This window comes from Nerophis ophidion, linkage group LG07, assembly GCF_033978795.1.
Source record: "Nerophis ophidion isolate RoL-2023_Sa linkage group LG07, RoL_Noph_v1.0, whole genome shotgun sequence".
NCBI classification, from domain to species: Eukaryota; Metazoa; Chordata; class Actinopteri; order Syngnathiformes; family Syngnathidae; genus Nerophis; species Nerophis ophidion.
In genome coordinates, this window is record NC_084617.1 from 52,146,956 (window position 1) to 52,219,044 (window position 72,089).

Here is a 72,089-nt window from a genome sequence, read left to right on the forward strand (position 1 = left end):
CACATGACCAAAGTCCAACTGCACACTGTAAAAACGGACATGTCATAAGACAAAGATGGACAAACACACCTTTTTTTTCAGCAAAGAAAATAAGGGTAAAACATTGATATAATGTGCTGTGTCAGTAGAAATGTTCACGCTTCAGCCTTAAGAAATTCCACTTTCGACGAGAGAAAACGTATTGCGGTAAAGTGTAGGTCAGTGTTTTTCAACCTTTTTTGAGCCAAAGCACATTTTTTGTGTTTGAAAAATGCGGAGGCACACCACCAGCAGAAATCACCAAAAAACAAAACTCAGTTGACAGTAAAAGGTCGTCATTGCAATTGTTGGATATGACTTTAAAGCATAAGCAAGCATGTATCACTTTAGCTCTTGTCTCAAAGTAGGTGTACTGTCACCAACTGTCACATCACACCCTGACTTATTTTGTATTTTTTGCGGTTTTCCTGTGTGCATTGTTTTACTTCTTGTCTTGAGCTCCTATTTTTTGGGCATTTTCCTGCAGCAGTTTCATGTCTTCCTTTGAGCGATATTTCCCGCATCTACTTTGTCTTAGCAATCAAGAATATTTCAGTTGTTTTTACCCTGTGATGAGGTGGCGACTTGTCCAGGGTGTACCTCGCCTTCCGCCTGATTGTAGCTGAGATAGGCTCCTGCGCCCCCGTGACCCCGAAGGGAATAACCGGTAGAAAAATGGATGGATTATCCTTCTTTGTGGGTACATTGTTGATTGTCATGAACGGATGTACTTTGTGGACGCCGTCTTTGCTCCGCAGTAAGTCTTTGCTGTCGTCCAGCATTCTGGTTTTGTTTACTTTGTAGTTCAGTTTTAGCCTTACCTAAGCTTCAATGCCTTTTCTTAGGTGCACTCACCTTTTGTTTATTTTTTTGTTTAAGCATTAAATACCTTTTTTACCTTCACACTGCCTCCTGCTGTTTCCGACATCTACAAAGCAATTAGCTACAGGCCGCCACCTACTGATATGTTAAATTATTACACGGTTAATCTAGACTGCACCGACACTCAACAACAACACATCATTTGCAGACTACAAATACTGGTTTGCAAAAAAACATTTTTTACCCCGAATAGGTGAAATTAGATCATCTCCCGCGGCACATCAGATCGTATCTCACGGCACAATATGCTGATGACACCCAACTCTACATGCCCCTAAAGCTGACCAACACACCGTAGTCAGCTGGAGGCGTGTCTTAATGAAATTAAACAATGGATGTCCACTAACTTTTTGTAACTCAACGCCAAAAAAACGGAAATGCTGATTATCTGGAAATGCTGCTAGACACCGACCTCTATTTAATAATACAACTTTACCTTTGCCAACCTAACGATTAAACAAGGCGACTGAGATAGGCGCCAGTGCCCCCCGCGACCCCAAAAGGGAATAAGCGGTAGAAAATGGATGGATGGACTCCTTAAAGAATCTGGGTATTATCTTCGACCCAACTCTCTCGTTTGAGTCACACATTAAAAGCGTTACTAAAACGGCCTTCTTTCATCTCCGTAATATCGCAAAAATTCGCTCCATTTTGTCCACTAGCGACGCCGAGATCATTATCCATGCGTTTGTTACGTCTCGGCTCAATTATTGTAACGTATTATTTTCGGGTCTCCCGATGTATAGCATTAAAAGATTACAGTTGGTACAAAATGCGGCTGCTAGACTTTTGACAAGAACAAGAAAGTTTGATCATATTACGCCTATACTGGCTCACCTGCACTGGCTTCTTGTGCACTTAAGATGTGACTTCAAGGTTTTACTACTTACGTATAAAATACTACACGGTCTAGCACCAACCTATCTTGCCGATTGTATTGTACCATATGTCCCGGCAAGAAATCTGCGTTCAAAGGACTCCGGCTTATTAGTGATTCCTAAATCCCCAAAAAAGTCTGCGGGCTATAGAGCGTTTTCCGTTCGGGCTCCAGTACTCTGGAATGACCTCCCGGTAACAGTTCGAGATGCTACCTCATTAGAAGCATTTAGGTCTCACCTTAAAACTCATTTGTATACTCTAGCCTTTAAATAGACCTCCTTTTTAGACCAGTTGATCTGCTGCTTCTTTTCTTTTTCTCCTCTGTCCCCCAAGGGAGGGGGTCCGGTCCGATGGCCATGGATGAAGTACTGGCTGTCCAGAGTCGGGACCCAGGATGGACCGCTCGCCTGTGTATCGGTTGGGGACATCTCTACGCTGCGGATCCGACTCCGTTTGGGATGGTTTCTTGTGGACGGGACTCTCGCTGCTGTCTTAGATCCGCTTTGTACTGAACTCTCGCGGCTGTGTTGGATCCACTATGGATTGAACTTTCACAGTATCATCTTAGATCCGCTCGACATCCATTGCTTTTGGTCCCCTAGGGAGGGGGGGTTGCCCACATTTGAGGTCCTCTCCAAGGTTCTCATAGTCATCATTGTCACCGACGTCCCACTGGGTGTGAGTTTTCCTTGCCCTTATGTGGGTTCTTCCGAGCATTTCGTAGTCGTAGGCGTTTGTACAGTCCTTTGAGACATTTGTGATTTAGGGCTATTTAAATAAACATTGATTGATTGATTGAAAAACACTTGTAGAGGTTTGTCCTAATGTTTGAGCCACACAGATGCTAACATTTGTTTTAATGCCACAAGTGAATTTCCATCTTTTGGAATCCATCCATTTTCTACCGCTTGTCCCTTTTGGGGTCGCGGTGGGTGCTGTAGCCTATGTCAGCTATATTCGGACGGAAGGCGGGGTACACCCTGGACAAGTCGCCACCTAATCGCAGGGCTAATAGATTCAACAAAACTGCAAAAAACAACAAAGCACTCTCTTGTTCAGTTAAAATGTCTTTAATATTCACAACATGTCTTAGTGGACCTTTAATTAGCTCCTTTTATGATTTCACAGGTTTGGTAGCATGGCTGGCCTCTGTGGTTTGAGGGTCCACGGGTGTCGATATCACAGAGGGTGGATGCAGGCCGTCTTTTGTGCCGATGTTGACTGTGATGTTGGTGTAGAGGGGCAGGTTCTCCCGGGAGAGGACCTCATACTCTGCTGTGTTCATCCCGTCCTTCTTCCACGTCACAGGTGTTTCGGACAGATATTTGTACCTTGACCAGAAAACAAAACAAACAAAACTTAATGCCAATATGAAAAACGAAGTAAAATAGTTAACATAACATAAAGTAATATTTCATTTGAATCAAACAGACACAGATTGAAGAGATTATGCAAAGAATAGAATAGTATAATTATTTTGGTAATTTTACTGTATTAAATATAATATAAACAATAAAGCTTTTTGTTAGTGTTTAATTTGAATCTAAAGAGTAAGTAAAGGTCATGATATGGGAAAACACATCTTTGTCTGATACTATGTCATTATCAACATGACAGGTTGGATGTTGTGTTTTTTTAACTTCCTGTTTGGGACCCGTCTTAGGATAGGATAGGATAGGATAGGATAGGATAGGATAGGATAGGATAGGTCTTTATTGTCATTGCACAAATACAACAAAACTTTGTTTTCAGCACAAACCTGTTCAAGATTAAACAAACAAACAGTGTACAGAGTTACAGAACAAGAACGCTGATGGGTCGCCATAAGGCGCCCCGTAAAAGATGGGAAAGAGGTAAACGCTGGGGAAGGATGAGTAAAAAAATACAATCTAGACTGGGCTCTTAAGGGGGCCCAGTCTGGAGTGGGAAAAAAACCTCCATAGCAAAGCACATATACATATTACAACATATATCTCGAGATATCTAGCAACAGAGGGAAGGTAGTTCAAGGTCATGGTGGTAGGCCGCAGCTCTTCAGGCGCTGACCATCCATTCATCACCCCTACGGGATTTGCGTCGAGGGCGTTGGGTGGGGGGAGCGTGGGTGTATGTGTGGCGTATATTTTTTTGTGGATGTGTGTGTGTGTGTGTGTGTGTGTGTGTGTGTGTGTGTGTGTGTGTGTGTGTGTGTGTGTGTGTGTGTGTGTGTGTGTGTGTGTAAGCCCGCAGTGTGTCTCTGTTCCGCGGCCTTGATGTATTATGCAGTCGCTGGTCCAAAGTCAACAACAACAGGTATGTGTCCATGAGAGACAAGAAGGGAGTTTATTGTGTCTTTGCTGCAGTGACCTCCGGGAGAGTCTCGAAGCAAGGGAAACAATCCATGTTGGAATGATTTGTATGCGAGTGAAAATAAAATTTGCTTTTCACTCTAAATTGTCTATGACTGGTCCTCAAAAACTGCGGGGTAGACAGTTCAATGTAATCCACAGTTCTTCCCGTATCCTGTAATCATTTGTGGCAGCTTTGGGGTACTTTGAAGACTGCCAGAAACCTCCAATTTGTCGACAAACCAGAACAACGCTTACTTCAATCAGCAGATGTCCTGTTGTCATAATTCCGAATAGGTGGATATCTTCACGTCGTCGACAGGAAAGGGTCGCCAGGCACACGGAACTCCTTCATCTCCCAAGAGTCCGTCGTGTGTCCAGTAACAACCGCTTCGTCATGACAGTAGGTTCCCCCAAACCCAAAATCTTGTCAATTTTGTTGAGGCCAGTTAAATAGTTCCAATGTTTAGATTTGGAGAGCAGCAACAAGAAAGTTAAGACAAGACAAAACCAAGAAGCAAGCAGGAGGAATAAGGGAGAGGAAAGGGGAGCGTCCACCCTCGATGAGTGCCAGAGAGAATATGTATTTTCAACTCTTGTGTGTCACAGTAGATGGCACACTCACTTTCAGTGTGAGCCCTATCATTTCTTGAATGGGTAACATAGTATACAATAAATTACTTTAGTCCACATAGTGTGCTTAAACTGGGGGGGTCCCGATTGATATTGGATATGTGTTCAATATCAGCAAAAAAACAAGTATCAGATGATATCGGCTTGCATCTCAAATCTCTGATATAAGCTGTGATATAAGCAGTCCTGATGAGTGTTTACTCGCGCAAAGCTGGACATTCAGTTGGCATCTAAATGTCCTCCAATTAGCTCAAAAGAATGGTCTTTTCTTGTATTTTGTACATTCTTGCATGGGGTGGTAGGTAGACTGGCTGTGCCAGAAGTGAGAGTTCCTGGTTCGATCCCCGGCTTCCGCCAACCTAGTCACATCCTTTGTGTCCTTGACCAAGACACTTTACCCTTGCATGGGTGCTCTCGCATCAATGTGGGAATGTGGAAATAGTGTCAAAGCTCTTTGAGTACCTTGAAGGTAGAACATTGTCATACAAGTATAACACACCATTTTAGTTTACAAAATGTAAACTGTCACGCCTATGGTTCATGTTTTTTTTTTGGTCATGTTCGGTTTAGTTTTTTGGACATTTAGTTCTGTTTTGCATTTCCTTGTTTGTCTTGTTACCATGCCAACTCATTAGTTTTCATCTGTCATGTCTGATCATGAGTTTGTATGGCCATACTACCCTTAACATCCCCAATCTTGTTTGTTCTCAAAGCTAAGCAGTGTCTGGCCTGGTTAGTACTTGGATGGAAGACTTCCTAGGAATACCACGGCTGTTTGACCTTTGGACTCTTTACGTTCCTTTTTTTTTCACTCCCTGTTTTCTCACCATGACGACCAATCAGTTCACCTGTCTTTTCTCACATCTGTTTGCAATTATCATGTTCATTATTTAAGCCACAGTTACCAGGTAGTCAGTCTGGCAACATCATCTTCTGCACCCATGATATCCATGCTGCTTTTCTCATACCCTTGTCACAGTAAGTTTTCTTGTTATTTATGCCACAGTGCAAGTTTTTGTTTCATGTTTATAGTTAATTGCCTTTGTGCTAGTCTTTTGTTTCATAGCCCAGTTTTTTGTACCGCGATTGTGCGCGCTTTTTGTTGATTCCTGTTTTTAGTTTTAGTGTTGAAATAAAGATGTCTTTATTTTCACACCATTTCCACTCCATTCGCTTTGCACCTCGGAAAAACAACCCAAGACCAAGTCCAAGCTTGACATAAACAGGGTTGGCTGTAAGCTATTAGGAGCAAGCAGCTACACAACAACTAAGCATACAATAGCACACAAGCTAAAACATTCTTAGTTAAATAATATTGCAGTATAAAACACTACATTTGTCAATATAAACAAGTTAAAATATTTGAAGTTGATTATTACTTACACATTAAAAGTATCCAAGGCAGACGCATATTAAAAATTATCCAGGAAACATAAACATGTCCGCATCATTCAATTTACTGGGTGATGGGCTTAACTGAACTATTGTTGCAACAACGTGTTGCAAAAAAAACAATTACAATCCCACTTCATGTTGAAGACAGCATGTTTCGTCATAACGTTAGAGTTTTTCATACCTAACATTGTTCGCTGAGCTGAGCAATTTCACTTGATCAAGCCTTTTCTAACATTCCACATGACAAAATACGAAAGTATGTACTATATGTGCTGATTTTGTACTCAATACTCAAGGCTCCAATATTGGTATCGTATCAAAAGTGAAAAAGTTGTATCAGGACACCCCTATGTTAAACATCCCTATTAAATAAATCAGTCTACCTCTGCTTGTTTTTTCTGTTGCCTTTGTCCCGCTTGTGTTCAATCATTTTGTAGCGCCCCACCTCCAGGGACGGACGTATGACGCTCATTCCCGCCAAAGAGACCCTGAGAAGACAAGAATCAGAAGTGTCAAGGCAAAAATATAAGTTTTACGAGGACTGTGGTTTGATACTAGGAGGACCGTCTCATCCGTCAGAGTCTAAGTTATCTTTATCAAACGTCTCACCTGAGCCCGATGTCGTCGTCCTCGCCACCCCAACCCCAGTAGTTGTTGGGAAAACCATTAATTTTGCGGTATTGAAGAGGCGTGAAAGCAGTCACTCCTCCGAAGCATTTTTTGTACGGAAGTCTAGAGGGGCAACACAGTTAAAAATGTATTACCCAGTCAACAATGTACTTACGTTACGTACACAGATGAGACATAACTCACATGTAGTCAAACTTGTTGACTGCAACAGAAAAGTGTTTGGGATTGGATCCGCACACGTAGTTGTTGCGGTCATCCTCGGGTATGAGGTCCACATCATGGAAAAAGATACACTCCCATTCCTCCTCTTGCATGGCCTCCCGGAAGCCGGCGTTCATCAGCCTGGCCTTGTTAAATGTGTAGTTCCCAGCCTGCATTAGGAAAAGTATGTTGGAGAAGACAATTATGATATTTTGCATTTAATTCTACAGTGGTACATCACTGAAAACTACAACCATAATAATACACAGGCCTGATCTACTAAGATCCCAAATAACAAGTGCAGGGATGTGAGCACCCTTTGAGAAAAAGAGAGGAACCTTTCCATCAGTACAAAGTGCTGCCAGGCAAACCCCCGAAAGATAATTTTGAAAATCAAGACTACATTTCTTGCATTTATGTACTATATTTTACCTTAAGATTTATTCCTAACTACCAACCTATTTTTGCTGTCTTTTTGTATACCCACCACATCATTTTTTATTTTTTTTTAGTAGAACATTTACTCACAGTATTGTCATTGAAAATGTAATGCAAAGAAGTCAGAAAACTGTTGGAAACTATACTCTAGCCTCACCCTTTCGGGTAATGAATTTTCGGTGTAGTGACCTGTGTTTACAATCAGACACTTCAAAAATATACCTTCTCGCTGGCTACTAATAACTACTCTAGAACTACAACTGGTTCAGAACTAACAGTGTTCGGATAGTAGTCATCCAAAATTGATTAGCAGCAAAGCAGACAGCCGTCATTGTTGTGGCTCGGAGAGCAAACAAAGGCGAACAACAGGCAAGCGTTCAACACATTTTGTTTGAATCATATTTTTGGATGATTTTTCATTAAAAAAAACTAATGTTTAAAAATGCAGATTGCACATTTCCGCAGAAATATTTTACATGCTGGCAAGTGCGAAATAGAGTGTGTAAACTAAAATAGTGCAGGTACTATCACTTGGCGTGTTGCTACTTAGACTGTGTTGCTACTAATACTGTGTGTTCGGAGCATGCTCGTACCATCATTCCCGCTGCAGCAAACAGCTAGAAGCCTTGCTTGAAGCGCCTCCGGACACGCACCTGTGTGTTACGCTCAGACTCCGGCCACGTGCCTGCACAGCTGCGGGCAATCTACCATCAGCACACCTGACTCTAATGAGGCTCCACAGCATAAAGACCAACGCAGCTGACGATCCAGTGCTGGAATGTAGTTCTCTTACTGACAGTAAACTTCGCGTCTCTGGCTCCTCTCCTTTGTCTGACCCTTGTGCTCACTTGTTCCTGTCGTTTTCCTTGTTCCCGCAGTTTATCCTCCGTCGCCTTGGAAGTGAGCTGTGCGCCTCACTTCCTTGGATCCCCCTCTAAACCTGTTTCTGTCAGCCCCCTTTCTTCCCCTGCCCCTGACTTAATCCCGTTTTCAAAAATAAATGTTTTTAAATATGTTTTAGGCCGTTGCCTACTTGTCAGGCAACGGCCTCCATAGTGTCATGGGATGCAGTCACGTGACTGTTGAGGGAATAATTTTCTTCCCTCGGAAAAAATGCAACCCCTTAGAAGATACTAGCTTTGGCCTTGGAGATAAACATTATCATCTCAGCCTGTTTCTTATCTGTACGCATACACTCATATAATTCCCTCTAGTCTTAATGATGGTCGGATGTACCGGGTGTGGAGAGTGAGCGTGGACAAGAATGTGTGTGCCCAACATATTCGTCAAGTTAACTTTCAGTTTCGATCTCTGCCATGTACGGAGCTGCAAGATGGACAATAGGATGTATGGAGAGTGACCATTTCCAGAGAATGCTTTGGACTTTTGACAGTTCGGTCTCCTTGCCAGTGCTGGCCTTGCTACTGTTTGTATTTACTCCTTTTTTGTGGAATAAATTGATAATCTTCAATCAGAGAGGATCTTGCCCTTAACAGGGAGGTTTCCAATATGGCATACAGGGCGTCAACATCTCAAATGGAAGGCTAACATTCAATATGGCAACTATTTATTTACCTCGAGCAGCACAGATGTGAATCTATTTTAAAGGTTCAAAGGATAATACTCAAAGCCAGAGAGCATGAAAAAATGTGTGACAGAGTGGATCCAACACGACACTTACTTTTGATCCTTGCAAAAATATAGAAGTCCAAAAGAATGAAGGCACTTAATTTATTCACATCTGGATGGGTCCACATATTAAAGGGGCTGTGTGTAACTTTGCAAAAGTTATATTCTGTCAAACCAAAAAAATATAACATGAACACCATCGGCTGGCATATGTCACCTCTGCTTTGCAGACAGGCAAACCAGGCGGCTGCCTGGTGCGCCATTCGTTGGAGGGGGCAGCATATTGCCTAAGCAGGGAAGCCAGGACTTCTCTCTCCCCAGCCACTTTGCTCAGCTCCTCCCGGGGGATCCCGAGGCGTTCCTAGGCCAACGTGTCCTGGGTCTTCCCCGTGTCCTCCTACCGGTCGGACATGCCTAAACGCCTCCCCGAGTGGCATCCTGACCAGATGCCCGAACCACCTCATCTGGCTCCTCTCAATGTGGAGGAGCAGCGGCTTTACTTTGAGCTCCTCCCGGATGACAGAGCTTCTCACCCTATCACTAAGGGAGAGCCCCGCCGCCCGGCGAAGGAAGCTCATTTCGGCCGCTTGTACCTGTGGTCTTATCCTTTCGGTCATATCCAAAGCTCATGTCCATAGGTGAGGATGGGAACGCAGATCGACCGGTAAATTGAGAGCTTTGCCGTCCGGCTCAGCTCCTTCTTCACCACAACGGATCGATACAGCATCCGCATTACTGAAGACGCCGCACCAATCTGCTTGTCGACCTCTCACTCTACTCTTCCCTCACTTGTGAACAAGACTCTGAGGTACTTGAAATCCTCCACTTGGGGAAAGATCTCCTTCCCAACCCGGAGATGGCACTCCACCCTTTTCCGGGCGAGAACCATGGACTCGGACTTGGAGGTGCTGATTCTCATCCCAGTGGTTTCACACTCGGCTGCAAACAGATCAAGTGAGAGCTGAAGATCTTGGCCAGATGAAGCCATCAGGACCACATCATCTGAAAAAAGCAGAGACCTAATCCTGCAGCCAACAAACCAGATACCCTTAATGCGCCGATTGCGCCTGGAAATTCTGTCCATAAAAGTTATGAACAGAATCGGTGACAAAGGACAGCCGTCCAACCCCTCACTGGAAATGGGTTCGACTTGCTGCCGGCGATGCAGACCTAGCTCTGACACTGAGCGTATAGAGAGCGGACCGCCACAATCAGACAGTCCGTTACCACATACTCTCTGAGCACACCCCACAAGACTTCCCGGGGTACACGGTCGAATGCCTTCTCTAAGTCCACAAAACACATGTAGACTGGTGGGGCAAACTCCCATGCACCCTCAAGGACCCTGCCGAGAGAATAGAGCTGGTCCACAGTTCCACGACCAGGACGAAAACCACACTGGTCCTCCTGAATCCGAGGTTCGACTATCTGGCGTAGCCTCCTCTCCAATACACCTGAATAGACCTTACCGGTAAGACTGAGGAGTGTGATCCTATGATAGTTGGAACACACCCGCCGATTCCCCTTCTTAATCCAAAGGTAGAGCCCCGATGTCCACGCAATGTTGCAGACTCTTGTCAAACAAGACAGCCCCACAGCATCCAGAACTCCGGGCGGATCTCATCACCCCCGGGGCCTTGACCACCGAGGAGCTTTTCAACTACCTCTGCAACCTCAGCCCCAGAAATAGGAGACCCCACCACAGATTCTCCAGGCACTGCTTCCTCATAGGAAGACGTGTTGGTAGGATTGAGGAGGTCTTTGAAGTATTCCCTCCACCGATCCACAACATCCGCAGTTGAGGTCAGCAGAACACCATCCCCACCATACACGGTTTTGACAGTGCACTGCTTCCCCTTCCTGAGGCGGCGGATGGTAGTCCAGAATCGCTTGGAAGCAGTCTGGAAGTCGTTTTCAATGGCTTCCCCAAACTCCTTCCATGTCCGCACAGCGCTTGGCCTGTCAGTACCTGTCTGCTGCCTCTTGAGTCCTATGAGCCAAAAGAGCCCGATAGGATTCTTTCTTCAGCTTGACTTCATCCCTCACCGCTGGTGTCCACCAGCGGGTTCTAGGATTACCGCCACGACAGGCACCAACTACCTTGCCGCCACAGCTCCAATCGGCAGCCTCGCAATAGAGGTACGGAACATCGTCTACTTGGACTCAGTGTCCAGCGCCTCCCTCGTGACATGTTCAAAGTTCTTCCGGAGGCGGGAATTGAAACTCTCTCTGATAGGAGACTGCCAGGTGTTCCCAGCAAACCCTCACAATGTGTTTGGGCCTGCCAGGTCTGTCTGTCACCCCTCTCTTCACCCGAGTGTCCAAAACATGAGACCGCAAATCCGATGACACAACTACAAAGTCGATCATAAAACTGCGGCTTAGGGTGTCCTGGTCCAAAGTGTACATACTGTATGGACACCCTTATGTTTGAACATGGTGTATGTTATGGACAATCTGTGACGAGCACAAAAGTCCAATAACAAAACACCACTCTGGTTCAGATCCGGGTGGCCATTCTTCCCAATCACGCCTCTCCAGGTTTCACTGTTGCTGCCAACATGAGCGTTGAAGTCCCCCAGTAGAACTACGGAATCACCCGGGGTAGCACTCTCCAGTACTCTCTCGAGCTAATCCAAAAAGGGTGTGTACTCTGAGGTGCCGTTTGGCGCATAAGCGCAAACAACAGTCAGGACCCGTCCTCCCACCCGTAGGCGGGGGGAAGCTACCCTCTCGTCCACTGTGTTGAACTCCAACGTGTAGGCTTTAAGCCGGGGGGAAACAAGAACTCCCACCCTAGCCCATTGCCTCTCACTGCCGGCAATGCCAGAGTGGAAGAGAGTCCAGCCCCTCTCGAGAGAACTGTTTCCAGAGCCCTTCCTGTGCGTCGAAGTAAGTCCGACTATGTCTAGCCGGAACTTCTCCACCTCGTGCACTATCTCAGGCTCCTTCCCCCCCAGTGAGGTGATCCCTCACCTAGGACCTGTTTGTCTTGGAAGACCCTACCAGGGGGCATAAAGCCCCCGGACAACATAGCTCCTAGGATCATTGGGACACTCAAACCCCTCTACCACAATAAGGTGGCAGTTAAGAGAGGAGTAAAAAAAAAAAAAAAAAAAAAATTACGTTAAAAAGTTCGTATAATGGGCATTCCGTACACTTATTTGAAACGTTGCTGGTGGTCATGGAGGGGCCACGTCACACCGTGTCATGGTCAAAGAAGGCTTGTGGAGCTATTTTATGTGATTGATAATCTTTTCCCATGATATAAAGCACTTGTGAGAAGCACTGATGTATACAAGTAATTACATTGTACAAATAATTAACATTTTAAAGTGTTGTTTATTAAATGTTAACTTGAAATAAGAGTCTTATAGTATACAACACACCGAATGAACTTTGTTTACTGCAGAATGTTTGTGATGATAAGCAAAAAAAAAACCTCAAATAACTTTGACAGGAAAAACATTTTCTTTACTCCCACAAAATGTACCAAAAAAGAAGTAAAACCATGGCTCTAAAACCAGGTATGGACCGCAGCGTGAGATACCTGTACTGTTGCACCTCTAGTTGACACAATCATACAAACCCTGTTTCCATATGAGTTGGGAAATTGTGTTAGATGTAAATATAGACGGAATACAATGATTTGCAAATTATTTTCAACCCATATTCAGCTGAATATGCTACAAAGACAACATATTTGATGTTCATACTGATAAACATTTTTTTTTTTGCAAAATAATCATTAACTTTAGAATTGGAAGCCAGCAACACGTGACAAAGAGTTTGGGAAAGGTGGCAATAAAGACTGATAAAGTAGAGGAATGCTCATCAAACACTTATTTGGAACATCCCACAGGTTGGCAGGCTAATTGGGAACAGGTGGGTACCATGATTGGGTATAAAGACAGCTTCCCAAAAATGCTCAGTCTTTCACAAGAAAGGATGGGGCGAGGTACACCCCTTTGTCCACAACTGCATGAGCAAATAGTCAAACAGTTTAAGAACAACGTTTCTCAAAGTGCAATTGCAAGACATTTAGGGATATCAACATCTACGGTCCATGATATCATCAAAAGGTTCAGAGAACCTGGAGATATCCCTCCACGTAAGCGGCATGGCCGGAAACCAACATTGAATGGCCGTGCCCTTTGATCCCTCAGACGGCACTGTATCAAAAACCGACATCAATCTCTAAAGGATATCACCACATGGGCTCAGGAACACTTCAGAAAACCACTGTCACTAAATACAGTTGGTCGCTACATCTGTAAGTGCAAGTTAAAGCTCTACTATGCAAAGCGAAAGCCATTTATCAACAACATCCAGAAACGCAGCTGGCTTCTCTGGGCCCGAGATCATCTAAGATGGACTGATGCAAAGTGGAAAAGTGTTCTGTGGTCTGACGAGTCCACATTTCAAATTGTTTTTGGAAATATTCAACATCGTGTCATCCGGACCAAGCCACACTCAGCACGTGTTACAACAGTGTGGCTTCGTAAAAAAAGGGTGAGGGTACCTTCCCATCCCGCCTGCAGTCCACACCTGTCTCCCATTGAAAATGTGTGGCGCATTATGAAGCGTAAAATACGACAGCGGAGACCCCGGACTGTTGAACGACTGAAGCTCTACATAAAACAAGAATGGGAAAGAATTCTACTTTCAAAGCTTCAACAATTTGTTTCCTCAGAGTGTTGTTAAAAGAAAAGGTGATGTAACACAGTGGTGAACATGCCCTTTCCCAACTACTTTGGCTCGTGTTGCAGCCATGAAATTCTAAGTTAATTATTATTTGCAAAAACAAAAAAAAGTTTATGAGTTTGAACATCAAATATCTTGTGTTTGTAGTGCATTCAATTGAATATGGGTTGAAAAGGATTTGCAAATCATTGTATTTCGTTTATATTTACATCTAACACAATTTCCCAACTCATATGGAAACAGGGTTTGTAGATATGAACAAAATGACAGTTGTCAGCATATATTACCTCAATCAAACGTAGTGGAAATTTTGTGACGAGATACTGCAGTCGTAAATAACAAGGATGCAACGCCACTCGCTATTAGGGGTGTGGGAAAAAATCTATTCAAATCGCGATTCTCACGTTGTGCGATTCAGAATCGATTCTCTTTTTTTTTTAAATCCATTTTTGTTTTTAATTTGTTTTGATTTTTTGATTTTTAATTTGAATACATTTTTTTAAATTAATCAATGCAAAATAAAAATACACAGGAATACCATGACAATGCAATCCAATTACAAAACCAAACCTGACTCAGCAACACTCAGAACTGCAATAAACAGAGCAATTGAGAGGAGACACAAACACGACACAGAACAAACCAAAAGTAGTGAAACAAAAATGAATATTATCAACAACAGTATCCATATTAGTCATAATTTCAACATAGCAGTGATTAAGAATCTCCCATTGACATTATCATTTGACATTTATAAAAAAAAAAAAGAAGACCAATAGTGTCACAGTGGCTTACACTTGCATCGCATCTCATAAGCTTGACAACACACTGTGTCCAATATTTTCACAAAGATAAAATAAGTCATATTTTTGGTTCAATTAATAGTTAAAACAAATTTACATTATTGCAATCAGTTGATAAAACATTGTCCTTTAAATATATAAAAGCTTTTTACTACTCTGCTTGCATGTCAGCAGACTGGGGTGGATCCTGCTGAAATCCTATGTAGTGAATGAATAGAGAATCTTTTTGAATCGGGAAAAAAATAGTTTTTGAATTGAGAATCGTGTTGAATTGAATAAAAAATAGATTTTGAATCAAACGTGACCCCAAGAATCGATATTGAATCGATTTGTGGGAAACCCAAAGATTCACGGCCCTACTCGCTATAATGCTGCAACGGACAATCCGCTTTAATAATGAATAAAACTAATTGTGATATTAATCAAGATCGGAAGATATGAGAAAAATAGATGTGATAATTTTTTTTGCCATATCGTCCAACCCTACCAACGCCCTAATGAGGTAAACTCAGACATCACATTCCTTGAAAAAGATGGTGGAATAAGTTTCAGTCACCATGACTTCCACAGACATTTAGTGAACTGGGAGAAAATTCAAAGAACGTGGCTCATATTTTCCCCCAATGCCATTTGCACTATATTTGTTGGTGTCAAGTTATTATTTTTACTCCCAGGGAACATGGTTAGTATTTTTTTCAATTGACGGACAATATATCCTAAAGGACTTTACAAAAGTTGAACTAAGGAAAAAAAGGACAATATATATTACATACCCATTTCTTCCCAAATCTAAAAAAATAGATTTTAAAATTATCGAAATATACCCTTTAAATGTTTTTTTTGAAAATCTAAAATTTAACATGGAGTTTGACGGCTGTTATGTCTGTGGAGCTGTAGAGGATGTAAATCATCTGTTTGTGGAATGTGAGACTGTACATGTGTTTTGGGAGGAAATCAGAAATGGGCTGAGAGAGAAGAAGGGTGTGGAGATGTACCCATTCACAATACAAGAGACTACATTTGGCATATTTATAAATGATGGTCATTTTTGTCAATATTATTATGCTACAAAATTGTTCATACGTAAATGTCAATTTCTTAAAGTAAAACCTTCATTTTCTAATTGGCTTAATGGTTTCAAATTATCAATTAAATCTTGGAAAATGGTTAAAAGTACTAAAGGCCAAAGATTGATATCGTTATTGAGAACATTTAAAGTGATTTAATTTAGCCTGTTTTTTGTCATATTGAATTTTATATTTTATCATCTTGTTTATTTGTATTGTTATTTTTAATACTCTATTTGCGTTTCATTTTATTTTATTTCCTAATGTCATAATTTGCTCAACCTGATGGATCGTTGAATATGTTGCAAGTGCCTTAACGTTCATGTACATTGTGGATATATGTTTGTTCAATAAACAAAAAAAAACCCAAGACAAAAAAAAAAGTCAAATAATGCTAACTGTAATGCTGCATATGGACTTTTCTATGAGGATGGGGGGGTTAATTTTTTTCAGGGATGGGGGGGGGGTTCTATTCTCACCTGGGGTGTCAAATGGTCTCCACAGTACATCTATATTTTTCACAATTACTAATAATTTAAGGCCTACCGAAACCCACTACTACCCACCACGCAGTCCGATAGTTTATATATCAATGATGAAATATTAACATTGCAACACATGCCAATACGGCCTTTTTAGTTTACTAAATTGCAATTTTAAATTTCCCGGGAGTTTCTTGTTGAAAACGTCGCGGAATGATGATGTGTACGCGTGACGTGACGGACTGTTAGGAAATATTAGCGCTGCGCACACACACAGCTAAAAGTCGTCTGCTTTAACCGCATAATTTTATGTGGTTAAAGTATTTTGGACATCTGTGTTGCTCAATTTTTGCAATTTGTTCAATTAATAATGGAGAAGTCAAAGTAGAAAGATTGAGTTGGGAAGCTTTAGCCTTTAGCCACACAAACACACGGTTATTCCTTGTTTAAAATTCCCGGAGGAGAAGCTTTCCTATGAATCAGAGCGGTCAAGCGAACACGGATCCCGACCAAATGTCAACCAGCAGTTTTCGGTGAGAAAATTATGGTAAAAAGTCGCCACTTACCGGCGATCAGGTGAGCTTGTGCCGTTCATAATGCTGCCGTCGACTTCCCTGAGACACCCGTGGACACACCCTTACGACTATCAGGTACTATTAAACTCACTAAAACACTAGCAACACAATAGAAAGATAAGGGATTTCCCAGAATTATCCTAGTAAATGTGTCTAAAAACATCTGAATCCGTCCCAATGCAACTGCGTTTTTTTTTTTAACTTGATTTTTTTTTTTCTTGTCCGTCGCTATCAATATCCTCAAACACGAATCTTTCATCCTCGCTCAAATTAATGGGGAAATTGTCGTTTTCTCGATTCGAATAGCTCTTTTTGTTGGAGGCTCCCATTAAAAACAATGTGAGGATGTGAGGAGCCCTCAACGGGTGATGTCATCGTCTGCGACTTCCGGTAAAGGCAGGGCTTTTCTGTCAGCGACCAAAAGTTGCTTACTTTATCGTCGATGTTCTCTACTAAATCCTTTCAGCAAAAATATGGCAATATCGCGAAAATATCAAGTATGACACATAGAATGGACCCGCTATCCCCTTTTAAATAAGAAAATCTCATTTCAGTAGGCTTTTAAGGACCTAATTGTATTGTTATCGCGGTATTTCAGTTTCAGACCACGAGCAATAAAGTCGTGGTATTTGACGGTATCAAACAAGAACTTGGAGTACTCCTGTCAATGTAGTTTTTGTCTGGTGCTATTAAATGGGGTGATTTGAGAAGTGAACTATATTTCCCATGGTGGTGCCAGCGAGAACAGCTCAAGAGATGTCTTATTTAGTCAAGCCTCAGCCAAATAGGAGAAACTTCTCCACCTGGGCTTCAGGCTGTGAGGTACCACACAACAAAGCTAAGACAAAGAATCATTTTCATCTAATTGTGGCATGCACATTACAACACTGACGGCAACATGCAGTGACATAATTGTTGCTTCAGTTTAAGGACTCTTTATGGAGGCATTCAAGTACCTCGGGGTTTGGGTGGACAATAAGCTGGACTGGACTATTAACACGGACCACTTGTACAGGAGAGGACAGAGCAGGCTGTACTTCCTCAGGAGGCTGTGCTCCTTCAACATCTGCAAAAAACTCTTGTGGATATACTATCAGTCTGTGGTTGCCAGTGTTCTGTTCTACATGGTAGTGTGCTGGGGGGGCAGTACATCTAAAAAAGGACAGCTCCAGACTTGAGAAACTGATCAGACGGGCCGGTTCTACGATCGAAATGAAACTGGACACACTGGTGACGGTGGCAGAGAAGAGGTCTGTGGACAAGCTAGTGAGCATCCTGGATGATGCCAGTCACCCTCTGCATAGCGTTATCAGTAGCCAGAGCAGCCTGTTCAGTTCTAGACTGCTTCATCCCAAGTGCAGGACTAATAGACTCAAAAACTCCTTCGTCCCACACGCTATTAGACTGTACAACTGCTCTCTGGGGAGGTGGCGAGGGGTACTACAATGACAGGGGATGCAAAACAATAACAGTGCAATACATTTTCAAAACATGGTCACTACTGCCTAGTTTCTCTTGTTATTTTCTTATTTCACTGTTATATTTTAATTCTCATTGTTGCTTTTTATTGTTATTCTTATTGTAAATGTTCAATTTTGTTTCTATTATAACCCCCATTATTTACTTTTTACTGTTTGGTTGATCTCAACTCTGTACACTGCTGCTGGAATTTTTAATTTTCCTGAAGGAACTCTCCTGAAGGAATCAATAAAGCACTATCTATCTATCTATCTATCTATCTATATATCTATCTATCTATCTATCTATCTATCTATCTATCTATCTATCTATCTATCTATCTATCTATCTATCTATCTATCTATCTATCTATCTATCTATCTATCTATCTATCTATCTATCTATCTATCCATCCATCCATCCATCCATCCATCCATCCATCCATCCATCCATCCATCCATCCATCCATCCATCCATCTATCTATCTATCTATCTATCTATCTATCTATCTATCTATCTATCTATCTATCTATCTATCTATCTATCACGGAAACGTCTGCAGATATGCCGGTGTACCTAATGCTGTGACCGGGTGAATCTGTATAAGTTTTATAAAGTTTATTTTTGACGTTATCTCGAAATATATAGTGGCGATTACTTTATCAGTGTACCTTTTTAAAATGTATATATTATGATACTTTTGGAGAGTGTAGGGCGTGTCTTTACTTGCATTCGCCTACAGAAAAGATCATCTTGCAGACAGACTCAAAAACAGGATATAAAAGTGACTGTGGAGCAAAATCTACACCAAAGCATATCAAATACAAACTTGTGGCAGTCATGACAATATAAGACGAACAGAAGAAGTCAGGAGTTAAATTCATAGTGAAGTGTCTTAAGCGCAAAAATCATGACTGAAGTGGTGAAACTGTATTTTCATTTGCACTTTAATTGTATTTACTGTTTATTTAAGAAACATGTATATTATTATTATTTTCGTTAGAATTAACACTTTGTACTTGTGTGCATATTTATTATTCATTAGTTTTTATGAGTGCCTTCTATTGCAGTATATCTGATTTGGTATTTATTTTGTAATCAGTCTGACTTAAGCATTGATAATAATCTTTGTGATAGAATAACCCATGCTTTTATTTCATTTGACAAAGTTTAACTGGTCAACTGTAAATAGGTTAGATTACTAATTCATTGTTAATGTTTGAGTGGGCTCCGGACCCCTCTGTAGTGAAAAAAGTTGGGCCCCGAGGTCAAAACGGTTAAGAACCCCTGATCTTGACCACATGGAAGTGTTTTAAATGTAGAAGGAAATATATTCTCAGTCCAAATACCCTTCGTCTGCCCGTGTTCTTGCCCTCCCTCCTTGGTTTTGCGCATTCACTTCAAACAAGAGGCGTTGGAAAAGTGAGCTCGCGGACCTCCTTACACTACTGAGTGCGAGGAGAAAGGTGGCAGACCAGAAACCAAGAGATGCGGACAAATAAGTAATATGGGGCGGCATGGCGTAGTGGGTAGAGCGGCAGTGCCGGAAACCTGAGGGTTGCAGGTTCGCTCCCCGCCTCTTGACATCCAAATCGCTGCCATTGTGTCCTTGGGGAGGACACTTCACCCTTTGCTCTGGTGCCGCTCACACTGGTGGATAAATGATTAATGAAGGATAGGCGGGGGTCAGAGGGCCCGTAGGCGCAAACTGGCAGCCTCGCTTCCGTCAGTCTACCCCTGGGCAGCTGAGGCTACAGATGTAGCTTACCACCACCAGGTGTGAATAAGGGTTCCCACATGTCTGTGAGCGCTTTGAGTATCAAATACAGTGGTTCTCAAATGGGGGTACGGGTACCCCTGGGGATACTTGAAAGTATGCCAGGAGGTACGTGAGAATTTTAAAAAATATTCTAAAAATTGCAACAATTCAAAAAAATCCTTTATAGATATACCTAACCCCGTTTCCATATGAGTTAGGAAATTGTGTTAGATGTAAATATAAACGGAATACAATGATTTGCAAATCCTTTTCAACCCATATTCAGTTGAATGCACTACAAAGACAAGATATTTGAAATTCAAACTCATAAACTTTGTTTCTTTTTGCAAATAATATTTAACTTAGAATTTCATGGCTGCAACACGTGCCAAAGTAGTTGGGAAAGGGCATGTTCACCACTGTGTTACATCACCTTTTCTTTTAACAACACTCAATAAACGTTTGGGAACTGAGGAAACTAATTGTTGAAGCTTTGAAAGTGGAATTCTTTCCCATTCTTCTTTTATGTAGAGCTTCAGTCGTTCCACTGTCATATTTTACGCTTCATAATGCGCCACACATTTTTGATGGGAGACATGTCTGGACTGCAGGCGGCCACGAAAGTACCCGCACTCTTTTCTTACGAAGCCACGCTGTTGTAACACATGCTGAATGTGGCTTGGCATTGTCTTGCTGAAATAAGCAGGGGCGTCCATGAAAACGACGGCACTTAAATGGCACCATATGTACCTTTCACCATTAATGGTACCTTCACAAATGTGTAAGTTACCCATGCCTTGGGCACTAATGCACCCCCATACCATCACAGATACTGGCTTTTGAACTTTGCGCCTATAACGATCCGGATGGTTATTTTCCTCTTTGTTCTGGAGGACCCCGCGTCCACAGTTTCCAAATATAAATTGAAAAGTGGACTCGTCAGACCACAGAACACTTTTCCACTTTGCATCAGTCCATCTTAGATGATCTCGGACCCAGAGAAGCCGGCTGCGTTTCTGGATGTTGTTGTTAAATGGCTTTCGCTTTGCATAGTAGAGCTTTAACTTGCACTTACAGATGTAGCGACAAACTGTATTTAGTGACAGTGGTTTTTTTGAAGTGTTCCTGAGCCCATGAGGTGATATCCTTTAGAGATTGATGTCGGTTTTTGATACAGTGCCGTCTGAGGGATTGAAGGCCACGGTCATTCAATGTTGGTTTCCGGCCATGCCGCTTACGTGGAGTGATTTCTCCAGATTCTCTGAACCTTTTGATGATATTATGGACCGTAGATGTTGAAATCCCTAAATTTTTTGCAATTGCACTTTGAGAAACGTTGTTCTTAAACTGTTTGACTATATGCTCACGCAATTGTGATCAAAGGGGTGTACCTCGCACCATCCTTTCTTGTGAGAGAATGAGCATTTTTTGGGAAGCTGTTTTTATACCCAATCATGGCACCCACCTGTTCCAAATTTACCTGCACACCTGTGGGATGTTTGATGAGCATTCCTCAAATTTATCAGTATTTATTGCCACCTTTCCCAACTTCTTTGTCACGTGTTGCTGGCATCAAATTCTAAAGTTAATGATTATTGCACACACAAAAAAGTTTATCAGTTAGAACATCAAATATGTTGTCTTTGTAGCATATTCAACTGAATATGGGTTGAAAATGATTTGTAAATCATTGTATTCTGTTTATATTTACATCTAATACAATTTCCCAACTCATATGGAAACAGGGTTTGTATTTTTTTAATAATACTTCAACAAAATATGAATGTAAGTTCATAAACTATGAAAAGAGATGCAACAATGCAATATTCAGTGTTGACAGCTAGATTTTTTGTGGACATGTTCCACAAAAATTGATGTTAAAGATTTCATTTTTCGTGAAGAAATGTTTAGAATTAACTTGATGAATCCAGATGGATCTCTATTACAATCCCCAAAGAGGGCACTTTAAGTTGATGATTACTTCTATGTGTAGACATCTTTATTTATAATTGAATCACTTGTTTATTCTTAAACAAGTTTTTATGTATTTTTATATCTTTTTTCTAAATAGTTCAAGAAAGACCACTACAAATGAGCAATATTTTGCACTGTTATACAATTTAATAAATCAGAAACTGATGACATAGTGCTGTATTTTACTTCTTTATCTCTTTTTTTCCAACCAAAAATGCTTTGCTCTGATTAGGGGGTACTTGAATTAAAAAAATGTTCACAGGGGGTACATCACTGAAAAATGGTTGAGAACTACTGATCTAATAGATAGTAATTTATTGATTCCTTCAGAAAAGTGTGATATAAAATCTAATCTATTATTATTATTATTATTATTATATGTGTAATTAAATATTTTTTCATAACAACGACACTGGTGGTTCAGTGTGACTTCAAACCTCTGCTCGTGCACATAAATATTGGCTTCAAACACAAATGAAATATTTTTACATAACGCAAGCTGTTGTGCCAACACTTGCATATTTTGCAGAAAAAATATTTTCTTCTTTATGATCCATCCATCCATCCATTTTCTACTGCTTGTCCCGTTCGGGGTCGCGGGGTTTCTGGAGCCTATCTTAGCCGTACATGGGCAGAAGGCGGAATACACCCTGGACAAGTCTCCACCTCATCCCAGGGCCAACACAGATAGACAGACAACATTCACACTCACATTCACACACTAGGGCCAATTTAGTGTTGCCAATCAACCTATCCCCAGGTGCATGTCTTTGGAAGTGGGAGGAAGCCGGAGTACCCGGAGGGAACCCACGCAGTCACGGGGAGAACATTCAAAGTCCAAACAGGAAGATCCGGAGCCCGGGATTGAACTGAGGACTACTCAGGACCTTGGTCTTCTTATTAAATAAAAAAACAGGTGGAACAATTTCAAAGAGCACAAGCAAAGGTGAACATTACATGTGACAGCATCTTAAAAGTAAACAAACATTTGTGGTGTCTACCTTACGCCACTGCTGTCAAACAGCGAGGGTTGATGACGTAGCGAGACTTAATCGACGTCCGTATGCAAAGGGCCGTATTTGCAATACTTCGTCAAGGCAGAGGGTCAAGTAGAAGAAGTAAAGAAAATTCAAATTGAGCCCTAACCCCTAACCTTTGCTATCGTTTTATGCATATGTACACAGACAGAGAGAAGTAACAGTATATGTAGGTGTCACACCTGGTGAATGACGTAGACGCGGTAATCAAGCTGCTGCCGCTGCAGGAAAGGATGCAGGTTGTAGAGCAAGATCTTTAGGTGGTCCTCGCGATATCTGTGTGGGATGATAATGGCCGTGCGGTGCCTCGCTCGGCAGTCATGCGGGCGGTAGTGTCCTCCGAGTTCCACCTGTGGGTATTTTTGCTCAACCTTGGCAAAGGTGACATTTTCAGGGAAGAGCACGTTAATCGGCCCACCTGTGTGCAAATGAACAACATCAATAAAATATACAGAGTGAACGCTCAAGACAGTTATCCACTCGCTTTGTCTCTGTGGGGGGAGGCCAGGAGCTAGCATACACAGAGCCTTGGTATGGTTAAAGTTTAGTTCAAGTTTAGTTAAGTTTTTTTCAAACATGGATGCGGTCACAATAAGATATATCATATAATTGACACATTCTCATTTCTCTTTACAACATATCCGAAAAGGAGTAATAAGAAGCAAAGCTTATTTAATCCTACCCCTTTTCCAATCCATAAATTCACTTCCTGTTTTTAATGTGTAACAACATTTACATCAATGAAATTCAACAGTTCTCTTGATGGACAGTTAAGTCAGTTATTATTCCCACAATGACCCCGAAAGGGACAAGCAGTAGAAAATGGATGGATATAGGTTGGTATCTCATGCTCAATAAGCTTTAGATCAGGAGTAGGAAACCTATGGCTCTAGAGCCAGATGTGGCTCCTTTGATGACTTCATCTGGCTCTCAGATAAATCTTAGCTGACGTTGCTTAACACGATAAGTAATTAATCATTCTGCTGGTAATCACAGTGTTTAAAATAACGTTCAAAATATAAAACATTCTCATGCATTTGAATCCATTCGTCCGTTTTTACCGCACCTGTTCAAGAAGTCGCATTAATGGTCAAAAGTATTCTATTTATTATTGGTTAGCTTCAGAATAACAATGTTATTAAAAATGATAAAAGAAGCACGCATTTAGTTGTTGTAATCTGGGAAAGTCCAAATGAAAGAGGAGGCGTAGAATTCTCTCGTCAGAGCGTGGGACGACACTGTACAAGGGTACAGGTCTACGGGTTTCTCCTCATGGAGCTAAATTGAATCCAGTCCCTGTTTAATTCCTTGCTTCTAGTCTGTTTAATAGATGTCATCAGTGTTTGAACCTGACAGTTGTATTCAGTGTTAAAAATATTATACGGCTCTCACTGAAATACATTTTAAAATATTTGGCTTTCATGGCTCTCTCAGCCAAAAAGGTTCCCGACCCCTGCTTTAGGATGTTTACCAAAATTCTTCTTCCTTGTAGTTTGTGAACACTCCCAGTTTAAACTGCTTTTAAACTGTATCATAGCAATACATTGTTTGATTTATTTGCTTAATTCATTCCATATTTTATTCCACATACTGATATACTAAAGGTCTTAAGTGTTGTACGTTCAAATGTTTTGACTTACATTTTTCTCTAAGGTTATATATATTTCTCCTCTTTTCTTGAGAATAATTGTTGTACATTCTTGGGTAGCAGGTCATAGTTTACACTGTGCCTAATTTCATCATTTTTTAATTCAATAAATAAATGGTTTGTATGTTCTCTATATCCAACATTATGTATTATTCTGACGGATCTGGTTTTGTTACACAATTAGTAAATTTAACGCACTTTCTTAGTTATTTCCCCGTATTTCTACAAAATATCTCAGATATGGTAACAATAACAAGCAGTAGAGAATATGGACTGATTTTAATGTCCAGAACAAAGTTTACTTTATTCATCATTGAAACTTAATGTTGTATATTTTATCAATTTCATCATCTGTTAAGTGAAAGTTAAAGTACCAATGATTGTCACAAACACACTAGGTGTGGTGAAATTTGTCCTTTGCATTCGACCCATACCCTTAATCACCCCTGGGAAGTGAGGGGAGCAGTGGGCAGCAGCGGTAGCCGCGCCTGGGAATCACTTTTGGTGATTTAACCCACAATTCCAACCCTTGATACTGAGTGCCTAGCAGGGAGGCAATGGGTCCCATTTTTATAGTCTTTGGTATGACTTGGCCGGGGTTTGAACTCACAACCTACTGATCTCAGGGCGGATACTCTAACCACTACGCCACTGAGTAGGATATAACACTGTTATTACACCGATAATTATTTTTCTACTCTTTGTACCTGCCATGTCTATTTTTATTTTTGTTTGACCTTCTTTTCTGCTTTTACCAAATATAATTATTTTAGTTACACTGAGATATTAGCTTCTGTGTGTTCTCTCCTGAACAAAACACAGTTGTTTTCTCTGCAAATAATAATAACTTTAACTCTTTTGTAGCTTTACAAATGTCGTTTGTATAGATATTGAAAAATGCTGGTTAGTTTTGATCCCTGAACAATGCCACAATATACATGTAGGTTTGTTGATGTATATTTGTCTAGCTTTATTTATTGCTTTCTGTTAGTTAGGTAACTTAGGTAGCTTTTTATCCAATTTAAGACCAATACTCTTGTGCCATACCGTTGTTTTGTATTGAAATATTATGATTGATTGTGTTAGATTGTGTGTTAGATCCATAAATGCTGCTGCTGCACACTGTTGACCATCTATTGCATTGGTAAATTTCTTCAGTTGTTTTGATAAATGGCATCAATGTTGAAATGTTGGTTCGGTATCTGAATTGTTTCCCTACAAGTGTTCCACTTGTGTTTATGAATTCATCCAATCTGATATTGAATAGTTTTTCTATGATATTGAACATGTGTGGAAGTAAAGAAAGAGGTCTATAGTTAGTAAATTCTCATATTGATTGGGAATGTTTGAAATAATAGATATACGTTACAGGTTCTGAAATTTCTTTAATAACTTTTGTTGTTTTCACATCAATTTTGTGACAATCAGTTGAAGTCTTGGATTTACATTTCTTTATCATTTGGATAATTTCCTTTTCTGAACATTTTTTGAGGAACATTGAGTTGGGATTTCTCAGCTACAAGCTGAGATAGGCTCCAGCGCCCCCCGCAACCCCAAAGAAAATGGATGGATGGATGGAGTTAAGATATCTGTCCAGAGTGTCATTCAAGTTCTCCACTGACCCGTCCTCTGTTTGGAATCCTTTGTTCCATATTTGTTCCAATGTTTGCGAAGTAGTTATTAAAGTGTTCAACTACTTTGATCGTAATGTCATTTTTTTAAATGTTTGTCTAGAAAGTAGAGTGTAATCTTTCAGAGCACCAAATCTTATAACATTTAAGATATTACTCTAACTTGATCTCATGTTCTTATCTAATAATTGACTGTAATTTACGGGTTTTTAGCATAATGTTTTTGTTTTTTTGCATCTATGATCTAATATAGTGATCACTATGGCTCATTGAACGGTCCCAAAAAAATGCTTCATATTGTTGTATTATTGAATTACTGACAGTTTATTGTTTGAGTTTGAGTTTGAGTTTATTTTGAACATGCAAGCATACACATGACACATGGCAATTTCCAGTTTCTCTTTTCAACATTTACAAAAAGGAGTAGGAAGAAGCAGAGTTTATTTAATCCTCCCCCTTTTCTTTTATGTAACAGTTGCTAAAACTTTTGTTCACTTCCTGTTCTCAATGTATTCACAATATACTCCATAAGTATCACAATAAAAATAAATAAAGAAATAATTGGTGAAGTAAGTTATATTCCATACGATGAGATAAGTAAGGTGATTTTGAGGATGAAAGAATTCATGAATGAATACATTCAGAAATGTTTAGCATGATTCTTCTTCTTTGTACTTTGTAAACACTTTAAGTTTGAATAGTTTCTTGAAGTGGATCATATTAGTACATTGTTTGATTGCTTTGTTTAATCCATTCCATAATTTAATTTCACAAATAGATATACTGAAGGTCTTAAGTGTTGTACGTGCGTACAAATGTTTTAAATCACATTTTTCTCTAAGATTATTTTTCTCCTCTTTTGTTGAGAAGAATTGTTGTATATTCTTGGGAAGCAGGTTATAGTTTGCTTTGTGTATAATTTTAGCTGTTTGCAAATTCACTATGTCGTGGAATTTCAGTATCTTTGATTCAATAAATAAAGGGTTTGTATGTTCTCTATATCCAACATTATGTATTATTCTAACTGACATTTTTTGTAACACTGTTAGTGAATGAAGTGTACTTTTGTAGTTGTTTCCCCATATTTCTACACAGTAACTCAGATATGGTAACACTAGTGAGCAGTAGAGAATATGAAGTGATTTTTGATCTAGAACATATTTGGCTTCATTCATTATTGATGTGTTTCTTGCTACTTTATGTTTTATATTTTTACATGAGAGTTCCAGTTCAATTTAATTAATCATTATACCTAGAAATTTGGTTTCATTTACTCTTTCAATTTATATTCCGTCTATTTGTATTTGTGTTTGACTTTCTCTTCTACTGTTACCAAACAGCATTATTTTAGTTTTACTGAGATTCAACGACAGTCTGTTTTTGTCAAACCATCTTTTTAATTTGTTAATTTCTTCTGTTATTATTTGTATTATCTTCTGTGTGTTCTCTCATGAACAAAACGCTGTTGTATCAAATACAAATAATACTAACTTTAAATCTCCTGTAACTTTACAAATGTCATTTATATGGAGGTTGAATAATTTAGGTCCTAGTACTGATCCCTGAGGTACACCACAGGATATATTTAGCGTTGTAGAAGTGTGTTCGCTTAGCTTCATGTATTGTTTCCTGTTCGTTGGATAACTTATTATCCAGTTTAAGACTAACCCTTTGATGCCATAGCGTTCTAGTTTTTTTATTAAAATATTGTGATTAATTGCGTCAAATGCTTTGGTTAGATCCATAAACACTGCTGCCGCACATTTTTTACTATCTATTGTATTGGTAACTTCTTCTGTAATTTCAATTAAAGCCATTGAAGTTGAAACATTAGCTCTGTACAGTATCCATATTGGTATTCTATTTTTATTTATGAAACCCTCTAATCTGTTATTGAACAGTTTTTCATTGATTTTAGAAAATTGTGAAAGTAAAGAAACAGGTCTTTAATTTGTAAATAGATGTTTGTCTCCAGTCTTAAAAATTGGTGCAACTTCAGCTATTTTCATTTTGTTTGGAAATGTACATGTTTGAAATGATAGGTTACAGTTGCATTTAATGTTGGTAGGGTATTGTGGTAATATAAGCTTTTTGTAAATACATTTGTATCAGGATCACTATAATTTTCCAAGTCTGTATTTTTTTGGTTTATGCAGTGAAAAGTTTCTAACTATGTTTGATTCAGTCTTGCGTGTATGCACCGTGGATGTGCTAATGTTGTTTGTAATTACTGATATTTATCCATTTTTTTTCATATTCCTGATGACCATTACTTTTGCATCTTCAGGTGTTCAATTTAGTTTGATAAATATTTAGCAAATTGTGGTCCAAGCCTGCTGAATTTTGAATTTGAAGTTGCGCATCTTCCTAGTAATGTCAGCGTTAGTTTTCGTAAAATTTTCAGTTATACACACTTTTGATCCTTTCGACTTTCTTTCCGTTTTAGTAGTGCAAGTTTGTATTTTGGGTTTACAAATCTAAGTCTAAGTGGGACTATTGCTGATGTGGATCCGTCTTTCTTTCTTTCTTTGGAGTGGATGACAAGCTTCTATGTCCTACATGTCCAGTTCTATCTCCTTTGACTTAATGAACGTGGCTTCCTGCCACTCTTTCGAGCTGACTTCCAGTTCCCCGGGCTCTCCCACATAGTTGGTGGCTAGCACCCGAGCATATGAGGGGAGTTTAAAGTGGAGCCCGGTCACAAATACAGCCTTCATTATAGAGTACTGTTCCAGTTCAGCCACTCTGTCTGTCAGCTACCGTACCTGTCAATCTTTCTCGTCGTTTTGCACTGGCACAATCTTTACCTCCTCCTGTTATTGTTTGTTATTGTTGTCTGATAGCAACAATAATTGTATTGTTAAAATTGTATTGCATGTGTTTGTATATTTTTTATTTAATTAACCAGGAACTGCAGATGGAAATTAACTATTTAGCTATAATCTGGTGCAGAGCATACTTAGTTGTGTATTGTCCCTTTAAATAAAGACTAAACCAACCAGAACTTTCATACTTTTTTGTCCAGTCGTTGTTAAAAGTAGGAATTTTTGCAATGTATTTGGATTTTTTTCCAGGTTTAAATGAGTAATCTTCTACTCACCCCACTGCTTTCACTGTGACACATATGCCTCACTTTTGCACCCTGCAGGGTGGCAGGAGTACTGCATACATGATAAACCCAAGTTTGGCGGGCCGAATGTGGCCCGCTGGCCGGCAGTTGAATAGACCTGACGCAAGGTAATGTAGTAGTAATGATCCGGATAACCCCCAAAATCGAATAACTTGTTGCTTATCTCTTTGTTGACATTTCCTAAAAAAATAGTCAAAATTCACCTACAGTATCCATCCATTTTCTACCGCTTATGACCCCATCAAGTCATAAAAATGGGGTGCCACAGTAAATTTTTGGGGTCCCATTTTTTTGTAAGCGTTTTGAAAACAAATGATAAACGTATACATTGTCCTGTTATATCTCACGTTATATATTGTGTTTTGGAAAAATGTTGTCCTAAACGTTACTTAATTCATTCAAATAAGTAATATAGAAAGAAGACAAATTTGTATGCATATGTAAATGTATTCAGTTATAAACATTCATTCACATTATTTTTTCCTTCATGGATCTAAACTTTACCGCTGCTGGTAGTTTTTTCTATGTTTTTATTTAATAAGTTTTAGGTGTATTTATTTCAGTATAAAAGTATAAAAAGTGTTTTGTTTCGGTCATGAAATGATCATAATGGTGTGCCAGGGCACACATACATTTTGTATTTAACGCTTAAATCTCTGGAGTCTACATCAACTTCAAATCTATTCCTCATTTCAAAATGTAATAGTTTTTTCATGTTGTTTGTTTGTTTTCCTCCCATTCTTGTAAAAAAAAAATAGTTTTTTTAATGCAAACATAAAAAATAAGCAAAATCTTCAACCAAAAATATTTTCCAAAGGGGAATATTTGATGTGACGTAATCGGGGTTGAGGTGGTGGTGCGGGTTTAGGGGGTAGCGGGGGATGTATATTGTAGCATCCCGGAAGAGTCAGTGTTGCAAGGGGTTCTGGGTATTTGTTCTGTTGTGTTTATGTTGTGTTACGGTGCAGATGTTCTTCCGAAATGTGTTTATCATTCTTGTTTGGTGTGGGTTCACAGTGTGGCGCATATTTGTAACAGTGTTAAAGTTGTCTTTACGGCCACCCTCAATGTTACCTGTATGGCTGTTGACAATTTATCCACTACACCGCTCACTTGCTCTCTCTGTCTCTGCCCCTCCCTCATGCGCAACAGCTTCACCATTTGTTTTGTATTTAACCCCTCTCAACCCTGTATGTACATTAGAAATACACGCAACCTTGACACAAAACACCGGGCATTTGAGGCACTTTAGAAACCCCGCCCGGACACCCCGGACAGTCTCGCAAAAGAGGACATGTCCGGGGAAAAGAGGACATATGGTTAGTCTAGATAAACAGTGTTAATGATAAAACTAGTATTACTGTTTTAAATTTAAATTAGTATTATCGTTTTAAACCGTGATTAAGAACCGCTTTTTGATAAACTCATGGACTAAGTAGTGGTAGCTTGCTAGCTTAAATGCTATCATGAAAACAAGAACATTAACGACTTTCCCAATAATGAAACACCATACCCAAATCTAAACTTATACAAACACATCACTGTCTGAGCAACTAAGCTATTTAACTCTGAACATTGAACTTACAAGAAAGTGATTGATTCCAACTCGGAGGAATACGAGACAAAAGTGTTTATACGGTATGTGCAGGGACTGTTGAACCCAGTAAGACACCACAATGCCCGCCACAAAACTTATCAGTAAAGTATAAGAAACACAAAACGTGCAAAATAGTGAGCTTTTATACTGTTTATTTATTTTATTTATTTAAAAAACATGGCCAGAAGATTTTAGTGTGTGTTTAAGTACTTTTTGAGCACATTCAACACTACCGGTATGATTATAATTGTGATAATTTTGATCATAATAACTGTGATAGGAAATTTTCTTATCGTTAAATTTGTAGTAAAAAAAAAAACACGAGGAATAAAGAGACCAAACATTAATGTAACAATAGGAAGTTTCAAGTTCATAGCTGTTGGGCCAGACCAAAAATGAAAGAATACACAAAAAATCAACATCAAAACTTACACACAAGGTGTTTTTTACACTCACCTATGAGAGGAGAGGTCATGGGACACAAAGGAAGCACCTCTTTGTTTTTACCAATGGACAGTCTCGGGTTAGCATCTACGTGAACTCCAGTAGTGTGGGTTTGCCCTGATGTCCCTATGTTGTCCTTCTTGCCATAGGTGAACCCCTTCTGGAAGTCATCCCAGAAATGCAGCACTGAAAGACCCGATGTGAGGACCACCACCATGAAGAAGCTCGTGATCTTCAACTTAGCCATGGCAAAGGTCAGGATGAGGCTGTATGGAAAGTGTGAGCCTTGGTCATTATGGATGACAATAGCAATCGTTCATATTTTTTCTTCAGCAATTAATGTTATTCCCCTGCTTGTTTTATTAATAAAAACACTTTTTTAGGAATTTTATTGAACATTGCTGCTTTTTAACTACAAACACCGTTTCCATATGAGTCGGGAAATTGTGCTAGATGTAAATATAAATGGAATACAATGATTTGCAAATCCTTTTCAACCCATATTCAATTGAATGCACTACAAAGACAAGATATTTGATGTTCAAACTCATAAACTTTGTTTCTTTTTGCAAATAATAATTTACTTCGAATTTAAGGGCTGCAACACGTGCCATAGTATTTGGGAAAGGGCATGTTCACCACTGTGTTATATCACCTTTTCTTTTAACAACACTCAATAAATGGTTGGGAACTGAGGAAACTAATTGTTGAAGCTTTAAAAGTGGAATTCTTTCCCATTCTTGTTTTATGTAGATCTTCAGTCGTTCAACTGTCTCCGCTGTTGTATTTTACGCTTCATAATGCGCCACACATTTTTGATGGGAGACCGGTCTGGACTGCAGAGTGCTAGGAAATTACCCGCACTCTTTTTTACAAAGCCACGCTGTTGTAACACGTGCTGAAAGTGGCTTGGATTTGTCTTGCTGAAATAAGCAGGGGCGTCCATAAAAAAGACGGTGCTTAGATGGCAGCATATGTTGTTCCAAAACCTGTATGTGCCTTTCAGCATTAATGGTGCCTTCACAGATGTATGAGTTACCCATGCCTCGGGCACTAATGCACCCTTATACCATCACAGATGCTGGCTTTCGAACTTTGCGTCGATAACAGTCTGAATGGTTCGCGTCCTCTTTGGTCCGGATAACACAGTGTCAAATATTTCCAAAAACAATTTGGAATGTGGACTTGTCAGACCACAGAACACTTTTCCACTTTGCATCAGTCCATCCTAGATGATCTCGGGCCCAGACAAGCCGGCTGCGTTTCTGGATGTTGTTGATAAATGGCTTTCGCTTTGAATAGTACAGCTTTAACTTGCACTTACAGATGTAGCGACAAAGTGTATTTAGTGACAGTGGTTTTCTGAAGTGTTCCTGAGCCCATGTGGTGATATCCTTTAGAGATTGATGTCAGTTTTTGATACAGTGCCGTCTGAGGGATCAAAGGTCACGGTCATTCAATGTTGGTTTCCGGCCATGCTCCTTACATGGAGTGATTTCTCCAGATTCTCTGAACCTTTCGATGATATTATGGACCGTAGATGTTTCAGGCAGCAGCGCCCCCCGTGATCCCAAAGGGAATAAGTGGTAGAAATGGATGGATGGATGGATGGATGTTGAAATTCCTCCATTTCTTGGAATTGCAGTTTGAGAATCGTTGTTCTTAAACTGTTTGACTATTTGCTCACGCTGTTGTGGACAAAGGGGTGTACCTCGCCCCATCTTTTCTTGTGAAATACTGAGCCTTTTTTGGGAAGCTGTTTTTATACCCAATCATGGCACCCACCTGTTCCCAATTAGCCTTCACACCTGTAGGATGTTCTAAATAAGTGTTTTATAAGCATTCCTCAACTTTATCAGTATTTATTGCCACCTTTCCCAACTTCTATGTCACGTGTTGCTGGCATCAAATTCTAAAGTTAATGATTATTTGCAAAAAAAAAATGTTTATCAGTTTGTACATCAAATATGTTTTTTTGTAGCATATTCAACTGAATTTGGGTTGAAAAGGATTTGCACATTATTGTATTCCGTTTATATTTACATCCAACACAATTTCCCAACTCATATGGAAACGATGTTTGTACTTCCCATACAAGAGACGGATACAGATTTAAGGGAAAACCAAGGACAGCAAGGGTGTATTTGATTGGACTATCATCCATCCATCCATCCATCCATCCATTTCTACCGCCTATTACCTTTGGGGTCGCTGGGGGCGCTGGTGCCTATCTCAGCTACAATTGGGCGGAAGGCGGTTTACACCCTGGACAAGTCGCCACCTAAACGCAGATTGGTTGATCATGGTATTTTATTTGTTTTGTGCTTTTGTTTTGTCATATTGTGTCACACATTGTTACACATTGTAGAACAAAAAAATTATCGTGATATATTTTTTCATATCGTCTGTTTACAATTGTTCTCACAATTTGTTTTACAAACCCTGTTTCCATATGAGTTGGGAAATTGTCTTAGATTTAAAAGTGCTACGCTATACACCCGGTTGTAAATCATTTTCAACCCATATTCAGTTGAATATGCTACAAAGACAACATATTTGTAGAATATGTTGTCTTTGATAAAAAAATGTTTTCGCAAATAATCATTAACTTTAGGATTTGATGCCAGCAACACATGACAAACAAGGTTGGGAAAGGTGGCAATAAATACTGATAAAGTTGAAAAATGCTCATAAAACACTTATTTGGACATCCCACATATGTTCAGGTTAATTGGGAACAGGTGGGTGCCATGATTGGGTATAAAAACAGCTTCCATGAAATACTAAGTAATTCACAAACAAGGATGGGGTGAGGGTCAACAATTTGTAAGCAAATTTCCGAACAGTTTTAGAAGAACATTTCTCAACGAGCTATTGCAATGAATTCAGGGATTTTACCACCGACGGTCTGTAAAATCATCAAAAGGTTCAGAAAATCTGGAGAAATCACTGTACGTAAGCGATGATAATACGGACCTTTGAACCCTTAGGCGGTACTGCATCAAAAACCTACATCAGTGTGAAAAGGATATCACCACATGGGCTCAGGAACACTTCATAAAACCACTGTCAGTAACTACAGTTGGTTGCTACATCTGTAAGTGCAAGTTAAAACTCTGCTATGCAAAGCAAAACTAAATCGTCAACAACACCAAGGAACGCCGCTGGCTTCGCTGGGCCCAAGATCATCTAAGATGGACTGATGCAAAGTGGAAAAGTGATATGTGGTCTGACGAGTCCACATTTCAAATTATATTTGGAAACTATGGACGTGGTGTCTTCCGTAACAAAGAGGAAAATAACCATCCGGATTGTTATAGGCGCAAAGTTCAAAAGCCAGCATCTGTGAGGGTATGGGGATGTATTAGTGCCCAAGGCATGGGTAACTTACACATCTGTGAAGGCACCATTAATGCTGAATGGTCCATACAGGTTTTGGAACAACATATGTTGTCATCCAAGCAAAGTAATCATGGACACCCCTGCTTATTTCAGCAAGACAATGCCAAGCCACGTGTTACAACAGCGTGGTTTCGTAGTAAAAGATTGCGGGTACTTTCCTGGCCCGCCTGCAATCCAGACCTGTCTCCCATCGAAATGTTGCGCATTATGAAGCGTAAAATACAACAGCGGAGACCCCGGACTGTTGAACGACTGAAGCTCTACATAAAAAAAGAATAGGAAAGAATTCCACTTTCAAAGCTTCAACAATTAGTTTCCTCAGTTGCCAAACGTTTATTGAGTGTTGTTAAAAGAAAAGGTGATGTAACACAGTGGTGAACATGCCCTTTCCCAACTACTTTGGCACGTGCTGCGGCCATGAAATTCTAAGTTAATCATTATTTGCAAAAAAAAGAAATAAAGTTTATGAGTTTGAACATCAAATATATTGTCTTTATAGTGCATTCAATTGAATATGGGTTGAAAAGGATTTGCAAATCATTGTATTTTGTTTATATTTACATCTAACACAATTTCCCAACCAATATGGAAACGGGATTTGTATATTAGTCAGGTTAAGTTTATTTTGAACATGTATAAAGTTAAAATACGATACATCACATATTATACACTTTTTTTTCTTACAACATGTCGGAAAAGGAGTTAAAAAAAGCAAAGCTTATCCAATCTTACCCCCTTTCTACTTCAAAGTCGTTACTAATACAGAAATTCACTTCCTGTTCTCAATTTGTACACAATTTACATCAGTGAATTCTAAACACAACAGTTCTCTTCATAAATAGCGAAGTCAGTTATGATTCAGCCAATGATATAAAATGAAAGTTATATCATTTTTAATATGTTCAAGACATTTATCATAATTTTTCTTCTTTGTATTTTGTAAACACTTGTAGTGTTAACAGTTTCTTAAACTGGATTATATTTAAAAAGTTCAAGTTAATTTACCAATGGTTGTCACACACACACTAGGTGTGGCGAAATGTGTCCTCTACATTTGACCCATCCCCTTGTTCAACCCCTGGGAGGTGAGGGGAGCAGTGGGCAGCAGCGGTGCCACGCCCTGGAATCATTTGTGGTGATTTAATTCCCAATTCCAACCCTTGATGCTGAGTGCCAAGCAGGGAAGTAATGGGTCCCATATTGATAGTCTTTGGCATTGCTGTCAAACTCTGGCCCGTGGGCCAAATTTGGCCCGCCATGTGAATTCACTTCGCCCTTGAGGCAATATCACATTAACATTAGAGCTGGCCCGCCGCTGTAACACCGCATTCACCGCTAATATTCTTACTTGCCAACCATCCCGATTTTCCCGGGAGACTCCCGAAGTTCAGTGCCCCTCCCGAATTTCATCCGGGACAACAATATTTGGGGTAGGCTTTAAAAGCACTGCCTCTGGCGTTCTCTACAACCTGTCTCCACGTCCGCTTTTCCTCCATACAAACAGCGTTCCGGCCCAGTCACATAATATATGCGGCTTATACACACACACAAGTGAATGCAAGGCATGCTTGGTCAACAGCCATACAGGTCGCACTGAGGGTGGCCGTATAAACAACTTTAACACTGTTACAAATATGCGCCACACTGTGAACCCACACCAAACAAGAATGACACATTTCGGGAGAACATCCGCACCGTAACACAACATAAACTCAACAAAACGAATACCCAGTACGCCTTGCAGCACTAACTCTTCCGGGACGCTACAATATACACCCCCCGCTATCACCAATCCCCGTCCACCTCAACCCCACCGCCGAAAAGAGGCATTCAATTTTTATTTAAATTTGATTTGATATGCCATTGATATTTTTTAATGATTATTATTATTTGAAACTCGATTTTGCATGTCACTATAAAGTTATATAAGCCTTAGTTGTTCAATATTCAAAGCAAAACTTGTTTGGGTCCCTATTAAAAGGTTAATTTGTTCAACCTCGGCCCGCGGCTTTGTTCGGTTTTAAATTTTGGCCCACTCTGTATTTGAGTTTGACACCCCTGGTCTTTGGTATGACTCGACCGGGGTTTGAATCGATCGCAGGGCGGACACTCTAACCACTAGTACATTGTTTGACTTCTTTGCTTTGTCCATTCCATAATTTATTCCACATACTGATATGCTATACGTTTTAAGTGTTGTACGGGCTAACAGATGTTTTAAATTACATTTTTCTCTAAGGTTATATTCATATCTAATCCCATATCTAGTTTATATTTATATCTAAATCTTATATCTGTGGTTATATTTCTCTTCTTTTGTTGAGAATAATTGTTGTACATTTTTGGGTAGCAGGTTATAGTTTGCTTTATACTAGGGCTGTTAACTATAATAAAAATAATAATAATGGATTTTCTTAGTAAAAATGTCAATAACGGCACTCGTTTTTTTAATCGCCAATTAACGCGAACACTTTCTTTTTGACACTCAGGCCATGGTGTAGCGGGAAACTTGGCTGCATTTCACTTGCTACTGAGAAATGGACAAAGGAAAGTCTACTTTATGGAAATATCAGGTTCAAAGCCATGGCAAGTTGTTCTCCCGACAAGAAAATACTGTTTTTCGCCGTGAGAAGAGGTGACGTCCCTGCAGCAAACACATTCTCGAGGTGGGTGGTGCTTCACTTTTGTGTTCAGATTACAATTAAGGTGCAGTGATGACATAACACTTGAATTGTTACTGTGACTGATTTTGTACGTAAGATGACATAAATGCTCAACAGAAATGAAAGATGGTTAGCAGGATATCGACAGGAGACTTTTTTGTATTGCAAACAGTCGATCCAACATCAAATTGTGACAAGACACTTTCTCAAAAAAAATCACCCACTTTTAAAAGTGCTACGCTATACACCCGGTTTAACTATTTTTAGGGTTTTTTCTTAATGTACGGGCTTCATATTAGCCGCCAGACCTAACAAAATAAAGTAATATAATGCATTGTAGCGTCCATGAGAAAACTAAGCCTGACACTCTTTTTATCTTTTATGATCAATTTTATGCTAAGAACGGGCCCAATTCCAACAAGTAATTCCTCTGTGCACACACGTCTGCCTTTTTCATTCTCCTGTCAGGTATGCTGCTTCAGCAGCCAGTTGATAGGCTCGCTTTGGATCTGTTCTTAAGAAAATCGAATTGTGAGCTAAACAAGAAAAACATGATCATAATGAGTGTGAAGTCATCATTTGATAAGAGGTTCAAATCCGGCACATTAAAACATATTCCTAAGAACAGTTCCAAAGTGAGCGTATCAACTCGCTGCTACAGCATTTATGCCATTCCATTCATTGTCAAACACGGAAGTGAAGCGTTCAGATGTCTGAGAATCTTTATGCAACAAAAGATGGCAAGATGGCGGCGCCCGGACGGGCTGCGACACTGCGGTGCTCTTGCTAAAGATGGAACATTTGGCGGAAATGCCAGACAGTTCTGCATACTTCATGGCTGGCTCGCATCGTGGTCACTCCGTGATCACGTACGACCGCCAGACACTTCTGGATATGGACATATTGGGCCGTTTTGGACTGATAGACGCGGGCGTGCTAAACATGCTAACTAGCATGGGGATTCATCGGCGGCTACATCCAGCGGCCTGTGAAGCAGGGGAGTCTAGTAGCAGCGGGGGCCGTCTACGGAGCAGACGCCAGCGGTGTGATCGGAAACGCGGATGTCGAGCGGGGCTAAAAACAAAGCAGAAGGCTAATCCCCACAGTACACCACTTCCCTCCACCCTGAAGACGGATTTAGATGGAAAATGCGAGACTACTGGTCTGGGTAAGGAGTCTGTTAAATTAGAACAAGTTTTTTCTACTTTGAGTGTTTCAGAGTTGGACATGTGTTTTACTGAGGTGGCTAACTATGATGCGTGCAGTTTATCAAAGCAACAAACAAACAATCGGAAAATCCCCGTTACTGAGGAGGCTAACTATGATGCGTGCAGTTTATCAAAGCAACAAACAAACAATCGGAACATCCCCGTTACTGAGGTGGCTAACCATGATGCGTGCAGTTTATCAAAGCAACAATCAAACAATCGGAACATTCCCGTCGTATCAATTCCTAGATATGGTCGTAATTATACTGAATGCACTGGGCATAATAAACACAACATTATTAATATTGCTACTACGGATAATTTGATCAAAAATTCCCTAAAACAGCCCACTACCTATAATGTAGGTTTTTTAAACATAAGATCATTGTCTCCCAAAACGTTGTTAGTTAATGATATCATCAGAGACAACAATCTTAACGTCATCGGTCTCAGCGAAACCTGGCTTAAACCAAACGACTTTTTTGCGCTAAATGAGGCATGTCCTCCTAACTTTACACATGCGCATATTGCCCGTCCGCTTAAAAGGGGTGGGGGGGTCGCACTAATATACAACGAAAACTTTAACCTTAGTCCTAACATAAATAATAAATATAAATCGTTTGAGGTGCTTACTATGAGGTCTGTCACACCGCTGCCTCTACACCTGGCTGTTATCTACCGCCCCCCAGGGCCCTGTTCGGACTTCATCAATGAATTCTCAGAGTTCGTTGCTGATCTAGTGACACACGCCGATAATATAATCATAATGGGGGACTTTAATATCCACATGAATACCCCATCGGACCCACCGTGCGTAGCGCTCCAGAGTATAATTGATAGCTGTGGTCTCACACAAATAATAAATGAACCCACGCATCGCAACGGTAATACGATAGACCTAGTGCTTGTCAAGGGGATCACCGCTTCCAAAGTTACGATACTCCCGTATACTAAAGTATTGTCCGATCATTACCTTATAAAATTCGAGGTTCAGACGCATGTTCGTCAAACTAATAATAATAATAACTGCTATAGCAGCCGCAACATTAATACGGCCACAACGACAACTCTTGCTGACCTACTGCCCTCGGTAATGGCACCATTCCCAAAGTATGTGGGCTCTATTGATAACCTCACTAACAATTTTAACGACGCCCTGCGCGAAACCATTGATAACATAGCACCGCTAAAGTTAAAAAAGGCTCCAAAAAAGCGCACCCCGTGGTTTACAGAAGAAACTAGAGCTCAGAAATTATTATGCAGAAAGCTGGAACGCAAATGGCGCACGACTAAACTTGAGGTGCACCATCAAGCATTTAGTGATGGTTTAATAACTTATAAACGCATGCTTACCTTAGCTAAAGCTAATTATTACTCAAATCTCATCCACCGTAATAAAAACGATCCTAAATTTTTGTTTAGTACGGTAGCATCGCTAACCCAACAAGGGACTCCTTCCAGTAGCTCCACCCACTCAGCTGATGACTTTATGCAATTCTTTAGTAAGAAAATTGAAGTCATTAGAAAGGAGATTAAAGACAATGCGTCCCAGCTACAACGGGGTTCTATTAACACTGACACGATTGTATATACGGCGGATACTGCCCTCCAAAATAGTTTCTCTCGTTTTGAGGAAATAACATTAGAGGAATTGTTACAACGTGTAAATGGAATAAAACAAACAACATGTTTACTTGACCCTCTTCCTGGGAAACTGATCAAGGAGCTCTTTGTATTATTAGGTCCATCAGTGCTAAATATTATAAACTTATCACTTTCCTCGGGCACTGTTCCCCTAGCATTCAAAAAAGCGGTTATTCATCCTCTCCTTAAAAGACCTAACCTCGATCCTGACCTCATGGTAAACTACCGACCGGTGTCTCACCTTCCCTTCATTTCAAAAATCCTCGAAAAAATTGTTGCGGAGCAGTTAAATGAACACTTAGCGTCTAACAATCTATGTGAAACCTTTCAATCCGGTTTCAGGGCAAATCACTCGACGGAGACAGCCCTCGCAAAAATGACTAATGATCTATTGCTAACGATGGATTCTGATGCGTCATCTATGTTGCTGCTCCTCGATCTTAGCGCTGCTTTCGATACCGTCGATCATAATATTTTATTAGAACGTATCAAAACACGAATCGGTATGTCAGACTTAGCCCTGTCTTGGTTTAACTCTTATCTTACTGATAGGATGCAGTGTGTCTCCCATAACAATGTGACCTCGGACTACGTTAAGGTAACGTGTGGAGTTCCCCAGGGTTCGGTCCTTGGCCCTGCACTCTTCAGCATCTACATGCTGCCGCTAGGTGACATCATACGCAAATACGGTGTTAGCTTTCACTGTTATGCTGATGACACCCAACTCTACATGCCCCTAAAGCTGACCAACACGCCGGATTGTAGTCAGCTGGAGGCGTGTCTTAATGAAATTAAACAATGGATGTCCGCTAACTTTTTGCAACTCAACGCCAAAAAAACGGAAATGCTGATTATCGGTCCTGCTAGACACCGAACTCTATTTAATAATACAACTCTAACATTTGACAACCAAACAATTAAACAAGGCGACACGGTAAAGAATCTGGGTATTATCTTCGACCCAACTCTCTCCTTTGAGGCACACATTAAAAGCGTTACTAAAACGGCCTTCTTTCATCTCCGTAATATCGCTAAAATTCGCTCCATTCTGTCCACTAAAGACGCTGAGATCATTATCCATGCGTTTGTTACGTCTCGCCTCGACTACTGTAACGTATTATTTTCGGGTCTCCCCATGTCTAGCATTAAAAGATTACAGTTGGTACAAAATGCGGCTGCTAGACTTTTGACAAGAACAAGAAAGTTTGAACACATTACGCCTGTACTGGCTTACCTGCACTGGCTTCCTGTGCACTTAAGATGTGACTTTAAGGTTTTACTACTTACGTATAAAATACTACACGGTCTAGCTCCATCCTATCTTGCCGATTGTATTGTACCATATGTCCCGGCAAGAAATCTGCGTTCAAAGGACTCCGGCTTATTAGTGATTCCCAAAGCCCAAAAAAAGTCTGCGGGCTATAGAGCGTTTTCCGTTCGGGCTCCAGTACTCTGGAATGCCCTCCCGGTAACAGTTCGAGATGCCACCTCAGTAGAAGCATTTAAGTCTCACCTTAAAACTCATTTGTATGCTGTAGCCTTTAAATAGACTCCCTTTTTAGACCAGTTGATCTGCTGTTTCTTTTCTTTTTCTTCTATGTCCCACTCTCCCTTGTGGAGGGGGTCCGGTCCGATCCGGTGGCCATGTACTGCTTGCCTGTGTATCGGCTGGGGACATCTCTGCGCTGCTGATCCGCCTCCGCTTGGGATGGTTTCCTGGTGGCTCCGCTGTGAACGGGACTCTCTCTGCTGAGTTGGACCCGCTTTGGACTGGACTCTTGCGACTGTGTTGGATCCATTGTGGATTGAACTTTCACAGTATCATGTTAGACCCGCTCGACATCCATTGCTTTCCTCCTCTCTAAGGTTCTCATAGTCATTATTGTCACCGACGTCCCACTGGGTGTGAGTTTTCCTTGCCCTTATGTGGGCCTACCGAGGATGTCGTGGTGATTTGTGCAGCCCTTTGAGACACTAGTGATTTAGGGCTATATAAGTAAACATTGATTGATTGATTGATTGAAAAAGTCGCCACGAATATTGCTTCTTCAAAACGTCTTGCTGTCTAGTTATACAGTATTCTTACTCATATTTATTTGAGTCGTCTTAATTCTGGCATGGTCCCTTATGCATTATTTCATTCCCAACTTTGTCAATGTTCCCAAGTAACATCAACTGCTAAAACGTTCTGTCATCCCCTACAAAACTCAAATAAAGAGTGGGCCAACATTTAAAACTGAACAAAGCCGCGGGCCGAGGTTGAACAAATTAATCTTTTAATAGGGACCCAAAAAAGTTTTTCATTGAATATTGAACAAGCAAGGCTTATATAACTTTATAGTAACATGCACATTTAAGTTTGAAATAATAATTAAAAAAATATCAATGGCATATCAAATCAAATTTAAATAAAAATTGAATGCCTCTTTTGTATTTGCAGCCTTCTGAGGTAAATATTAACATTAACTTTTTCCAGAGGCTAATACATTTGAAAATAAAACAATGAATTAATCAACCATTCAGGCCTTTTTACTGCTCAGTTAATGTCGGGGCTCAGGTGGGTGGGGTTAGGGGGTGGGGTTTTTTGGTAGCGGGGAGGGGGTGTATATTGTAGCGGTCCGGGAGAGTTAGTGCAGCAAGGGGTTCTGGGTATTTGTTCTGTTGTGTTTATGTTGTGTTACGGTGCGGATGTTCTCCCGAAATGTGTTGGTCATTCTTGTTTGGTGTGGGTTCAGAGTGTGGCGCATATTTTTAACAGTGTTAAAGTTGTTTATATGGCCACCCTTAGTGTGACGTGTATGCTGTTGATCAAGTATGCATTGCATTTACTTACATGTGTGTAGAAACCACATATATTACGTGACTGGGCCGGCACGCTGTTTGTGAGGAGGAAAAACAGACTTGACAACAGGTTGTAGGTGACGATAAAGGCAGTGCCTTTAAGGCACACCCCCAATATTGTTGTCCGGGTGGAATTCGGGAGAATGGTTGCACCGGGAGATTTTCGGGAGGGACAGTGAAATTTGAGAGTCTCCCGGGAAATCGGTGAATGCGGTGTTACAGCGGCACCGCTGTATAACACCGGCGGGCCAGCTCTAATGTTAATTTGATATTGCCTCAAGGGCCAAATGAAATTACACGGCGGGCCAAATTTGGCCCGCGGGCCAGAGTTTGACACCTATGCCCTGCCTACCAGATCGCAACATGCCAAAAGTACAAAAAAATGAAACAGCAGAAATACTCAGTTAATTTAGAAAGAGCAATGCCTGTGTGTGTAACTGTTACACTACAAGACACAAAGACCTAATTTTACTCAGCCATTTAGCAACATCCATGATGTGCAATTTTATCTTAACAGTAGAATGATAGTACCTTCGAGTAGTGAGGCAGTTGACAAAAATGAAAGGTGGAGAGACTGAAGAAGCTCAGCCTGTTGTTACTTTTTGAACAAACAATTCTGATTTGACATAAAAATAACTAATAAAGTCAGTGAAGAGAAGGAAATGTCATGTGGAGCTTCATGGTGTAAGGAAATATTTCAAAATCTTTGTAGGAGCCTAAATACTGTTTAAGTTTATTTTCTTATGTTTATTCATCCAAAGGGAGGACCATTTACTTAATTGGAAGTGTTTTAGTCCATGTTTATAATCAAATTCTGGCTTCCCTGACAAGCGTGACTTTAAATAGACTCCCTTTTTAGACCAGTTGATCTGCCGTTTCTTTTCTTTTTCTCCTATGTCCCACTCTCCCTTGTGGAGGGGATCCGGTCCGATCCGGTGGCCATGTACTGCTTGCCTGTGTATCGGCTGGGGACATCTCTGCGCTGTTGATCCGCCTCCGCTTGGGATGGTTTCCTGCTGGCTCCGCTGTGAACGGGACTCTCGCTGCTGTGTTGGATCCGCTTTGGACTGGAATCTCGCGACTGTGTTGGATCCATTATGGATTGAACTTACACAGTATCATGTTAGACCCGCTCGACATCCATTGCTTTCCTCCTCTCCAAGGTTCTCATAGTCATCATTGTCACCGACGTCCCACTGGGTGTGAGTTTTCCTTGCCCTTATGTGGGCCTACCGAGGATGTCGTAGTGGTTTGTGCAGCCCTTTGAGACACTAGTGATTTAGGGCTATATAAGTAAACATTGATTGATTGATTGATCACACTTTAATTAATTGCAATTATTGTGTTTGTGTGAATAATTTGAGGGGCGTGCCTGATAGTTTCGTCAGAATTTTGTCATATTGGTATGCTAATCAGAGCATGCAGATCAGATGGGGCGATAAATGCTCAGCAACATTTAAGGTTGGGAACGGGGTACGCCAGGGGGGAATTCTCTCCCCTACCCTCTTCAATCTGTATATGAATGACCTATCTGTCCAGCTCAATACTTGTAGAACAGGATGTGTACTCGGTAATGCTGTGGTTAATCATCCGATGTATGCGGATGATTTAGCCATCCTGTCTCCTAGCAGTGCTGGCTTTCAACAGCTGCTGAATATATGTACAGATTATGGTTTAAAATATGATGTGAAATATAATGCAAAGAAGAGTGTCATCATGATATGTAGAACAAGAGAAGACAAGGATCTCTCTTTTCCTTCATTCTGTCTGTCAGGACAGGTGCTGAGTGTGTGTGATAAAACTAAGTATCTGGGGCACATCATTACTGATCTATTGGGTGATGACGATGACCTATGCAGACAGCGGCGTATGCTGTATGCCCAAACCAACATGCTGAGAAAGAAATGTTATTATTGTACAAATTATGTAAAGATTAACTTATTCAGAGCCTATTGCACTTCTTTGTATACTGCCCCCCTGTGGGTAAACTATAAGCAGAAACGCTTTCAGAAGCTGCAGGTTGCTTTTAATGATTGTATGAGGCTTCTCCTGGGAATTCCAAGAAGCGCCAGTGCAAGCCAGATTTTTGTTAGTGTTGGGGTGCCCACTTTCTCAGTGTTGCTATGCAACCTTATGTATAAGTTTATGTGTAGGGCATCTGAGTCCGAAAATTGACATAATCACTTTGTTAACGAACCCTGGCTGCAGTTCTGTTAGATACTCATCTGGACTGTGGAACCATTGGCACACATGTTTGTATGTTAGAAACTGACATTTGGGCTTTATGTTTCTTTTTATTGTTTTGTTTTTAATGTTTTGTATTGTGTTTTTATATGTTTAATGGATCTTAAGGTCTGCAATAAAGATTGATGATGATGATTTTGATGAATTTGGAAATGTACTATTTTCTACTGTTTTATTATAATGAAGAACAATTTATACTTTTCTTACATTTATGGCGTAAGAACCTGTGCAGTAAAAAGATTTTTGGACAATGTAATGGCAGTCAAGTATAGTGGAGTGGAGAAAATCCAAAAGTGGAGTGTGAGTCAGAGGCATACAGAAAGTGACATTGTTTACTACTTGTTTCCTAATGGATGACATTTTTTTACAACTCTAAGTTAGAAAACGTTACAGACAAACCCTTCCAGAGAAAACAGACCACAACCAGGTTCTTTTTTAAACAATTAGGAGCAGTCAAAAGGCATCAGCAACTGCAGACTGAATGCAACATAACATTGCACACCATAGGCCTTATCTACTAAGATCCCAAATAATGAGTCTGAAATGATCGCTAGAAAATTGTTGTTGCAAAAGTTTTTCTACATATGAAAATGAATTAACACTATTCAAATTAACCGCAAACGACACCAAAACAACTCAACTGAATTTGTTTTAATTAGCCCTTTAAAAAGGAGCTGTTTGCTACTACTGCAGAGTAACTTTTTCAATCCACAAATACAACAAAAACACCACCGGCTAACTTTTGTTACCATTGGTGGTTTAACAGAGCACATTTGTTTTACAATGTTCTATATTTTTCACATTCACGAAGTTTATTTAATCAAAAGTTTATTGGCCTGCATAAAATAATTGGCTTTTATTTGTGTCTTCATTTTGAGGTCGCAAAGGCAAAGGCAAGTGTTTGCATGTTTATTTCATATTAACACATAGCGCTTGTACCCGTGATCTTGTCCTTTCGGTCATAACCCAAAGCTCATGACCATAGGTGAGGATGGGAACATAGATCAACCGGTAAATTGAGAGCTTTGCATTCCAGCTCAGCTCCTTTTTCACCACAACGGATCGATGCAGCGTCCGCTTTACTGAAGACACCGCACCGATCCGCCTGTCGATCTCACAATCCACTCTTCAACCTCCCCAATTTGGAGATTGTACTCAAATGGGCGAGAACCATGGACTCGGATTCTGAGGTGCTGATTCTCATCCCAGTCGCTACACACTCGGCTGTGAACCGATCCAGGGAGAGGTGAAGATCCTGGCCAGTTGAAGCCATCAGGACCACATTATCTGCAAAAAGCAGAGACCGTATCCTGCAGCCACCAAACCGGATCCCCTCAACGCCCTGACTGCGCCTAGAAATCCTGTCTGTAAAAGTCCCCCGTGACCCAACCTCGGATAAGCGGAAGGAAATGGATGGATGGATGGTGTTTCTGAAGGTACCAACTACCTCATTATGTGAGTGAAGCTGATTGTTGTATTACATATTACATTTGATCTAAAAACCAAACTAATCAAGCAATTATCATTTATTTCTCCATAAACTAGTACTATATATATATATATATATATATATATATATATATATATATATATATATATATATATATATATATTTGCTTTATAAAGAAAATCCCGATCCTTCGACTCAGTTAATAATGCATAAATAATACACGTAAAAAGTAATACAAAACGTGTAGAAATCCTAAAAACTGGTTATTGCTGAAATTGACTGAATATTTAAAAAGCAGATTTGAAAAATAAAGTTGACCAGAGTGCTCTACAATTTAGGTTACAGTATAAAGTAGCCCACTATGTTTATGTTTAAAAACAAAAGATTTCTCTCTGAGCAGGCGATAAATCCGCGGACAACATTACACATACACACCATAAATGTAAATCAACTTTTGCTTCATAATTTATTATTTTGTTTATCATCTTTTCTCCACTATGTGGACCTGACCGGAACCCAGAGGTTGTGAACACATGACACAACCAGTGTTGCGAAGGCTGCAGCCAAAGTGACCAGGACCCACAAACCCTCAACCGCATGGGACGGGTCCTTGGAAAGATGCAGGGTAAATGAAGAGTCCGGCGATTAGTTGCAAATCATGGCTTTATTGAGGTCTTGCACACAGCCAATCCAACAAAACACCAGCCACTCCCGCACTCACGCCACGCTACGCTCCCTCACCTCGCTCACCCACACACTCACTGACGTCACTCATCTCACATGCTGTCACATATTAAAGGGCCACACACACACATACGCTACTCTGATAACACATGCTAACCCCTTTGAAGTGTCACTACCGCATTCAAGCAGCCTCTCCTCGGCGAGTCAGGCAGGGCTAAAGCAATAACAAATGTTTTTATAGTAGCAGATTTAAGTCCATATTGCATTAAAAACTAGATGTTGACCCACTTTTATGGTGGAGGAACAATGAGCCCATATATCCTCTTACTGCCAAGTGAGCCAGGCTAATAAAAGTCTCAATCAATCAATCAAAAAAAGCACTTTATATGTAGAAAGGTTTTGTTAAGAAACCATTCTGAGCCTTATCGTATTTATTTTTTATTTTATACATGTTGACCACATTAACCCTGGCAATGGACCCTGTGTGTAAATGTATGTTATGCCATTGTTTACAAATTTGGTAAATAAATAACCCAAAATTTATATATATATATATATATATATATATATATATATATATATATATATATATATATATATATATATATACACACACCCCTAATATATATATATATATACACACCCCTAATATATATATATATATATATACATATATATATATATATATATATACACATATATATATATAATTGCCAAACGTATTGGCCACCTGCCTTAACTCACATATAAACTTGAATTGCCATCCAATTCCTAACCCATCGGGTTCAATATGATGTCGTTCCACCGTTTGTGTCACACCGCGGTGAGGGAAGTCTGATCTTGGCTTTTTCTGTCTTGTGATTTGCATATTTTATTTTGAAAAGCAACTCGTCTTGTTTCAGATCACGGGCCCTTCCTTGTGTGTCACCAGTCTGACGTCATCCCTGAGCCTTGATTGTTTCCACCTGTTTCCCATTACCATCATGTTCTATTTAGGCTCATGCCTCCCCTTGTCATGTGCCAGATCGTCTCGAGCTTTCGTGTCAATCTAGCGTCCATGTCCATGTCCATGTTTGTATCCATGCCTTGCTTCTCCCCACGTTTACTTCCTTGGAACAAGAATTCTCTTGCTGTAATTTTGAATTGTACTTTTTTCCTCCTTTGAGCAACCTTTGTTATTCTAGCCTTCGTCCAACCTATTTTGTGAGTTTTTGTAATTTTTTGTTTTCTTCCTCTAAGATTGAGTGATTTTTTGTTTATCTTTCTTAGGGATTAGGTAATAGCCCTTTTTGTTCTTCCTCCTGTTGGAGTACTTTGTGTTATTTTTTATAGTAGATACGACTTTAATGACAGTTCGTCTTTTTGTTATTTTTTTCTCCTCCTATTTTTGGAGTGATTTTTGGTTTATCTATTTCCGGAATTATTTCCGCAGACTTTTTTTGTTAATCATTAAGTGCGTAATACTCTGGCTCCGGAGGTTTAAAAATTGGTTTCAAAATAAAAGCTTTATTAGATCCTCATATCTGCATCTGAGTCCACTCCTTATTCCAAGTCCTGACAGTTTGCAGCTATTACAGCTTCAACTCTTCTGGAAAAGGTTGTCCACAAGATTGCGGAGTGTGTTTATAGGAACTTTTGACCATTCTTCCAAAAGCGCATTGGTGGTGTCACACGCTGATGTTGGTCGAGAAGTCCTGGTTCTTAGTCTCCCTTCTAATACCTCCTAGAGGTGTTTTATCAGGTTTAGGTCAGGACTCTGTGCAAGCCAGTCAAGTTCATCCAAATTAGTTTCCGTCATCCATGTCTTTATGGACCTTTCTTTATGCACTGGTGCACAGTCATGTTGGAAGAGGAAGGGGACCACTCTAAACTGTTCCCACAAGGTTGGGAGCCTGGAATTGTCCACAAATTGTTGGTATCCTGGAGGATTCAAAGTTATATTCACTGGAACTAAAGGACCAAGCCCAACTCCTGAAAAAAAACCCCAGACCATAATTCTTCCATCACCAAATTTCACATTCGGCACAATGCAGTCCGAAATGTACCGTTCTCTTGGCAACCTCCAAACCCAGCTGCTCGACCATCAGATTGCTAGATGGAAAAGTGTGATTCATCACTCCAGAGAACACGCCTCCACTGCTCTAGAGTCCAGTGGTGGCGTGCTTTACACCACTGCATCCGACGCTTTGCATTGGACTTGGTGATGTATGGCTTAGATATAGTGGCTCACCCATGGAAACCCATTCCATGAAGTTCTCTGCGTACTATACGTGGGCCAATTGGAAGGTCACATGAAGTTTAGAGCTCTGTAGCAACTGACTGTGCAGAAAGTCGGCAACCTCTTTGCACTATGCGCTTCAGCATCCACTGACCCCTCTGTCAGTTTTTGTGGCCTACCACTTCGTGGCTGAGTTGCTGTTGTTCCCAAACTCTTCCATTTTCTTATGATAAAGCAGACAGTTGACTTTGGAATATTTAGGAGCGTGGAAATTTCACGACTGGATTTGTTGCACATGTGGCCTCCTATGACAGTTCCACACTGGAAGTCACTAAGCTCCTGTGAGCGACCCATTCTTTTACGAATGTTTGTAGAAACAGGCTTCATCCCTAAGTGATTGATTTTACACACCAAATGATTAAGACACCTGATTCTGATAATTTGAATGGGTGGCCAAATACGTCTGGCAATATAGTGTGTGTGTATACATATACAGTATATATATATATATATATATATATATATATATATATATATATATATATATATATATATATATATACAGTGGGGCAAAAAGTATTTAGTCAGCGACTGACTGTGCAAGTTCTCCCACCTAAAATGATGACAGAGGTCTGTAATTTTCATCATAGGTACACTTCAACTGTGAAAGACAGAATGTGAAAAAAAAATCCAGGAATTCACATTGTAGGAATTTTAAATAATTTATTTGTAAATTATGGTGGGAAATAAGTATTTGGTCACTTTAAACAAGTAAGATCTATGGCTCTCACAGACCTGTAACTTCTTCTTTAAGAAGCTCTTCTGTCCTCCACTCGTTACCTGTATTAATGGCACTTGTTTGAACTCGTTATCTGTATAAAAGACACCTGTCCACAGCCTCAATTAGTCAGACTCCAAACTCCACTATGGCCAAGACCAAAGAGCTGTCGAATGACACCAGGAAAAGAATTGTAGACCTGCACCAGACTGGGAAGAATGAATCTACAATAGGCAAGCAGCTTGGTGTGAAAAAATCAACTGTGGGAGCAATTATCCACTGATAATCTCCCTCGATCTGGGGCTCCACGCAAGATCTCATCCCGTGGGGTCAAAATGATCATGAGAACGGTGAGCAAAAATCCCAGAACCACACAGGGGGACCTGGTGAACGACCTGCAGAGAGCTGGGACCAAAGTAACAAAGGTTACCCTCAGTAACACACTATGCCGACGGGGAATTAAATCCTGCAGTGCCAGACGTGTCCCCCTGCTTAAGCAAGTGCATGTCCAGGCCCGTCTGAAGTTTGCCAGAGAGCACATGGATGATACAGCAGAGGATTGGGGGAATGTCATGTGGTTTTTGGTATGAAATCAAAAAATTTTGGGGAGTTTATAAAAAAACTCAAAACAGATTTTAAAAAAAATCGGAATTGTACTGTTCAAGTTGACATGAAAAAATCTCACACAGGTCACACATATGGGCAAAAAAAAGTAGGAACTGACCTGCAATGTGAACAAGGTGTAAATTACCACATTTCCCTCTCAACACATGATTATGTTCAGTCTACTTTCAGACTAAGTATGTACAAATATTAACAAAAAAAATTACAGTTTGCTCAGTAAGAATAATAAATAAATAACTGAAAAAGTGACAGCATGAAGAAACAACAGGAAAAGGAAAGAGATGACTGGCTGATGCGCAAGAAACCTAAGAAACTGACGAGGAGAAATTACTCAGGCAATGAATATCAAGAGGCAGGACAATTGGAAAGTCACCCACACAACAAAGACAAGTAAAACAGAAACGTAACTTTAAATACAACCACCAGAAATCGAGAAAAAAAAAGTTCAATACTGGCTCAGTGCAATCGGGTTTTTTTTAACGTCTGCTGGAAAATTATGCGCCACTTAATAATGTTATGTTTATTATTAGGCAAATGTTTTTCCAAAAAATGCTGTAAAATTGTACAACCTGTGTTACATTTGAGCTCCCACTGTAATGCTGTAGGTACAAATCGACTTTTTTGGGATTGGGAAAAGCTTCTTTATTGTTTTTCTTAACCTAAAAATGTCGAAGTTACCAAACATATAGTCCTGACCCAAAACAAGACTGTGTCTGATCTAAGAGTAAAGGAACGTTGGAGTATTAAGACTCAAGTAAAAATAAATAGTAGTTTGAATGATAAAATAAAAAATTTTAAAACTACTGAGTAACGTCTGAGTTATCGGGTACCTGTTTTTTTTAAGGATACTTCAAAGCTTCTTAACGAAACTCCAACCTTAGTTGCTCAAAAAGAGGAAAAATTAGGTGGAACATTGGTGAGCACACAACGAACTTGAAACAGCATCTGCAGGTGAGTCATCCTAGAAAGTGAAGCAAATTACTTCCTACACAATTATGTTTATATAATTATAAATGTTAACTGTTGTGTTTGTTGCCAAGGGCAGTGGTGAATAATACTGTAGATGACTAGTGCGCTATGAAGAGTTAATTTGTTACTTTTTACAGAATGTCATATTATTTATATATGTCATTTGACAGCTGATAAAATATGTTTTCCTTTTATTTTAAGTGTAATATAAATATATAATAGTGTGAAATGATTAAACTATTAGTATATTCTTTGACAGCATTGAGCTCTTTTTTTGTGATGAATTCCTAGCTTACAATTATTTGCTAGCAGCATAAACAAATGTTTTTTAAGAAAAAATATTTGTATTCTCTTTTTTTTTTTTTTTTTGTCCGGTCCAGCTTCTCAGGCAAATCATATAGTTGATGTAGGTGCCCGTATCAGCTGGTCAGATTTACTTTACAAAAGAGAAGTGTAGGATACTTCTCTTGTTGCCTTATTTGAATTTGACTTTATTAAGTTTATTTATATTATCATTTTGTGCAGCCGGGCCGGAGCAGGAGGGGATAGAAAGAGAAAAAAAAGGAAGACAGAGGGGGAAATTGTGGGAATTAAAGGGAGGATTAGACAGAGAGACAAAAACAACAACAGCAAACACAACAAAAACAACAACAACAGTAGAACAACACCAGCACATACGATATGTACAAATATGATCGGAAAAGTGATAGCAAAGAAGCAGCTAGTGGAATAAATAATAATATAGGAATGACAATGGTCATTTTTACACTACAACTGGAGCAATACAAATACCAATAAAAAAAGCGCTATTGATCATGAACAATACCAATAGTTTACCTCTATTATCAACAATACAGTTGTTCAAAAGCAACAATACGTATACATAATGATAACTAGAAAGATACATTTTTTAAAAATTTAAAAAAGGAATACCGAAAGATGGAGGGGAAGAGAGAGAGGCAACCTATATTGATCTTGTAGATTGTTATAGTAACAATGTGTTAAGTTTTGTCAGTATGCCATGTGTTACCTAGTTTACCCTAGGGCAACAACGTTGATATATGTTTGATGAAACGTGATTATGTGTATGAGTGTATGTATGTATATGTACTTGTATATGAACATAATGTGTATATGAATGTTTGTACAGTATATGTACGTATGTTTGTTTGTACAGTGAATGTATATGTACAGTATATGTATGTTTGTACCGTGAATGTGCGTGTAGATGGACGAACTTGGAGTATGTAGGTATGTACTGTATTTGTGTATGTATGTGGGAGCATAGGTGCCTATGTATGTACGTTTGTATGTATGAATAACGGTGTGTGTGTGTGAGTATATGTGTGTTTGTATGTACAATATATTTGACTCCCAGTGTGCGTGGGAGCCAGAGTGCGGCCCCAGCCGCCCAGAGAGCCCGACCCAAACAGCAGGTGTGGCGCCCAGGGAACCAGGGACCACCGGCCCCATGCAGCCAGGCCGGCCAGCGACGGGAACCACCGCGACGGGAACCACCGCGCCGCCCGGAAGAGCCAGCAGCAGGCCGCAGACAGACGCGCCCGGCAGAGGACAGGGCACGAGAGAAGCAGCGGACGGCCAGACCCAAAGCCAGCAAGAGACAACCCCTCACATGGGCAGAAAAACGGGACGCCCTGCCCCGGGAAACCCAGAGACTCCCCGCAACCGGACAGGAAGACCGCCCCCGCCCCACCAGCACCCAGGCTCCCACGAACCCACCACCATCCCCGGGGAGCACGGCGCGGTCCACCCAAATCGGCCGCCACAGGACCACCCAGCGCAGGGCCGCGGGAACCACCCACCCCACCCGCAGGGACCCCAAAGATGGAGATGGAACAACCAGCAACCGCCCTGTCGACGCCCCCCCTGAAAGAGAGGGAAAAAACGAACACAAAAAAAACCAACTCCCCCCCCCCAAAAGAAATAACGTGATTAATATATATATATATATGTAAAAATAATAATAATTATATATATATATATATATACTTATATACATTATACATATGCACACACACACATACATATATAAATGATAAATGGGTTGTACTTGTATAGCGCTTTTCTACCTTCAAGGTACTCAAAGCGCTTTGACACTACTTCCACATTTACCCATTCACACACACATTCACACACTGATGGAGGGAGCTGCCATGCAAGGCGCCAACCAGCACCCATCAGGAGCAAGGGTGAAGTGTCTTGCTCAGGACACAACGGACGTGACGAGGTTGGTACTAGGTGGGATTTGAACCAGTGACCCTCGGGTTGCGCACGGCCACTCTTCCACTGCGCCACGCCGTCCCACATGCATATATGCAATACCTATATGTATATATACTCATACATACACATATACATATACACATACATACACACACACATATATATACATACATACATACACACACACATTCATACATATATACACATACATACATATACACATATAAATACATACACATATATACATATATACATACATACACACATATACACACATATACATACATACATGCACACATACACATACATATATAAATACATACATATATAAATTCATATACACACCTCCGTATACATATATACACAAAAAAAATAAAAAACATTTAAAATAAGATCACAGACATGCTGACACACAACATTACTACCCCAGCAGCTGGCCGTCTCGCAGCAACTCGGAATACCCTGCCGCAGCAAGCTACCACAATGGATGAGGGGACTAGACCCAGCCAGCCCCAACCAAGACGGGCACCCAGAAGGGATGGACGGTGGAACCCAGGAGCTCCAGACATGCAGCCCGGATGCAGTAGCCTGAGGCGCCGACCCCAATTGACCAGCAGGCCCAGAGCGTATCCCCAGAAATATACATACTCACATATATACATATATATATATATATATATATATATATATATATATATATATATATATATATATATATATATATATATATATATATATATGTGGGTGTGTGTGGGAAAAAATCACAAGACTACTTCATCTCTACAGAACTGTTTCATGAGGGGTTCCCTCAATCATCAGATTGCGCTCTACCACGGTATCAAACACTATTCTCTAGATAATCCAATTAAGACATATATATATATATATATATATATATATATATATATATATATATATACATATATATATATATATATGTGTGTGTGTGTGTGAAAAATCACAAGACTACTTCATCTCTACAGAACTGTTTCATCGGATTGCGCTCTACCACGGTATCGAACACTATTCTCTAGATAATCCAATTAAGACATATATATATATATATATATATATATATATATATATATATATATATGTATATATATATATATATACATGTATATATACATACACATACATATGTATACCAATACATCGATATACATCTGTATATATACATACACACACGCATATATCCATATACATACATACACATACCGATATACATACATATTATATATATATGTATATATTTATATATATATATATATACAGACATACACACATATACATATATACATATATATATATATATAAATATATATATATATATACAGACATACACACATATACATATATATATATATGTATATGTGTGTATGTCTGTATATATATATATATATATATATATATATATATATATACACATATATATGCACGTATACATACACATACATACACACATACATATACATGTATACATACATACACACAGAAATATATACATACATACATATGGGGCTAGCGGGGTGTATAAAATATACGGGACTTGTCATGGATGCAAAGGATTCTGGGTATTTATTGTGTTGCGTTTAGGTTGCGTTACTGTGAGGATGTTCTCCCAAAATGTGTTTGTCATTCTTGTTGGGTGTGGCTTCACAGCGTGGCGGATATTACTAAGAGTGTTAAAATTGTTTATATTACAACCATTAGTGTATTCTGTGTCACCCAGTATGACGTGCAGTCGTGTGCGTGTGTCTGCGGAAGCCACACACAATATGTTGCTGGACTGGCAAGCAGATGTACATGCTGTAGAAGGCGACAAAGCCAATGGCTTCATAGCATGTCCTAATACTTATTAACTGGGTGACTGCCGGCAGTCATTCTAGAGAATGTTTGCGTCTCCTATTGTCTTCTTCGCTTTGTGACACGGGTCCTAAATGGCTTTTTGAATGGTAAAGGATACCGATCCCAGAACCATGTATATCAAATATTTCTGAATGGTTCAACCGCCACCCGCCCGAATCTAATTAAAATCAATTTTTTTGTCATGTCACCCGCCCGACCCGCTGTTTATCCGCGGACTCCACGGATGAGACCGCAAACCGCGCATCTCTAATACCCACACATGCACATACACACACACATATACACATCTATGAACACACACATACCTGGAACCATACATGCACACACATATACGTACATACACACATTTACATCCATCCATCCATCCATACACACACACACACACACACACACACACACACATATGTATACGACAACAAATCCATACACAGGCCGAAGGGATTTGTATTCTTTTAAATAAAAAAGGGCTATTGTTTTTCAATCAATCAATCAATGTTTACTTATATAGCCCTAAATCACTAGTGTCTCAAAGGGCTGCACAAACCACTACGACATCCTCGGTAGGCCCACATAAGGGCAAGGAAAACTCACACCCAGTGGGACATCGGTGACAATAATGACCCAGTGGGACGTCGGTGACAATGATGACTATGAGAACCTTGGAGAGGAGGAAAGCAACGGATGTCGAGCGGGTCTAACATGATACTGTGAAAGTTCAATCCATAATGGATCCAACACAGTCGCGAGAGTCCAGTCCAAAGCGGATCCAACACAGCAGCGAGAGTCCCATTCACAGCGGAGCCAGCAGGAAACCATTTTTTTTTACTTTTGTTCTACTGTAATTCAAGTTCGTTAAAATGTTGAACTGAATAGACCAAACCAAAACAGATTTGATGACTCTACAGTATGAGTTTATATTTTAGCCAACACACCAGGACTCCAACTAAATTAAAATTGCTGTAATAATCGCATTCGGTGGAAAACTGAACGAAGCCAAAGTATTGTTCAAATAAATTAAATACTTAAAAACAATATATGAAGTAGAAAAAATACAAGACATGACTCACAGAGACTGGATGCAGGAGACACACCTATTATCTCCCTGAACCGGCTGGAGCGTGCAAGTAATGGTTTGAGTAAAGACTGAGCAAATTTAAGTAGTGGAGGAAGAATTTATTACTGCGGGCGTGGTGTTCTAGTTTTTACTTAATGCGTTCTTGCAGAACAAGGCAGTGGTGCCTGCAGTTGTGGTATCTTCTTAAAACATTAATATATTCACCTTTTTAACCATGAATTGATTTACGTGGACCTCGACTAAACAAGTTGAAAAACGTTTCCGGGTGTTACCATTTAGTGGTCAATTGTACGGAATATGTTCTGTACTGTGCAATCTACTAATAAAAGTTTCAATCAATGCTGCAGTGGCCTGGATCACGGTGGTATTGTACAGTAGGTTACAAAAGTTGAGGAGAAACTTTCTGTCGACCGTCTGTGACGGTGTACTCTTACCACGCCGTCACTTGAGGACCGTCCCGTCTCTAACTGTCTCTCTCTCTCTGGCCGCACCTGCACGCAAATACAATGTCAGTGTTGTGACTTGGAGAAGAAAACGTTTTGAGCGGCTTGTAGTCAGATGTACTCAACAACGCGAGACCCAAGCACGCACAAAATAGAGACTTATCGGGCATAGTCATGGTGTCGTGGAGTCAGTCAAAAGAACGCTGCACGGGTCCTGATGGGTGTGGTACTGAAAGGACCAAGGGAGCCAACCTGTACGGATATATTAAGTCCAAAGTGGGAGGAAAGATTGACCTGAAGAACATGGCCATCAACTCCCTGGGCCGACAGTTTCTCAAACAGGCTCTGTCCAAAGAGGAGGAATCCTAACATTGTTCTCTCACCAAAGTCTTGTATGTCCTTGTTTTTCTTCTTAAGACATTTGCTGTAAGTTATTTCCATATTTGTGTTTTTCATCTGACTTGCCCTGTCTCAAACATGACACAAAAGCGAAGCAGTTTTACGTTTTGCTCCTTCAATGGTGGCACATACGCAAAATGTGGCGTTCCAGATGCATTCATGTGTACTACAAAGCAAATTATGAATAGTCGTTGGTAATTAGCACTACTGTTTCCCGCTAAAGCCACACCAGCTGCACTGGGGAACAAGTAGGCCAACCCTTTAAAACAGTAAACCCTTGATTATCAGTCATTAGTGATAGAATGAAATGTGCCGAAGTTTCGAGGCGAGTCTTGAGTAATGGAGGGAGTGTTACTGTGAAGCACGGAATCAAGGCTTGCTTCATGTCGGAGAAGAGGTGGAAATGATGAAGTCTGAAGCATCGCTGCCAAGTTGTACCATGTGACTCTCTTGGGGATGCGAATCAGATTTTCTGGGACATTTGCGAATTCATAAACCGCCCAAGCTCCATTGTAAAATGTGGGCTTTTGAGACTTGCAGTCAGTTCGGACTCTGTAGGAGAAAATAAATTGTTTATAAAATGCCAATAGAATCAAAGAATGACAACAAGTTCAATCCAAATCGGTTACCACTATGTCACTAATAATAAATAGCTTGTTTGTATTTGTGATGCCAGCAGACCTTTTGGTACATTTCATTCTACAAGATGTGGGCAACGTCACTTCTCAAGGGTGTTTATTACTGTAAACCAAGGACGTGCACATGATTATAGAGGGGCAGGGGCTCAAAGTCAGAAAAGGGCAGGAATTTTTTTTTGGGTGCTTTACACAATATGGAAATTAATGTAAAATTTAATTTGCTAATAGGAAGCTAACTACTTAGCTGTGTGTCCTTTGTAGGTAAAAGTAATTGCCATTTCTTTTGTGTCAACAAATTATTGTCATAATTAGTTAATTCACATTATCATAGGCTTGGAAGACATGAAAAGCAACAAAACACTGGTTTATTATTAGGCAATTTATTGTTAAAGATAAGCACTTTAATATAGAACATTGAACAGTGCAACATGAACTTTGAAAAAAAATACAAAAAATGAATACCCAAATGGAAAAAACTTCAATGTGAAAATCTGTCCTTCTTCCTTTAACTTGATGAAAACACCATCAAGTTGTAACTTATGGTCTTTCTCACTTAACGCTCAGACTAAACAACTGAAACGCAATACAACTTTATATCCAAACCTCTACTGTGAGAGAAATGTGATCCGCCGTAAACACAGTGCATTTTATTTTGAAAATTAACCCGTGTTTTATTTTGTATTTTGTACACTACTTCCTGGCCCGCACGATCCGCTCTGCTCTGTGCTCAATTGATGCGCCGTGCTCAATTGATGTGCTGTGCTCCGACGTCCGGCAAAAACAGAAGCTGACACATTGAATAATAAAATAATCAGGGGCGCCGCTAGGGATTTTGGGCCCCATGAAAATAATCTTTACAGGGCCCCCAACACAGCGGCAACATTTTTGATGCTATTTTACATACAAAAGGGTTTATGCTCTTTAAACCATTAAAATTGTTCAAAATGAATTTTATTTAATTCATTTTAATTAATGAATTACCTTCATCTTTGTATTGTTTTGAGACTTTAGTAACATGTATTATATTCTGTATTATATTATTATTATTGTTGTTATTATTATTTCAACACACATAGCTGCTCACCCCCTTCCTCATGTGGGGGCACTGGGGCTGATTCAGGGGCAGGGGGAGTTGGGGGCTGACAGACAGCTGCTGCTGCTGCAACTGCTGCTGTTGACTGTTCAGAATGAGGCATCATTTTGACAGAGGGGAGATCAACTATTATTGAATAAGAACAGCTTGATAAATGTTTGACTGGATTGATTATTTAACTAATATAGCAGCAAAATGTAAAAATCCAGAGTTTTCTTGAGCTAACATGGTCAGAAAAGTGAGCTAGCTTATTACCACAGACAGGGACCAAAGTTAATATGCATAACTTTCCACCACAACTAACAACCCCACCTTTTTTGGGGAAATATTGAGTGACATATGGTCGACCCTTCAACTCCTTCTCCTCTCTAATTTTCTTTTCCTTTCTTTTTTGGCTGCCTGATCTTTGAGGCATACTGCTGTCTCCTCCGCTTTGCCCGCTGTGGCGCTATCTGTGACAAATCGCCGTGTGCTACATGCAGCTGATCCAGCCGGACTGAACCATTTTATGTAAATAGAGGGGGGGTGGGGGGGCCTTGCAGGGGTTGATGCTTCCAAAACAAATAAAGGTATTGTTACTAGGACATAGAAAATAAAACCTGTGTGATCATATGTTAGTTAATAACTTATTGTCATTATTTTATCTGTATTAAAATTTCGGTGCCCCTGAGAATAATACAGCGTTTTTCTGAAATATTACCCATTTTAAATTCTGAATAAGTGGACGGCGACTAGACCATAACTCACAGGTTCAAGTTGCTCCACTGTCACGTCTCCTCGGGCCGCAGTTGGCTCTCTCTCCTTTCTCTCTCTCTCTCTCACTCACTCTCTCTCTCTCTCTGTCTCTCTCTCTCTCTCTGGTGGAAGGGCAGGCTCAAAGAACCCAATATTACAAGAAAACGTGGAGTTTTGTACCGCTGTTTTTTTGTTTTGTTTTGTTTTGTTTTGTTTTGTTTTTTTACATCCTTAACAGGAATGTATTAATGTTGTTTAAAGAAAAAACAAAACAAAACACACACACACACACACACACACAGGCAGAGGGCACTTTTTAAGACGGAACAAAAAAGGGCAGGGGCTCAAGCACCCATAGGGCCCTATGTGTGCACGTGCCTGCTTTAAACATTACATTTACTAAACTAATGCATTCTGTATTCATTCTTTATAACCAACTGCCAGAAATCCAAAGCTGGATGGAGAGATTTTGTCCAAAAAATAATAATAATAATCGCCAAAATCCCAAACTAAAAATTCACCAAATCTCCTCTGTTATGTGCATCGTTGTCCAAGTTGTCATCTTCCTCTTCATGCCTTTCCTCAATGTAACAGAAAAACATTTCACAACCTGATACATATTAATATATAACACATAAAACATATTTTTGTCATGATCTGTGGTCCGGATCATGTTTTTGTTATGTTCTGTTAGTTTTAGACACCATTAGTTCCTGTTTTTGTGCAAATTATTATTTTTTTTTAAGTTACCATGCCGACTTATTTTCACCTGCCTCTGGTGTTCGGGACATGCACTTGCTGTAATCAAGCGACCATTATTTAAGCCTGTCTTTGCCAGTTAGTCGTACTGGCGTCATTGCTTGTTTCATGTGATACCATAGTTCATGTTGCTCGTTTTCATGACCAATTACATAGTTAATGCTATTTGTTTCATGCCACAGTTTAGTGAGGTTTTCATGTCCATAGTTTCATGTTTCATGTCCTAAGTTTTTTGCCTTAGGTTCCGCGTGCGATAGGCACGCTTGCCTTCGGGTTGTTTTCCGCTTTGTACTTCGTTGAGTGTTAGTTGAATAATTAAATATGTTCCTACCTGCAAGCATTGTCCGGAATAGTCTGATTGCGTCCCGGGAGAACAAACCTCGCAGTAAGCTGCATAAACCCTGTTATGACAATTTTGTTATACTTTAACTAGCAAAATCATGTTGTCAAACATTTATTGTGATTAATTGTCATTTCCAAGAGCCATATCTGACACAACAAATTAATGCGTCACACGTTATGTGGTTAAGATACAGCTATTTTTGATTATACATTTGACCAGCAGGTGGAGCCTGGTGCCGAAACATGCTTTGAGAAATTCTCGAACTAATTAGCTCAAGTGGTTCAATGCCTCATGAGGCTTTGTCTGACCATCGCTATCAATCAGGCAGGTAAGAAAGCTCTCTTTACACCCGTCACAGGACCACCGCTAGACTGCGCAACACTCATTGGCTGTCCTCGTCAACAGCCTAATTGCCGCGAGCATGCTGCAGGTGCCAAATGCCAAGACCAGAGAGAGGGCACGATCTTGGTGATGCCACCCTTTTAAAGGCGCACACCAATCAGCACTTCATATTTATACACAGCGCCACCCAAAGGAAAGGAGTGTCCTGAATGGGCTCTCTGCCGTGTCTATATCAAACTATTTTGCCTTCAAATACATCTAATAGTATTATTTTTAATATTTACAAAATTCCACTTGGCAGTGTCATCATCAGTGGACATGGAATTAATTTCCACAGTTATGATGATGACGCTGTTACGTTTGCGCGGCATCGTGGATGCGCGGGGAGTGTCGCCTCTCGATGCGCAGGATCACAGCAGGCAGGAATGAAGGTATGAACAGCCTTTTAATATGAAGTTACAAAAGAACACTGGTACAAAAGAGCAAATCAAAGGCGTGTTTGAGCACAGAAAACTAAATGCTAATATACACAGAAGACAGAGTTCGAAGTCCATAAAGCGCGAGCCAAGCGCGCGGAGGCAAGCTACATTTAGCAAGCAGAAAAATAATCAGAGACCACTCACGTAACGGTTGCAGGTGCAAACAAACTGGCGAGAGCGAACTAGGTAGCAGAGGGGCTTAAATACAGAAAACATAATTACAAACCGGTGTGTGAATGAGCCATGCAGGAGGAGCAAATAAGTTGTCATGGTGATGAATGTAAATAAGGAAGTGCGCTAACAAACGGGATCGGTAGAGTCCAAAACATGATCAAAACCTAGTAGGACAATACAAAAAAGACAAACATGCTAGAGATGTGTGATCCGGAAGCCGGATCACAACATTACCCCCCCCTTAAGGGGCAGATCCCAGATGCCCCCAAAAAACTGCAATAAAGAGAACCCCCTCCCAAAACCAGAAAGTTCACAAACGAAGGGAGGGCGGAGGGAGTCCACGGTGGAGGGTCGCCAGATCGCATGTCCCCGAATCCACCGAGGACACATCATGTGGCGGCGGCGGGTGGAACGCTGCTGCCGAAAAAGTTTTGGCGGGCGACCTCGAAAAGGCCACATTAGTGGCCGCCTCGCAGGATGAGGTGCCCGGCGAGGCGGACGACCCGGGCACGGCCACATCCGTGGCCGACATGGAGGAGGGAGTATCTGGCGAGGAGGATGACCTCGCAGAGGCCACGCCCGTGGTCGACGTGGTGGACGACGCCTCAGCACCGAAATCCCAGCAGGCTTGGAAGCAGCAGACGAGGGTGCGGGGACTGCAGCCGAAGAAGGCGTCGGAGGCGGCCTGGGAGCCGCAGGAGTCGTCGGAGGCGGCCTGGGAGCCGCAGGAGTCGTCGGAGGCGGCCTGGGAGCCGCAGGAGTCGTCGGAGGCGGCCTGGGAGCCGCAGGAGTCGTCGGAGGCGGCCTGGGAGCCGCAGGAGTCGTCGGAGGCGGCCTGGGAGCCGCAGGAGTCGTCGGAGGCGGCCTGGGAGCCGCAGGAGTCGTCGGTGGTGCTGGTGTGGGCTCCAGCCCCGTCGTCGGTGGTGCTGGTGTGGGCTCCAGCCCCGTCGTCGACGCTGGTGTGGGCTCCAGCCCCGTCGTCGACGCTGGTGTGGGCTCCCGCCCCGTCGTCGGCGCTGGTGTGGGCTCCAGCCCCGTCGGCGGTGCTTGGCGGCGCGGAGCTGGCACCGGTGCTTGGCGGCGCGGAGCTGGCACTGGTACCTGTCGTGGTGCTGGTACCGGAGTGGGCTCCAGCCTTGGAGTTTGTGCTGGCGTGAGAACCAGTTTAGAGTCTGAAACTGGCGTGAGAACAAGGCTAGAAACATTTTCTGGTGTGAAAACCAGGCGAGAGTCTAATTCTGGTGTGAAAACCAGGCGAGAGTCTAATTCTGGCGTGAAAACCAGGCCAGGGTCTAATTCTGGCGTGAAAACCAGGTCAGAGTCTAATTCTGGCGTGAAAACCAGGTCAGAGTCTAATTCTGGCGTGAAAACCAGGTCAGAGTCTAATTCTGGCGTGAAAACCAGGTCAGAGTCTAATTCTGGCGTGAAAACCAGGTCAGAGTCTAATTCTGGCGTGAAAACCAGGTCAGAGTCTAATTCTGGCGTGAAAACCAGATCAGAGTCTAATTCTGGCGTGAAAACCAGGTCAGAGTCTAATTCTGGCGTGAAAACCAGGTCAGAGTCTAATTCTGGCGTGAAAACCAGGTCAGAGTCTAATTCTGGCGTGAAAACCAGGTCAGAGTCTAATTCTGGCGTGAAAACCAGGTCAGAGTCTAATTCTGGCGTGAAAACCAGGTCAGAGTCTAATTCTGGCGTGAAAACCAGGTCAGAGTCTAATTCTGGCGTGAAAACCAGGTCAGAGTCTAATTCTGGCGTGAAAACCAGGTCAGAGTCTAATTCTGGCGTGAAAACCAGGTCAGAGTCTAATTCTGGCGTGAGAACCAGGTCAGAGTCTAATTCTGGCGTGAGAACCAGGTCAGAGTCTAATTCTGGCGTGAGAACCAGGTCAGAGTCTAATTCTGGCGTGAGAACCAGGTCAGAGTCTAATTCTGGCGTGAGAACCAGGTCAGAGTCTAATTCTGGCGTGAGAACCAGGTCAGAGTCTAATTCTGGCGTGAGAACCAGGTCAGAGTCATGTGCTGGTGTGAGAACCAGACTGGGAGCAGGTGTCGGCTTCAGCCGAGGAGCAGGTGTCGGCTTCAGCCGAGGAGCAGGTGTCGGCTTCAGCCGAGGAGCAGGTGTCGGCTTCAGCCGAGGAGCAGGTGTCGGCTTCAGCCGAGGAGCAGGTGTCGGCTTCAGCCGAGGAGCAGGTGTCGGCTTCAGCCGAGGAGCAGGTGTCGGCTTCAGCCGAGGAGCAGGTGTCGGCTTCAGCCGAGGAGCAGGAGTCGGCTTCAGCCGAGGAGCAGGAGTCGGCTTCAGCCGAGGAGCAGGAGTCGGCTTCAGCCGAGGAGCAGGAGTCGGCTTCAGCCGAGGAGCAGGCACAGGGGTCTGCCGAGGAGAACTAGGGGACTGGCTGTGAGCAGGACTAGGACTATGATGAGTGATAAGACAAACACTAGGACTCGGGCAAGGACTTGAGAGAGGACCAGGACTTACAATCACACTAGTGCTTTGAGAAGGGCTTGGGCAACGACCAGGACTTACAGTCATACCAGGGCTTGGGCAAGAACTAGGACAAACGGTCAAACTAGGGCTTGGGCAAGGACTGGGACTAACAATCAAACTGGTGCTCGGGCAAGGACTAGGACAAAGACTAGGACTTACAGTAACACTGGGGCTCGGACAAGAACTTGGGTAAGGACTAGGGTTCGGACTAAGACCACGAGGGGAATCAGTACTAATATTACAAAGGCAAGAAACAAGACTCGGGACCGGACTCGAAACAGGACTCGGACTACGGATCAGTCTACGAGTGGAACTAGGACTACGACGACTACGAGAAAGACTAGGACTACAACTAGAATCAGAACGGAAACTCGGACCAGGACTTGGACTACGACTCAGTCTACAAGTCGGTCTACGAGTAGGACTAGAGCATGGGCTACGAAGAAGGCTGGGACTCGAACTCTGAGAGAGACTGTGACTAAAACCAGAACTAGGGCACGGACGGAACACAGGTGGAGGAGGTCTAAGAGGGCGTGACTTGACCGGGGAGAACACCGGTGGAGGAGGTCTAGGAGGCCGTAGTGGCTTAACAGGTTTAACAGGGGTGAACACCGGTGGTGGAGGTCTAGGAGGCTTAGTAGTAATACTGGCCCTCCCCTCAAGACCCGGATTCCAGACGGGGCCCAGTTGGACAGAGGCTGACCGTAAGGGCGGGCGGTGGGAGGTTTGGAGGAGGGCAGGCTCCTCCCCTCTAAAATGTTCAAAATCCTCACTAAATGAGGTGGAAAAAGGCACGGATTCAGGCGGAGAACGAGACTTGAGAGGGGGGGAAGCGGGTATGGGGGGTGAAGACTGACTAGAGTCATAGTAGTGGCGGAAAATGTCCTGGTAATAATTAATTATATTATTAAAGTCATTGTTGGGGGTGTGACTGGGCTTGGATGTGCTACAATTATCCTTGAAAATTTTCTTATATAAAATTAGGTCCTTGGGTGGAATGGGAGAAAGTTCATCTTCAAAAAACTCCTCGTCACTAAGGTCAAAAAAATGTGCAGAGGAATCCACTAAGGTGTTAACGGTGACGTCATAGGGGGGCGTGAACGGAGTGACGTCACTGTGAGTGACAGGGAAGGCGGAAGATGGTGGGATGCTAATGGGAATAGCAACATGGTGACTGGGAACGGGAGAAGTGAACAAAGTACCAACCCGTAGAGAAGAGTCCTGGGTTGGAGCGGAGGAGTACTTGGTCGGGTATGCTGCTTGTCGGGAACGGTGTCCTGGAGGATCCAGCGCGAGGTGACGCGTTTCTGCTCGCCAGTTTCTGTTACGTTTGCGCGGCATCGTGGATGCGCGGGGAGTGTCGCCTCTCGATGCGCAGGATCACAGCAGGCAGGAATGAAGGTATGAACAGCCTTTTAATATGAAGTTACAAAAGAACACTGGTACAAAAGAGCAAATCAAAGGCGTGTTTGAGCACAGAAAACTAAATGCTAATATACACAGAAGACAGAGTTCGAAGTCCATAAAGCGCGAGCCAAGCGCGCGGAGGCAAGCTACATTTAGCAAGCAGAAAAATAATCAGAGACCACTCACGTAACGGTTGCAGGTGCAAACAAACTGGCGAGAGCGAACTAGGTAGCAGAGGGGCTTAAATACAGAAAACATAATTACAAACCGGTGTGTGAATGAGCCATGCAGGAGGAGCAAATAAGTTGTCATGGTGATGAATGTAAATAAGGAAGTGCGCTAACAAACGGGATCGGTAGAGTCCAAAACATGATCAAAACCTAGTAGGACAATACAAAAAAGACAAACATGCTAGAGATGTGTGATCCGGAAGCCGGATCACAACAGACGCAGTGCTGTATATTTCCATGACTCCTGATGACACAAGAGCAGTTAATAGTTTTTTAATTTGCATTTTTGATATAAAGTCCTGAATGGCAGGTAATTTGTACAGCTTCACCAGAACAGGACAGAAGTTTTAGTCATTGGCCCTGAGGCCCTGAGAGAGAAACGTATCAAAACACCAAAACATTTTCTGTAACTCCATCACTCCAAGTGAAAAATCTGGGTGTTGTTTTCTATTCTGACGTTAGTTTTGTACCACATATAAAAAACTTTTTTTTTTTTTTAAATCATTTTCAGAATAAAGCCAGAGTTTGCCCAATTCTCTCTCATGGCAACACAGAGACACTGATACATGCTTTTATTACAAGTCGTCTCGATTATTGTAACACCCTGCTTTCTGGTCTTTGTATAAATGGTACTGCATCTTTACAACTACTCCAAACTTCAGCGGTATGTGTCCTGAAAAAGACCAGAAGGCGGGCCCACATTACACCAGTTTTAAAATCTCTGCATTGGCTCCCTGTGTATTTCAGGCTCAATTTTACGATTCTTCTTAGGGTTTATAAATATTTTTATGTTATTGGGCCTTCGTATCTTTCAGATGTGCCTGTACCCGACGAACTATCGCCCGCCCTGATATCCTCCGGCACTCATCTCCTATTTATTTTAAAAGTCAACATTTCTTTTATGTATGAAATGCATAAATGGCATTAATCGAAATAACGGAAGGGATCACAAATGCAATAGATATTAAAAAATGTGCTGCTGCAGTGTTTGTGACACAATTAATCATAGCATCTTAATAAACAAATTACAACGGTATGGCATCAGATGGTTGGTTTTGAACTGGATAAGAAGCTAATTAAGCAACAGGAAGCAATACGTGAAGATAGGCGAACACAGTTACACAGAGCTGAAAATATTGTGTGGCGTACCTCAGGGATCAATACCCGGACCAAAATTGTTTAATCTCTACATAAATTGCATGTGTAAAGTTACAAAGGACTTAAAGTTAGAATAATTTGCAGATGATACGACAGCATTTTATGGGTGAGAAGCTCTGTCTTCTGGGAGGAGCTAAAAGTAAAGCCGCTGCTCCTTCACATCGAGAGGAGCCAGATGAGGTGGTTCGGGCATCTGCTCAGGATGCCAACCAAACGCCTCTCGAGGGAGGTGTTTCGGGCACGTCCGACATGTAGGAGGCCACAGGGAAGACCACCGACACGTTGGGAAGACTATCTCTCCCGGCTGGCCGGGGAACGCCTCGGGAACCCCCGGGATGAACTGGACGGAGTGGCTGGGGAAAGGGGAGTCTGGGCTTCCCTGCTTAGGCTGCTGCCCCGGCAACCCAACCTCGGATGGACAACAGCATTTTGTTCAGGAGAGAACACAGAGAAGATAAAACAAATAACAGAAGAAATGAACAAATTAAAAAGATGGTTTGACCAAAGCAGACTATTTGAATCTCAGTAGGACTAAAATAATGCTATTTGGTAACAGTAGAAGAGAAAGTCAAACACAAATACAAATAGACAGAGTAAATATTGAAAAGGTAAAAGAAAACACATTTGTGGGTGTAACAATAGATGATAAAATTAATTGGAAATCTCATTTAAAAAATATACAACATAAAGTACCAAAAAACACATCAATAATGAATAAAGCAAAACATGTTCTAGACCAAAAATCACTTATCACTCATGTTCCCTACTGCTCAATAGTGTTACATATCTGAGGCATTGTGTAGAAAGATGGGGAAACAACAACAAATGTGTGCTTCAATCACTAATTGTGTTACAAAAAAGATGAATTAGAATAATACATAATGTTGGATATAGAGAACATACAAACCCTTTATTTATTAAATCACAATTATTGATATAAAACGATTTGTTGCATTTGCAAACAGCTAAAATTATGTACAAAGCAAACTATAACCTGCTACCCACGAATGTACATCAACTCTTCTCAACAAAGGAGGAGAAATATAACCTTAGAGGAAAATCTAATTAAAACAACCCTTAAAACCTTTGGCATATCAGTATGTGGAATTTAATTATGGAGCAGACTAACCAAAGAAATCAAACAAAGCACCAATATGATCCAGTTTAAGAGACTGTTCAAACTACAAGTGTTCATAAAGTATACAGAACAAGAATTATGCTAAACATCTTGAACTCTTTTATTTCCATTTTTTTTACACTTTAATGAGACAAAGATTATTAATGTATTTAATATGTTTTTGCTTACTATGGTATATTATTTATTAATTATTTGTTCACTGTTTTGTTCCAGAGAACAAGGATCTTGGATAAAATTGCTATGGTATGAAAAGCGGTAAGATTAAATAAACTCTGCTTCTTCCTATTCCTTTTCGGATGTGCTGTAATGAAATAACTGGAATTGTGTGTGATGCATGTTCCAAATAAACTAAAAACTGAACTGAACTGAACTGTCGAGAACCAGGAAATACAACCATATTAGTCCAGTGTTTAGGTCACTGCACTGGTTTCCTGTTGCTCAGGGAATGGACTTTAAAACCGATTTTCATGCATGGTCTTGTGACAAAGTACATCTCTGACATGTCACAACCATGAGAACCTCAGAGTTGTCTCCTGCTGGTGCCCAAAGTCAGGACAAAACATGGTGAGGCTACGTTTCACTTTTATGCTGCTAAAATACGGAATAGTCTTCCAGAAGATGTGAGACAGTTCCCAAACATTGGTAATGTTCAAATCCAGGCTAAACAAACTTTTATTAAACTGTACACGACAACTTAATTGTTTTTATTTACACCCACATTTTAACTGGAATTTCATTTTTATTTTTGCCTTCTTGTAATTTTCTGCAAAGCACCTATGATTAAATAAAGTTGCCTTTGCATTTCCTATTAGCAGACCGATCTGTATGTTTGCATCCACCTGGCAAAAATATACGTTGCCAAGGTGTGGCCAACATTCCAGAGGCCTGATTTATTAAATGTGGGAGAGCCCAAAAACCTGGCGTACGCCCTTTTGATACAGGACATGTGCCTTATGTCATTCCAATTGTCATGCTTCAGGTATGCAATTGTATTCATGCTGTGCTGGGTAACCAATTAAAAAAAAAGTTCCAACTTGTACTACTCAGACTGATTGATGTGCACATCAGAGACATATAAACTGTTAACTTTCTAGGTCTCACCTCATCCAGTGCCAAAAAACATTTTTGTAATCTGCTTTAGTATTTTGTAGTCAAATATTTATCGTATGCTTGTCTTCCAACGGTACAGTTTCTGACACATTTCGGTAGTCGGCAGATATAATGACAGCATTCATCTGCCTAGGGTTTATGTATGTTGCATTATACCAGGGGCCGGGAACCTTTCTGGCTAAGAGGGCCATGAAAGCCAACTATTTCAAAATGTATTTCCGTGAGAGCCATATAATATTTTTTAACACTGAATACAACTAAATGTGTGCATCTTTAAGTAAGACCAACATTTTTAGAGTATAATATGTCTCTTATTCTTTTTAATAACATTGTTATTTTAAAGTTAACCGAATATAAATATAATACTTCTCACCATTAATGCCACATCAGGACAGGTGCGATAGAAAACGGATTGTTGGATTAAAATGCATGAGAATGTTTCATAATTTGAACGTGATTTTTAACACTGTGATTACCAGCGGAATTATTCATTGCTTATCGTGTTAAGCAATGTCAGCTAAGATTTATCTGAGAGCCAGATGCAGTCATCAAAAGAGCCACATCTGGCTCTAGAGCCATAGCTTCCCTACCCCTGCATTATACTATAATTGCTAAAATATCTCAAATGACATGCTAACAATGTAAGTGGATGCAGTTACACAAATATTTTAACTATTACATATTTCAAAACACCTTTATTTCTCTTCATAAATCCCTGGGATTTTTGGATTTTAGAATACATGTCATCGTTTTAGCGTCAAATTCTTTGTTGTTATCTTAAACCAGGGGTCTCAATCATGCGGCCCGCGAGCCAATTGCGGCCCGCGAGACATTATTATGCTGCCCGCTAGAGATGCGCGGTTTGCGGTATCATCCGTGGAGTCCGCGGATAAAACGCGGGTCGGGCGGTTGACATGATGAAAAAATAGATTTTAATTAGATGCGGGCTTATGGCGGTTGAATCATCCGGAAATATTTGATATGCATGGTTCTGTGATCGGTATCCTTTGCCTTTCAAAGACCCGTGTCATAAAGTAACACAACATAAACGCAACACAACAAATACCCAGAATCATTTGTATTCATGACACTCCTGACTATTTTATACACCCCGCTAGCAGCAAACCCCGCCCCCCGTGCGTCGGTAAGGTGGGCGGGGTTGGGGGCGCGGGGGTGTAAAATTTTCTTCGTCGGTATCTTAAACCAGGGGTCTCAAACATGCGGCCCGCGGGCCAATCGCCGCCCGCGAGACGTTATTATGCTGCCCGCTAGAGATGCGCGGTTTGCGGTCTCTTCCGCGGTTGACATGACGAAAAAATAGATTTTCATTAGATTCGGGCGGGTGGCGGTTGTATCATCCGGAAATATTTGATATGCATGGTTCTGTGATCGGTATCCTTTGCCTTTCAAAGTGCCATTTAAGACCCGTGTCATAAAGCGAAGAAGACAATAAGAGACGCTATTATTCTCCTGAATGACTGCCGGCAGTCACCCAGATAATAAGTAGTAGGGCGTGCTATGAAGCCATTGGCTTTGTCGCCTTCTATAACATGTACGCTCTGCTTGTCAGTCCAGCATCATGTTGTGTGTGGCTTCCGCAGCAATATGCACACGACTGCAAGGCATACTGGCTGACACAGAGTACACTAATGGTTGTGATATAAACAATTTTAACACTCTTCGTAATATGCGCCACGCTGTGAAGCCACACCCAACAAGATTGACAAACACATTTCGGGAGAACATCCTCACAGTAACACAACATAAATGCAACACAACAAATACCCAGAATCCTTTGTATTCATGACACCCCTGACTATTTTATACACCCCGCTAGCAGCAAACCCCGCCCCACATGCGTCGGTAAGGTGGGCGGGGTTGGGGGCGCGGGGGTGTAAAATAT

General features: G+C 40.9%; 1 protein-coding gene across 1 annotated transcript; it reads right to left on the bottom strand.

The window, feature by feature from the left end:
- Positions 1-2,830: 2,830 nt before the first annotated feature.
- On the bottom strand, positions 2,831-57,331 carry LOC133556457 (beta-1,4-galactosyltransferase 3-like). Its single transcript, XM_061906396.1, has 7 exons — positions 57,247-57,331; positions 31,354-31,607; positions 23,074-23,309; positions 6,948-7,135; positions 6,744-6,866; positions 6,518-6,622; positions 2,831-3,110 (listed from the first exon to the last, which is right to left on the bottom strand). Exons 2-7 carry the CDS (start codon positions 31,586-31,588, stop codon positions 2,894-2,896), a joined length of 1,104 nt encoding a protein of 367 aa, XP_061762380.1. The 5' UTR covers positions 31,589-31,607; positions 57,247-57,331; the 3' UTR covers positions 2,831-2,893.
- Between the last annotated feature and the right edge of the window lie 14,758 nt (positions 57,332-72,089).

Bases quoted from the DNA above. Each gene is read 5' to 3' on its own strand.
- LOC133556457 (XM_061906396.1), bottom strand. From the start codon at position 31,588: ATGGCTAAGTTGAAGATCACGAGCTTCTTCATGGTGGTGGTCCTCACA. The intron at 23,310-31,353 runs GTGAGTGTAAAA...ATTTGCACACAG, and splicing joins CATGACCTCTCCTCTCATAG to GTGGGCCGATTAACGTGCTC. The intron at 6,623-6,743 runs GTGAGACGTTTG...TTGTCTTCTCAG, and splicing joins GACGACGACATCGGGCTCAG to GGTCTCTTTGGCGGGAATGA.